This window comes from Myxine glutinosa, chromosome 1 (genome assembly GCF_964187855.1).
Source record: "Myxine glutinosa chromosome 1, kmMyxGlut1.1, whole genome shotgun sequence".
NCBI lineage: Eukaryota > Metazoa > Chordata > Myxini > Myxiniformes > Myxinidae > Myxine > Myxine glutinosa.
The window spans coordinates 179,926,868-179,998,956 of NC_136261.1; the positions used below are offsets into that span (position 1 = coordinate 179,926,868).

General features: G+C 46.6%; 2 protein-coding genes across 2 annotated transcripts; both read right to left on the reverse strand.

The window, feature by feature from the left end:
* Window positions 1-20,396: 20,396 nt before the first annotated feature.
* GID4 (GID complex subunit 4 homolog) lies at window positions 20,397-50,191 on the reverse strand. Its single transcript, XM_068123116.2, has 6 exons — window positions 49,752-50,191; window positions 49,557-49,616; window positions 37,441-37,548; window positions 25,020-25,121; window positions 22,847-22,977; window positions 20,397-22,102 (listed from the first exon to the last, which is right to left on the reverse strand). The coding sequence occupies exons 1-6, from the start codon at window positions 49,917-49,919 to the stop codon at window positions 22,039-22,041; spliced, it is 633 nt and encodes a 210-aa protein (XP_067979217.1). The 5' UTR covers window positions 49,920-50,191; the 3' UTR covers window positions 20,397-22,038.
* An 8,400-nt stretch (window positions 50,192-58,591) lies between these two features.
* On the reverse strand, window positions 58,592-59,059 carry LOC137419310 (actin, cytoplasmic-like). The gene has a single exon (XM_068105424.2). The coding sequence runs from the start codon at window positions 59,057-59,059 to the stop codon at window positions 58,592-58,594; it is 468 nt and encodes a 155-aa protein (XP_067961525.2).
* Window positions 59,060-72,089: the final 13,030 nt, after the last annotated feature.

Genomic DNA, 72,089 nt, shown 5'->3' on the forward strand with positions numbered 1-72,089 from the left:
ATCACTACTCTGTTCACTCCTCACAAGTGAGACACCATCACTACTCCGTTCACTCCTCACAAGTGACTCATCACTGCTCCGTTCATTCCTCACAAGTGAGACTCATCACTACTCCGTTCACTCCTCACAAGTGAAACTCATCACCACTCCGTTCACTCCTCACAAGTGAAACTCATCACTACTCCGACAAGTGAAGACTTGAATCGCTTTCCGATCGCTTTCCAGCTCTTTCGTCTGACTTTCGCTTCCCAAATTTGTCTTCTGACTTTATCACTTGGAAATCTATACATCTTATATTTCCCAGATTGGTTTGAACAACCAAAAGCAGAACAACCAGTCATTTTGTTTGGCAATAAACAACATTCCCGTACCAAGCTGACGTTCACGCACGGTGAAGTTAGACACAAAATGGCGCCACGAAATCACGTGACCAGAAATCTCGGGTCAGCGCATGGCGCAACTCTCTTTATACAGGGACTCTAGTTCATCTATCTGGAAAAATTGTACTGTGGCATGTTTGGTAGAAAACAAAATTACTGTCTTTAAAAGCATTTGATAGATCAGTCAAACTTGTCAAACAATGTCACGGTAGCATTGAATATCGAGTGCAGTCTGTTATGTTTGGAATTCACATGTTGTAATTCACATGTAATTACCCTGCGCTCGCAAAGTGAAAAACGGGGTTAAGTATTCAGGTGCATACGTGTGCCGTGTCTGCATTTTAAAAATGCATTTTCTCGGCAACCGTTGGTCCGAAGAAATTAAATTTTCACCATAGGAGGGCCTCCTCCTGTAGAATATTGTAACGATTATGATGACGTCATAGGTCACGTGGTACAGGCGCCATCTTGAAAAAACGTCACACCTCTATATCTCTGAAACCACTCCATGGCTCATTGTCAAGTACTCCCCATGGGGAGTAAGATATGTTAATGATGATGTCATCGGTGCCTTCGTTATGACATCATAATTCGACAAATACAACACTTATCCATCCGAACATTATTTTTAAAATTTCAGCAACTGTTGGTCTGTTGGACACGACATTTTAATCATAGGAGCGCCTCCTCCTTTAGAATGGAGGCCAGAATGTCAATTCTGCAAACACTCACTCTCTCACACACGCACAGGGCTGCATATTCAAATGCGGCCTTTCTGCACTTGCAGCATTTCTGTTCTCTACAATGTTTGTAGGTATCATATTTAGAGGTTAGCTTAAGTAGCCTTTATTTCCACCATCTTATCCTCAGCATTCAGAAGGTCTGTGAAGTCATTGCAACAACTGGCGGCCATTTTGTAAGATGGTTGTACTGTCAGAGGCCAAAACGGCGATGCACCAATATCTATATATTTGTTCATACTACATCATCTCTGTGCCACTTTTGATGCTTTTATCACAAAATGCACAATTGATGTGAATATTTCAGCTATGGGGCCCCACTTACTATGTCCACTTAATGTGAGGTAAAGGGACAATGATGGTCGTAATGTCCCGACCCTGCATATGATACATGTATAAACTTCTCCATAAGCATTAGATCATAAAAAAATGTGGAACATACCTGAAATACAAGTCTGGATCGCTCCAGCATGTAACACGTGGTGTGAGCATGGTGAATGTTTCCGCTGTTGGGATAGATTGCAGTGTAAAATAATTATTACCCTTTGTATGTGAAGAGAAAAGTGGGTTCAGCAATTATTGCTTCATGTCTGACCGTCTGTCCATCCATCTATCCATCTGATTTGTTTATGATCGAGGGGCAGTTTATTAAAATTTAATTTTATATTTTGAACACTAAACACTACAAGAATAGGACGGCAGGTTTGTCATTTTACCATACTTTGGGTCCGATTTCGTTCCGATCGTACATGTGCAGAGAGTAGTGAAATAATATTTTTTACTCTGTTTGCCTTTCTGGTAGTCAAACTAAATTGAAAATCATCCCAAACAGGAAAGACTGTTTTTAAGGATGTCATAAATGACACAAACAACAGGCAGGAATAACTAATGTACGTGTTTGATTAGGGTGATGTAATAGACACTGGGTAAACGGTGGTAAAACCTGGAATTTATTTATACACCTTTATACCTTTATTTAAATACACACATTGCCTTCATAATACTTCCAGGAACCATGCTACATATCGATATATAGCATGAGAGGGTGTGACATGTGAGAGGGTGCAGTATCGGGGTGAAGAATACGCCGTCAAAATGGCTATGTTGGGTGCCGATTGATGCTGCATTGTATGATGATCAATAAAGCCTCCATCTCCTAAACTGCGAATCACCGACATCTTATTACAGTGTATAACGGTGGTGTATAAGACTGCTTCAGTAGCGATAAACTTCGGGATTTTTGTAACGATATTTAAATTTTTTATTTTATTTAAATTGAACTACCGGTATATACTCGAACACTGCTTGGGGTAACATGTTCTATGAACTCTTTAGTTCAAACTGGACTGGTTACAGAAATTTGGTGTTAAGCCAAAATACTGTTGCGGATATGAGATTGGCCTCCATCCATATCCGCTTGTAAATATTCCCCTATTTCCCCAATACTTCCCAACTATCCCCAATCCCCCATTCCCTAGTCCCATTTTCTGTAAACAGCACTCTGTAGACCCGACCTTCCCCTATTTCCCCCATTAAATGTCACATCCAAGTCCACCGCATCTCACGTAGACAACTATAGGACATCTTGCTAGTTATTCTTAGTCTATGTCAGTTAAGGACTCGTTTCCATTAATTCTGACTCTTCGTTGCACCAGAATGTGATTGTATGGCACCGTTAGAAAGTTTAGGACCTCCCAATACCTCCCCGCAGCTCTTCCTCATGGTACAACAACAACAACAACAGCGGCGGCGGCGCGGGGAGTGTGCGTCCTCACTCCGGCTTGGTTAGCCGCCATTGAACATGTGCTCCGACGGGGTTACCACGCAGGGGCTCGCTGTCAGCTCCTCGTCAAGGGCGGAGCCCGGTAACCCCCCCGCACCCAATAGAAGCGGCGGACCGATTCCATCTGGGGCGGAGCCAACGAGCCGAGGGCGTGTCACTCCCCGCTGAGCATGCGCAGGAAGAGGGAGGTGACGTCAGATGCGCCCTCAGCTTGGAGAGAGAAGACGCCACCTCCGAGCGCGGCAATACCTCCCCGCATCTCTGGACTGGACCGAGCTGTATCCTGTCCCTGAGCCAAGGTGCACCTTGTGCTATCGACTGCCTGTCCTTCCCTGCCATCAATCCCCGTGTAAGTCAGTCTTGTCCCGTTTGTCTGTGGTCTGTCGGGGATAAGATAAGACTGTGTCTAAGTGCCCATCTTTTCTGTGCTTTACCTCTTACCTTGTAATCTACCCCTTTTCTGCATCACCAATTATATCCTCCTCCGGAGGTCTTGAGAACTGTACCCCTTGTGTCGTTTCATTTATCCCAGCCGTTGTGTCCTTTCCTTCATTGATTTAGCATAGCGCGATTTGGCCAACGTTCGAGTGTAATCGGGTAAACTGTGCGAACATGGCGGCCATTCCGCTCGGCCCATCACAACATCTTAAGTCGTGTCCGTAACAATACTATATGACAAACAATGAAAAACAGATTATTACATCATTTATGATTTCAAATTACTCACCAACATGATTATACATTTGCAGGTAAATATCAAATCAAATCAGCGCAAAACTATTTTTACGTCAATAAAAAACTAACTTTTCAATGAGGAGTTTCAGACACTTTCCAAATCGACTTGAATTATCATTGCAAATCGTCTTGGCGTTTCCAAACGACTCCAGCAATGGTGTTGTTTGGACTACCTGCAAAGCAACAAAATAGAGCAAAGTCCCTCAGAGTGTGACATCACCACCAAATCATATGTAAACAACATTTCCCAAGGTAACTCTCTTCTGGCCAGTTCACTCAACACATCCATCACAATCATCCATCACCAGAAAAGGCCAAAGAGGTGACCCACTTTAGGAGGAAGCAACACGGACTGTTTGATACAGTGCATTCAGAAAGTATTCAGACCCCTTCACATTTTGTTATGTTGCAGCCTCATGCTGAAATCGTTTCAATTCATTTTTTCCCTCATCAATCTACACTCAATACCCCATAATGACAAAGAGAAAACAGGATTTTAGAAAGTTTTGCGAATTTATTAAAAAGAAAAAACTAAAATATCACATTGACATAAGTATTCAGACCCTTAACTCAGTACTTAGTTGAAGCACCTTTGGCAGCGATTACAGCCTCGAGTCTTCTTGAGTATGACGCGACAAGCTTTGCACACCTGGATTTGGGGATTTTCTGTCATTCTTCTCTGCAGATCCTCTCAAGCTCTGTCAGGTTGGATGGGGACCGTCGGTGGACAGCCATTTTCAGGTCTCCCCAAAGATGTTCGATTGGGTTCAAGACAGGGCTCTGCCTGGGCCAGTGGGCCACTCAAGGACCTTCACAGAGTTGTCCCGAAGCCACTCCTGCGTTGTCTTGGCTGTGTGCTTAGGGTCATTGTCCTGTTTGAAGGTGAACCTTTGGCCCAATCTGAGGTCCTGAGCGCTCTGTTTCAGCTTTTCATTAAGGATATCTTTGTACTTTGCTCCGTTCATTGTTCCCTCAACCCTGACCAGTCCCCCAGTCCCTGCTGCTGAAAAACACCCCCACAGCATGATGCTGCCACCACAATGTTTCGCCGTTGGGATGGTATTGGGCAGGTGATGAGCGGTGCCTGGTTTCCTCCAGACATGACGCTTAGAATTGAGGCCAAAGAGTTCAATCTTGGTTTCATCAGACCACAGAATCTTGTTTCTCACAGTCTGAGAGTCCTTTAGGTGCTTTTTTGCAAACGCCAAGCGGGCTTTCATGTGTCTTTCACTGAGGAGAGGCTTCCGTCTGGCGACTCTGCCATAAAGCCCAGATCGGTGGAGTGTTGCAGTGATGGTTGTCCTTCTGGAAGTTTCTCCCATCTCCACACAGGATCTCTGGAGCTCAGCCAGAGTGACCTTCGGGTTCTTGGTCACCTCTCTTACCAAGGCCCTTCTCTCCCCAATTGCTCAGTTTGGCCGGGCAGCCAGCACTAGGAAGAGTCCTGGTTGTTCCAAACTTCTTCCATTTAAGAATTATGGAGGCCACTGTGCTCTTGGGAACCTTAAATGCAGCAGAATTTTTTTTGTAGGCTTCCCCAGATCTGTTCCTCGACACAATCCTGTCTCTGAGCTCTGCAGGCAGTTCCTGCGACCTCATGGCTTGGTTTTTGCTCTGATATGCATTGTCAGCTGTGAGACCTTATATAGACAGGTGTGTGCCTTTCCAAATCATGTCCAATCGATTGAATTTACCACAGGTGGACTTCAATCAAGGTGTAGAAACCTCCAAAACATGATCAAGAGAAATGGGCGGCGTCTGAGCTAAATATCAAGTGTCATAGCAAAGGGTCTAAATACTTATGTAAATGTGGTATTTCAGGTTTTTCTTTTCAATAAATTTGCAAAACTTTCTAAAATCCTGTTTTCTTTGTCATTATGGGGTATTGAGTGTAGATTGATGAGGGAAAAAATGAATTTAAACGATTTCAGCATAAGGCTCCAACATAACAAAATGTGAAAAAAGTGAAGGGGTCTGAATACTTTCTGAATGCACTGCAAGTCCATCGCAAGCCATGTTGGCGACGTCGGCTTTGCAGCCATGGAGAGGGTCGTAAGCCTTTTTATTGAGGCCGCCCCTTGGGGCGGGGTGGCCCGAAAGATGGCATGCCCACAGCCATGGGCGGCCAATGATAGGGACTCGCCATGCATGAAGATGGGCCCAAACTTTACAATGGCCATAGACATAGCTGCAATGCACCAGCCCTGTGCCGCACCAGCCTGCATGGGCCATACCAGACCCAAAACCAGATCATGCCTTGCTTGTCACATATCTTGTAATCACATGTATGCTGATTACATAATAGATTAAAGCAATGGCAAGTGCCACACTGGGCATGCATGGTGCATGTGCGCGCCTGGCATCATGTTGTGCATGGAATAAAGAGAGATGGACGAACTGGAATCTCTGTTTATTTATTATTGCGAACATTACATGGTGGCAGTAAACTATCCAGTATGGAGCAATTTAAACCTCCCTGTGTCTTGAGGGAAATGTAAGTGAAACTGGAAATGCTGGGAACAACGATTTTGGTTGTACTTGAAGGCCATGGGAGCTGACGGCAAGTCGGAAGATGGGCAAGTCACGATTCTCCTCCATTGTATTGGGGAGGATGGACTAGAGGTGTTTAACACCTTTGATTTCATGGACAGAGAGGACAACAATAAACTGGAAGATGTCCTGAATAAATTTGCACGCCACTGCAATCCTTGGAAAACACCTTGTTCGAGAGATAGAAGTTCTGGAAGTGCTCCCAGCATGAAGGAAAAACAATTGAAGAAGAAGATGATGATAAACTGTGAGTACAAGGAACCTACACATGGTATGATTTGTCATCGCTTGCTGTTTGGAATCACGATGCAAAACTGCAAGCACACCATCTTTGTGAAAACGTTGATGATCTTACACTAGACGAAGCACTGTCATATTGCCATGCCAGTCAAGCGACTGCCAGCCAGCTGAAGAAAATGAGAATTACAGCCGATGACGAGCCTTTCCATGCTGTTTCTGAGAGGAGAAGGATACCTTCGCCAGGTGCTGAGGTGTCACAGCTGTATAACTTAGAAAGTGCGGCAGTAAACATTGTCCGAGGCAGTGTCCAGCCTTCATTAAAACTTATTACACATGTGAAGGCGAAAAGTATTTCTCCAAAATGTGCATAAACCGCAAGAAGAAAATGCACACCATTTGGAGAGTCACATGTCGAGGAATGGAAGGAGGTGACGACAGTGATGGCTCGGTTGCAAGGGAATTGCTTATCGGCCAGCTGACTGTGAATGTGACATTGCTCAAGCTCTTGGCCCTCCCCTATTGTTGTGCGAGTCCCGGTATTTACTTTTGGCACCATAGATTGTTATTTCTCTCTTTGTACACAAGTTTGCATACCCCCTCCTCCTTACTTATGTCTCCCTTTTGCCTCCGGCGCATTGCACAGCCAAGGTCGGCCTCCGATTGGAGTGATCCTTGGGGATTTGTAAATGGTAAACAACAGTTCATTTAACGCAGTGTGAATTTGCAAAGTCTGGTGGTCTTCAGGAGTATCAAAAGCCCCTGGCACAATGGGTGAGGTTAGTCAGACCCGCCGATGCGACAATATATACTTTGTATTGGAATACAAAATAGAAAGATAAATGTATATATTCAAATATTGTTCCCTCACCTTCTCAGGTGTATGCAACCGCTTGGTCTCACACAAGAAGCTCAGTAATAACTTTGTAACTTCAGTCTTACCAGATGCACTTTGTCCACTATCAGGGAACCACCAGAAAAGGAACAGTGAATGTAGTACAAAGTTGAAAAGCCAAAATCACTATGTATGCAATTTCACTGCAAAGCACTAGCCCACTGGCTACTTTCTCTTCACCCACCTCGTCAGAATACACTGCCTTTTACCTGCCTTGGCCGCCCTGTTCATAACTGCATTTGCAACAGCAAAAACGTGTCTGCAAAGGCACAGACAGCAGACACAATAGGCTGGAGAAAACAAATAGGTACAATATTAGGCACTAACAAATTCTGAGAAAAACTTATACTTCAACAATAAAATAAGTGACATGAAGTGTTTGATTTACTATATTATGTTTTACTGAAATAATGTGTCAAGTTCAACATCAGAGTATAAAATTTTTGATTTTAAAATGAAAGATACAGTATATTCTTCCTCAGATTAATGAGAAACAGCCAAAACGGGCTGACTTGAATTATTTATTTATTTATTGGTGCTGCTAAACCAAATTAGTGGCAAAGATTATATTGGGATGTTTGCCATTGCCTTCCCAGCTTTGTCCATGCTATATCGTTTAATTGCCGAGCATCAAGCAAGGAAGCAGCACGCACCATTTTGAAGTCTTTGGTACGACTCGGCCAGGATTCGAACTGCAGACCTCCAGACTCAGAGCAGATGCTAGACGCAAGTTAGAGTGCAAGAATTTGGAATTTGGGCAGGATGCCGGCGATAATTCGCCGACTCTTCACGATGGGCACCATCGGATCTTCAATGTGCATTGACGATCGCAGACGGTTAAACGTCCATCCGAAGGAGGGCACACATATTGATGTATCGCCCTATGTGCAAAACTTCAAGGTGACTGTTTAACAGTGTGTTTGTGCTATAATTTAAAAACTTTAAAATAAAGTTACAAAAATGCCAAAAAAAAAAAAAAAAAGGCAATACAAAGGCATATTGTGAGTAGAATAAACTCAAGAGTAGGAAATGCTATGAAAATTTGTTAAGCCTCCTGGGAAGAATGCCTCAGACCCCTCCACCCAACCTTTCGAGCCCCTGCCTACCATTCAGGAATGAAGATTCAAGAAAATATTTCACCACCGACTACTGCGCAAATGACTAACCTCAAACAATGAAAATGTGTTGGTTTTTTGGGACATTTTTATACAACCAAATTCAGGTGGGTTTTTCAAAATGGGTGTTTTACAATCATTAACTGAGCATCCTTATATTAACTATTACACTCCTTCATTGTTGCGGAATCTGCACCATATGCCGCACAGGATATTCCTGCATGGATCCTGACCAAAAGTGTATCTGCCACACACCATCCAGTCTGTGGTCCACGAAAGATCAGGATAGCGGACTGCAACAACTGTAAGCAAGCATAAAGCCTGAAGGGCTTCTGCTTTGTAATCATCCATACTGTTTCTTTTCATTTCTTAGGCCACACTAGTCACTCATTAGCTTCTGTAATAATAAACAACAGAAATATTCAACTCAATAAGCCATTGCCTATTATTGCTCCTGTTAGGGTTCCCATCTGACCTGTTTGTGTTCCCTTCTTCATTATGTGGGGAACCTAACAAAGATGAGACCTATCTGGAAGGTGGGTTAAAATCACATTACCAGGTAGGCCTCATCATTCCCTACCTTGTACTTGTAATTCATCTAAAACAAATTGCTGACTTTTTTTTTCTTTTTTTTGTCAAAGTCTCCAGTCATGGACTGTATATAGTCCTCATCAAGGCGAAGCCTTAAATAAAACAAAAAAATAATTGAAGAAATAGAAAAGTAAAGAGAAAGAAAAAAAAAGTAAGAGTTTTTGAGGAACTGGAAAACTTGCCTTTTGAAAATGGGAGGGTTATAACAACAGTTAGCATAGACATGAGAAAATTTCCAAGTCAGGAAAGACAACAATGTGAGATTCCCAAGATATATTTGATGTTACAGCAATACCAAGTATGTTTATTGCATTGAATGGTAAAATGGTGGAGAATTCAAAGGAGATGGAAAAGTTCAGAGGAGTAATAATAATAATAATAATAATAATAATAATAATAAGTTATAATAATACAAAGGGAAATACAGTAGGACGAAATTGAGTTTTAGAAGCATTAAACACAAGTTCATTATATTTGCTCAATCCTTGCCCCTCCTGTCCCTCCCGTCCCTCTCGCTTTCCCTTGCCCCCACTCCCCTCCTCGGACCACCCCTCCCTCCCGAAGCGTTCAGTACAACAACATGTGGTGTGGCTTCTCTCTCCCCCCCCACTCCTTTCCCCTTCCCTCTGTCTCACCCCTTCCTACCTCTCTCCTCTCACCGCCCCCCCCCCCCCTCTTCCTCCCTCCCTTCTCTCTCCCATCTCCCCTCTCCCTCACCAATACCCCTCTCTTCTTCTCTCAGCACTTTGGGAGATAGCAATGTAAACATACACTACTCACAATAAGTTAGGGATATTGTGGGAGTGAGATTTTTTTTTTGCCGCGTCGTAAGACGCTGGTCATAGAGTGCCCTCTGCTGTTGTTGTTGTTCTTCTTGTTCTTGTTCTTGCAGAGAAGACAAAACCTCAAAGCTCCACCCATTGTGGGAGAGGCTTCATATAAACAAATATCCACCATTTTATTAACTCGCATAGCTTTGAGGCCTGTTTTGTAGGCCCGTGGGGTCTTCCTCTCTCACACAGTTTTATTTCAAATCAAATTCGATATATCATTTCATTTTTCACAGTCGCTAATATAGTTTTAGACTCGGTTGAAAAAAAACGGGAAGAAAATCCGATGAAAGTTGCCCTTTATAGAACGAAATGAATTCTCAAAGGCCTGTAACTTCAAGTCCATTGAGATATATTTTTTTTAAATCGCGGCATGGTCAGTCATACACCGCCCGAAATAACAGACGGGAAAATGCCGAGATATATTAAAAATTCGTCCATTTGATGACAATCGTCACGATGAAATATTTAATTTATACGTCGTCACAATAATGTGGAGAGAGGAGCATAGCTTCGTTCACGTGTCACCACACACAGGAAATTGCCGAGATATATTTTTTTTAAATCGCGGCATGGTCAGTCATACACCGCCTGAAATAACAGACGGGAAAATGCCGAGATATATTAAAAATTCGTCGCCACACACGGGAAATTGCCGAGATATATTTTCACTTTGCACAAAAATAACATCAAGTAATCGAATCAATAGGAATGTCCTGTGCCTATAACATCGACGTTATAGGCACAGCTGCATCTAGGCATTGTGTAACATCGACGCGGCTTTTGTTTTAATTAAAACTTTTTGTACTTGTTTTAATAGGGGTTAGGGTTAGGGTATTGAAATCAGGAATGCTGTGTTTTTTCACACTCATTAATAACCACAGAATTAGGACCAACAACTTTTTTCAACATAATTAATACACAAAATCAATCACACCGAAGAACCTGAAATATCCCTAGCCTATTGTGAGTAGTGTATTAACCTCCTCCTCGGCTCCTCCTTTCAGATTTTTTCATTGAGGCGCATATTCCTAATCGTACTTGTCTCCAGACTAATATGGTTGTGCTGTGTTGGAAATACATACGGAGGCAATTCTTCAAAACGATGTCCACAATTGTATCTCTGTACGACATCGGAGTCGTACAATGTGAGTGGAGTGTACGGATTGATAGACACCAACACATCTCCTGCATTCGTCTGATGGAAACATAAAATAAATGCACTTTTCTTGGACACAGAAGCACAATGAAATAAAATAATCCCTAATAAAATTGTAGTAGATTCAAAGGGTAATGCTCTGGAGGAAATGCTTCATCAAAAGTATGTCATCAAACTTTACGTAGATAATTCCTTGCTCGTATCTTCTCCGCAAATTCATGAGAACAGTTTCTTCACGAACATCTCTGCAAAAGGACCAACTCTTTCATCTTATGGCAATGACATATGTATATAACAAAGTACAGCAGTACACTCAATCATTTACTGCTTAGATGTTAATACTTGCCAAAGAAGATGTGATTCAACAAAATTAGTAGTTGTATTTATACAAGATGTATAACCCTATTTGTGAACGTCCGTTTGTTCGGTTGTGCCTCATGGACAGCCTAAGGAAGCGACTTAGAGAGGGAACAGGGGGTCTCATGGGGGGGGGGGGGGGGGGGAGAGAAGCTTTTCACGCCAAAAAATGGCCGCATCAGATTTAGATTAGGGGCGTGTCAAGGGGCGTGGCTTCATCTGACTATAAAAAGCCCACCACACACACGTGACTGGCTATTTTGCAGGGAACGCCGGGGTAACTCTGCTAATTAAAAATAAATTAAAAGTTACTTTGAGTACCATCACGTATATAATAAACAAAAGGAAGCTAATTGAATGTGACTTACGATAACTGGCTCATGTCGTGTATAAATCCACTTTCTCCGAGTTCCTGTAGCCAAGGCTCTTCAACCTGGTGATCAATGTAGGGCTGGAGGAACACAAGTTTTTCAGACAATTACAGCTAAAACACTGCATAATGAGCTATACTGGACTATGCATGCAGTGCCTTCAGGTATTCACACCCCTTTACCTTTTTCACATTTTGTTGTTACAGCCTGAATTTAAAATGGATTAAATTACGATATTTCTTGTCAATGATGTCAAAGTGGAATATTTTTTGTTTTAGATTTATTTACAAATTAATTAAAAAGGAAAAACAGAAACATCTAATTTACAGAAGTATTCAACCACCTGAGTCAATACTTCGTAGAAGTGCCTTTGGCAGCGATTACATCTTCGAGTCTTCTTGGGTATGCTGGTATCAGCTTTGCACATCTGGATTTGGGGAGTTTCTCCCATTCCTCCTTGTAGATTTGCTCAAACTCTGTCAAGTTGGATGGGGAGTGTAAGTCAACGGAAATCTTCAAATCCTTCCACAGACCTCAATGGGATTCAAGTCTGGGGTTTGGCAGGGCCACTCAGGGACTTCCACATTCATATTCTGAAGCCATTCCAGTGTTGCTTTGGCTGTATGCTCCGGGTCATTATCCTGTTGGAATGTAAATCTTCACTGCAGTCTAAGGTCTTTTGCACTCTGAAGCAGGTTCTCCTCAAGGATTTGCCTGTATTTTAAAGTGGATATATATGTGGCCCTTCTCAGAGAGCTTCCACAGCGTCGAAGAGTTTGGCATTTCACTCAGGCCGACTGGCACGGTCTTCAAGCAGCCATCAATCATCTGGTCTGGTCTCTCATCTCGACTGTCTCTGATATCAACTCATCCTGGGAATTCTTCCAAAGTAAATTGCTCTCTCTCATGCACAGATTTATCCCATCTCGTCTTCAGTTGTCATATTCTTCCTCCCGTCGATGGTACACTGAATCTTGTGGTGAGGCAGTTGCCCTGAAACAACTTGCCTTTGCCTCTTGGAAGGCTAATCCAACTGAAGGCAATCTCAGTTCCTTCCACAATGCTCGGAACAAGTGTGTCGACGCTCAGGAGAGCCAGGAAACAATATCTCTCTTCTCTCAACACTTAACTCTCAAGCGCGTCTCCCTCCTCCAAATCCTGGTGGTGTCTGGTCAAATCCGTTTCTGGTGTTTGTTCCCCTTCCATCCTCTCCCTTACCTCAAATGGCTACACAGCTGACTCTGCACGTGAAAAAGCTTAATGCCTCAACTCTGTGTTTGCCTCAAAATATTGTGTCCCAAACCCATCGCTCTCTGTATATACCTCTGTGTACTTCTCGCCCGACAAGGTGGAGATGTTTCTGTCAAACCTAGACTCTGATTCTGCAACTGGACCAGATGGCATCAGCTAATGGGTCCTAAAATCCTGCTCTGCCACTCTGTCACACCCTCTCTCTGTTCTATTCACCATCTCTTTTGCTCAAAGTCATCTGCCATCAGTTTGGAAATCAGCCAACATTACCGCTTCACACAAAAAGGTGCAAAAACAGATCCTTGCAACCACAGACCAATCAGACTGCTCCCAATTATCAGCAAAGTCATGGAATCCATCATTGCTTCGGATGACAAATCTTTCCTCTTCTCCAATGGCTTGATCTCTGATCATCAATTTGGATTCAGACCAGGTCACTCTACTCTGGACATGCTGCTTCTGCTGTTGAAACAATGGATGGAGGCCCTCAATGCCAAACAGGAAATCAGAGCTGTCGCCCTTGACATATATCGTGCCTTCGATACGGTCTGGCACCCACTCTACTCACCAACCTCTCCTCCTATGGTATCCATGGAAACCTCCACACATGGCTTGCCGACTTCCTTTCTAGTCGCAGTCAACGTGTGGCCCTGAATGGAATTCTCTCTTCTCCCCTTCCTGTTCAGGCTGGAGTTCCTCAAGGCAGTGTTCTGGGCCCTGTGCTTTTCTGGTCTTCATTACTGATCTCTCCGATTCTCTGGCAAATCCTATCTCTTTCCTGATGACTCCACTCTCTGCCGCTCCATATCTCAACCCTCAGATCGCCAGGCAGCAGCCTCTTCGCTCTCTGCAGACCTGGACAAAATCACAAACTGGTCAAATGAGTGGAACATGTCTTTCAATCCTGACAAATCTCACACTCTGTTTGTCTCTCCAAAAAGACCGTCTGGTAAACTCTCCAATCTACTTTCTGAACAATCCTCTCGAAGAAGTTCTGTTACTCAAGCTTTTGGGTCTCACCATCTGCCATGATCTTTCCTGGGAAAACCACATTTCCAAGCTGGCCACCAAAGCAAGTCGCCGACTGGGCATCCTCCGTCGTGCGAAGTCCTTTCTGGGCACTTCTGAGCTCCTCACCACATACAAAGCTTTCATCCGCAGCTCAATAGAATACTGCTCTCCCCTCTGGACTGGTGCTCCTGCCTCACACCTCGCTCGGCTTCATGCTGTTGAATCCAAAGCGTTCAGAATCATTGGTATCTCACGTGATGAAGCCGATTCTGAGGCCCTTTCAGTCTCTCACATGAGGCAGGTTGGTAGTCTTTCTGTCTTCTACCGACACCCCTCTGGCCTGCTCTGTCTGTGCTGTCCCCCAAATATTCCTGCAGGACGCACAAGATCTTCCATCAACCCTCTTCTGGTAAAACTGCCAAAATCAAGACTCTCTGATCACCTTCACTCTTTTCTCCCACCTCAGGAACAAAATCCCTCACTCTCTTCAATCCCACTCCTTCCTCCAGGTCTTAAAAACAGCTGTTCACCACCATCTCTTATCCTCCCCCATCCAAAACCTTGATATTTTCTACCCCCGATTGAACACCCCAAATCCACCTCTTTCAATCTCCGACTTCATTCCTGAAATTCCTCGTAATGTTAATTTGCTTTATACCGTGTACCCCTCCTCCCCTCCTGCCCAGCCCTCTCCCTTCCACAGATCTACCAACGTCCCTGTTCTCTCCTGTCGTGCTTGTGTGCTTTCCTCTCTCTCTCTCTCTCTCCTCCTCCTCTTGTCTCCCACTCCCTTTAGTGTATTGTTGCGGTTTTGAGTCTGTCAAGTGAGTCTAATAAAGGTTAAAAATGCCCCCCATAGTTAGTCACACAAGCAACATGTAGCCTCGTGATAGTTTAGTTATGTCTTAGTATTTGTAAGCGTAGTCATTTTCCTTTGTTAGCCTGCGTTGAGTAGAGCCAGGAGAATAAGCCCTACTTCCACCGACAACACTACGGCTGAAGCCTCAATCCCTTTTGCGTCAACGTTGGGTTCATTTTGGGCGAGTAACATGAGGCAGGCTCGGAAGGTCAGGAGGACTTATGCGGAGTGGCAGAAGCGATGACGGTAAGCACGAGCCGCCAATCAGAGCTCAGAGGAGGTAACGGCGGCGTTGCGTCACAGGACGTGGCGAGAAGGATCGAGAGTGTTCCAGAAGGTTCGGGGGGCGTAGCTATAAGACCTGCTGCGCAAAGCCCTCGACAGAACTTGCTGCGAGAGAGAAAGATAAAGGACTAGCGTGGGAAAGCCGAGAGCAAAGGAGAACTCGCCGCAGTTGATGAACTTGATGAACTTCATGCACTTGCACGAGAGCGGTACAGATACGCAGGCACAGCCAGACGCGCTTGAACCAAATACCACACATTTGAGACGCGCGAGTGAGAACAGCTGAGTAACCGCCAGCCACGCTAAAGTCCGCCCTTTGCCGTTCCGCCCCATCATCTGCTTTGTTCGGGGGACGCGCCACGAGTCCCTGCCTTCGCCTGCCACCATATTCGCGGGACGTGCCGGGGCCGTGGAGAGCCGGATGGAGGCGGTCTCTGGACGACGACGTGGACACGTTGGGGAGCATCTACCCATCTGCAATTCCCTGTGTGAGTGTGAGACGGGCCCGTTGTCCAAGGGATAAGTTAAGACTGCCTAAGGTTGCTCTGTGTCTCTTCGTCCTTGAACTTGTATATACGTGTGGGAAATAATTAAACCCTTTTGTTCTTCCTTTATTCCTGATTCGATCGTTCCTGTGGTTTATTCATTGACCAAGTGTGGCACGAGCACAACCGCTCTAATTGGGTTCCAACCTCTAGGTAACTGCGCGGACCACGTGTACGCAATCCACTCGGCATCCTCAAACCACACGTGGTTCGTGCGAGGCTCGTTTCCTCGCTCCCAGGGCAGCGCGGGGAATTAGGTACGAGCAAGGAGTGGTCACGAAACCCTACTCCGCGTGTGTCCGAGAGGGACGTCTCAAGTCTCGGTTCCGCCAAGCCCAGAAAGACAAGGGGATTAATCCCCCCTTGATAAGGGGATTAAGGGCAGCGTAGAGAACCACAACAGTATGTTTTATGTGCCCATGCATGTTTTCATGTTTAATGTGTTAGCTCTTACACGAGCCTCGATTCTGCATACAAAAAAAAAGTTACCGAGATGCTTGCCATGTAAACAAAATTCAGACAATCACAGAGTTGATCTAATCTGCTTGAGATAATGTCATGAGAAATAGATATCTACAATATGCAAGGTAGATATGAAACGATTTTTGGATCAGTTGGTTTCAGCTCATTTTAATGTCCCATCTCTGACCTTCTCAGAGGAGTGGGGGACAAAAAGAAGGATGTAGGACAGGTTAACACTGGCTTATGAGACAAGCTGTGGCTCTAAATGTGACAAATGCCTCATGCACACGACTACAAAGCACCACTCCTCTAAAGAGGACCCAACAGCACGAAGACTAACAGTAGCGATTTCCATTCCGTTGATACACCACTGGGAGGGACGATGGTGTGTCCATATTAATTTCCCCATTGAGAAAACACGATCTTAGAATTGAACACCCCAATTACCAAAACTCTGAACTTTTATAAAAAATAAATCATTCATTTTCAATTAATGCCATTTCCATGCGGAATTAGTAATGAAAGAAAACTTGATAATGTTATAACAACCAAACCTTTGTTTAAGGCTCACATTTGTTTCTTATAAACCTAATCATTGAGTAAATTTTGAAACCACATCAAAAAAATGATTTGGTACCTGGAAAGTAAACTCCTCTTCCTCTATGTCCCAGCAGTCTGAGTCAGCATTGGCCTGCAGGTCAAAGGTCCAGCGCATCAAATTGGGAATCACAGGGGCAGACAGTGGATGATGGCTACTGCTCTGGGTAGCAGAAACAGACCAATGAACTGGTGATGGTGTTGGAACTCGAATGGCCTGAATTGGTCGCACCTTCAAGGCGTTTTGAACCCGGGGAAAGACAACAGCAAACCTGCTGTTGCTGGATGGCAATGCATTTTGAGCGGCCGGTGTTTCCTCTAAGGTACCCTTCAAGTTTCTGCTGCATTCAGCACGCAATTCTTTCGAGTCAGCTTTTTTTGCTGCATTGCTACCAAATGATGATTGTCCAGAAATGAGGCTAACTGTATTTTCTGTTTGTGGAGGTGAATTTACTTGTGGCAGTTGACGTCGTCTTCGTCTTCTTCTCACAGCTTTCATCAGCCACCCAGATGTGCCTACAGCTGCTGTTGCTTTGACAAGCTCTCTTTGTCCCTTTCTCTCTGCACCCAACTTCCTCCTAATCCAGCCCTCAAGTTGACCAAAGACTCCTTTTCTCATGACCTGACTTTTATTTTCTGGAACAGTTTTCATGTGTCTCACCATCTTTGCAGTATTTACCAACATTCCTCTACCAGCCTTTTCCATGTCTCCTTTAACCTCATGATTACTTGGCCTGGCGTCTCTACTCTTATTTGTCGGTTCATTTTTGGGTTTGCACTTGAGGCCCATCATTAGATGTCTTACCTTGCTTATAGGAGTGTGTCGTTTCATCACTTTGCCCCTCTCCATTTGTGGAGGTGTTTCAGCAAGTATACCCTCTGGTTCTCCAAAGTCCTCAAGCCTGGTTTTAGTGACTTTCTCAATTTTCTGTGGTTTGGAGGATTTTATCAATAGCTTGGACTCGATGGCATCAAATGAACTACCAATGACTTTTTGTGCATTTACTTCCTCAAATGATTGGCCTTGAGATTTCTCTTTCTCGCTGTGTTTATTCTTCATATGAATGAGGAGTCTTGAGGTGTTGCGCAGATTCTTCGGTTTCCGTGATGGTTTCGGTTTTACTGCTTCGCCCTTCTGCAATTTGAGTACATCCATGACTTCACTAACGTTTATTAATTTGTCTCTTTGCAAATATAACTCTGCACTAGATGTACAAGAAGCATCAACCTTGGATGTTCTAACATTCTTCTTGACCTCACACCCATCAGTTGCAGTCTTTTCTGTTTCTGAACTTGGTAATATTGAAGCTTCTTTGATTTTATGCTCGTGGACCATTGCTTTTGTGACACCACACAAGTGTTTGTTTCTTCTCATTATTGGCTGCCATGCTGTTCCTTTTTCAATTTTCATTCCGAATGTATCTGGTGGAGGTGACTTGATTTTATTCCTATGTTGTACTTCTTTATTTATAAAGTGCACCTCATTTTCCAGTAATCTGGTTGTAGAACGGTTTTTAAACTCTATTTTGTTCTGAGTTTCTTTATCCGTCATCTCCTGCTTTACCGTTCCTCCCATCACCAAACCTTTTTTCACTGAAAGTATTTTTTTCTGACTCGTCTTTGTTTCATTTGGTGCCAAAGTCTCACTTTTGGTGAGCTCCTTACTTGTACATGGAACAGAGGAAATTTTCAAAGGCATGGCACTCTTCCCAGTGTGCTTTCCTCTCTTAACTGTGTTGCTTCTCTTGCACTGATTTGACACATCACACTCAATGTCAATTGTTGTTCCCCTACTTTCTATAGAACTTGTAGTTCCAGAGATGTCACTTTCTGACTCTCCATTATCCAACTGCCTCTTGGATAAAACCACTGATGTCTTTGTTTTTGTCCCATCTTTACATGAGCTTTTCCTGCTCATTTTTTGGAGTGAAGAACCTTTCATATCGACACTCGTCAATGTGCCATCAAATCCAGGTTTACAAGCCCTTCTCTTTTCTTTTACTGCCACAAGTGTTCCACATTCATTTCCTTCTATAGGCTGTTGCAGTTTTGACTTCGGCTGCCATGGGCTATCTGTACGACTGCATTCAATTTGGATATTTGGCTCACTTAATGTGTCACTTGAAGACGTTGAAAAACTGGACATGCTCTTCCCGCTCTCATCTGATCCTTCGATACTCTTGGTATCTTCAGAATCGTTTTCACTACTTGTCGTGGTAGAAGACATCGATGGCCTTTCCAAAATAACTGGATGACAGAAAAAAAGCGAAAGGATTCATATTTTATTCGAAATCTGGCTCAGCACTCTTCATATGTTAGATTGTGCATCTTTTAACAAGTTGTTCATCTTGCAAATATTTAAAAGTTCATGCAAACATTGTAGTTCCAGTCTGTCATCACAAACTTGAGCAGTTGAGGATTTAATGAAGACCAAATCTCATGACAACAGACAGTCAAAGCAGAAATTCATACTACAGCTTTGAATGGTTTATACAGTTCAGCTCACAAATTGTACTTGTACAAACATGTATGGGGCTTCAGGCTGACAGTATTATAGTTGAAAGAGACAGACAAGCTCGCAAACATTCACATCATCCACAAAGACTGGCATAAACATCTTCATGATCCAAAGTAGGCATTCACCTTCAACGCTTCTTTAACGATACAGCAAATGTACAAAGTATTTTCTTCGAAAATATGTTCACTGGCCCTTGCTAGTGACTACACATGAATAAGCCACAAAAATAACACCTACCAGAGCGAAGGAAAACCCATCTGCAACCTATAGGTAAGTTGAAAAAAGTAACATCATCTGCCTAATGCATCTGTCTCGCCAACTTCCTAATGAAATATATATGGGGATATGTCATCAGTGATCTCACAGTTACACACGTGTCAGGGGTAAGGTGGCACACACTGCTAATTAAATGGGATGGGCTGTTGGGGACAGCGAGATGTTTACACAAGGGGGCTCGCTCTCGATAGTCATACAACTTGAGCTTATTGCATGGCAAATCGAAAAGCAGGGTTGGAGTAAGCACAGACATCAATTCTTAGGTTGTGAATACGACAAGTTATCCGTTTCAGGTTCACGACAAGAACTTGATGTGTATATATATATATATTATTTATATATATATATATATATAATTTATATATATATATATATATATATATATATATATATATATATATATATATATATATATATATATACATATATATATATATATATATATATATATATATATATATATACATAGCTCCACAAACAAACATATTTCACCTGCTCACCAAATGACTTGCGGCTGCAGTTCCTCTTGGATTACATCCAACAGTGTTCAAAATGTAACCCCAAAAAAGACATGACTGTCCAATTAAATCCTTTGACCTATGACTTTTTGATCAAATAACGACTCAACGTTGACATCAGCAAAAACACACGTTAACTCAATATGGCAAAATATAGTAATAAAAGGAGCAATAAATTGCTTCTATCCATGTTCAAACAGCTTTTGAATTGACTTACCCGCCCTCCCTACCCCTCCCCCCACCCAACCGCTTCCAGAAATTACGAGAATGTAATTCCATGAAATGCATTTTCAGCAAAACGACCCATTGGGTTGTATATATAAAAGACACAGACAGTTCTTTTTTTATTTTTTTTTAGGAAAATATCTCCATTGCAAGAATGTGCATAGTTACAAAATATACAAAGCTTTATAAACTGCAATTTACATTTTAACAAATATCAAGATCAATACACTGCATAAAGCTGTCGTATAAACCGTTTGCTTGTGCAGGGTATTAGCACACACAGAAAACATGTTTGTGAAATCAAGGCAGCCAGATCTGGCTGATAAAACAGCCCTAAATGAAACTCAATTTCTCCAAACCACATGACTCGTATGCCAAGATCAGAGTTTATGACTCAAATATTCTCAGAGCAAAACTATCATGAAGGGGGGAAAAAAAGTTCATACCTTATTGCAATCAGGATAATCAAAAAATCACATTACATTTTCAGCAACAACAAAAAAATATATTTTGATTGCCCCATTTATGGTAATATTTAACATGGGACAAAGTACCAAAACCAAAATGAGGATAGAAGGTGGCTGCACAAGGAGGAAAAATGTTGTGAAGAACAAAATAAATTAAATCCAAAATAAAAGCATACCTGAATGAATAAAGATTGTGATGTTGCCAGGACATCATGTGAGGATTTTGCAACACTGTGCACAATTACAATTTGCTAACCTATTACAGAAGGTCTTTGTAGCATATCAAACTGGGTGGTACAACCACTGGCACATCACCTTTATACAACATAACAGACATCAATTGCCATCTTTAAACACCACACATCCAAAGAAGTGGCAGATATCTACTTCAAAAGAAGAACCGAAAAGCACTACAACCCAAATCAATGCTGTATGGTATGAATCCACATTATGCAATCTTCAAAATGAGCCTCAAATCTGATGGTAGCACGAGTCCAAAAACAAATCTCAACATCTTACACACAAGACGATATATAACCGGCTCAATCAGACATCTAATGTGAAAAATCAGGAAGATGAATGCTGCAATCACAGGCAACACCGATATAGATAACACCCTACGGAGAGTATGGATCGAGTACAAGGGAAACAAGATCATACAAACTTCTTTTCTATTCAAATTGAAATGCAGGGATATTTTAAAAACAAAAAAAAGTTCCAAAGGATACTTTTTCCCTGGATTAAAATGTAATTGACTAAAGCTTACACATCATTTATCGTCATCCCACCACTTTGAGATTACGGTACTTCAAAATACAAAATCCCTGGATAAAATGACTTAAAAGTGATCGTCTTAACAATGATTAAAAAGTTATATCCTAAACTACTATGGAAAGCCGTTGTTGGTTTTGTTTTCATATCCAAAGCTGCTTTCTTTTTTTCCACTGTAATAAATGCACAGCTTATTTTTCTAAAGCTGAATTGTTTCTATCCCACACAATGATAAATCTACCCATTTCACCAGGTAGTAATCAAATATCCCACAATAAATTTGACATTTACAGACAAAATCAATGTCAAAAATTAAGTGCCATTTGCTTTTGCATACTTAAAAAGCTAAAATAAAAATAAAGAAAATCAACTCAACTACCAAAAATCAAAACGTAAAACAAAACAAACAGAAATGAAGGTGCTGGATGGGTGGACATGGTTTTCAAGCCACCAGAGAGAGAGAGAGAGAGAGAGAGAGCGAAAAACAGAACAGCCTTTTGATGTCGTCATTCATCGAAATTCGTAGATGGGAACACTGTGTTCAGGAACATGGTTTAGCGTCAGGGATTGAAACCTGTGAAAAGAAAGCAACAGCAGAAATGCGAAACATCATTACAAACTATGAAATTGCATATTGTCCATTGTAAATTGAATTTGAGGAGTAAAAATTAAGGCACAACAAGTTTTTAAACTCTTATGATTGATCAGTTAAGGGGGAAAGGGGAGGTAATTAGATATCAAAGTTAAAATTATTGAAGTGAAAAATATAACATGGGGAAATATTTTTTTTAAATGTCCAAAATAAAACATGTCAATTATAGTCAGAAATCTCTGCTAGAGTGAACAGTTTATGTTTTGTATCCCACTGATAGGTTGGATCTGGATTCGGATCTGAAGCAAAATCTAATTGCCTTTTTCTCATCACTAAACCAACTCATCCACCTAGTTTTGTCATAACTCATCCACAACTTTTTGAGATATCATGTTGTATATCGTTTTTGGTTCCATCTCTCATTTGTGAAGAATCACTTAAAAAAAAAAAAAAAAAAATTCATATCTGGATACAGATCCAAATCTTCACCAAAAAACGAATCAATTCGTCCTTGTCACACACCCAACCTGTCCACCAAATTTCATCCCAATCCATCCACAACTTTTTGAGATATCCTGTTCACAGACAAACAGGCAGTGGTGAAAACATAACCTCTGCCCACCCTCGATGACCGAGGTGATAATCCAATCAGTTTGACTATCACGTTAAACTCTCACACCCTGTGCCACTGCCAATATCATACAACAGATCATGAACAAGACTGACCACTCAGAGCTGCGATGGTAATAAAAACCCTCGATTGAAGCAGCAGACTTCTGGAAGCAGATGTAATAGAAACCAGCAAAAGATGCTCCATTTATATCTTTGATCTTGTGGTCTGGTACGAGAAAGTGTTCCTGGGTTTTGGGGGGAGAAAGGAGAAGAAATGTTAAAATTAACAGCATTCTTTTATTGCTAGGAATGCAATTGCATGCAATTTTGTTAACACAATGGTGACCTCCAATGCAATGGCTGTCAAAGTACGAGGCTCTAAAAACTTGGACTAGATATTTTATGTTACTAATACCTTTTCCAATTATTCAGTCTCATTCAGGCATCTACATATATTATCCAGATTGCATTGTCATTATTGTGGCATGGCACTGCAACAAATACAGTGCCCCATAGAAATGTGAACAATGGGTGGTTTGCCATTGCTTTCCTAGTGTGCTTGCAATTTGAATCTGAAATCACCACATTTCAAATGCTCAGCAAGTCAATAAAATGCAGAATCCAATCCAATGCCAATGCAAAACAAATAAAGTGGTACAAGAGCAAATCACCTGAAAGTTAACAAAAGTATGATGACTGGGATGAGAAGCTAAGTGAAGCTGATGTTTCGCACATGAGACCTTCATTGGAGTAAATGAGTAATGAAATGGTAAAAAAAAGTTAATGATTTTTTTAAATGTTAACTAGAAACAGCATAGTTTCCAGTTCAATTAAATCTGTTTCCACAAAATGGGCCTTGGCATTACAAAAGGGCAATGGATAAACAAAACATTTACACAGGAAAGCTGTTTTTCAGGAGAGCTTTGCCAAGCTTAAAATACTATTATGAATTTTGGGGTCGGGCATATATAGATCCAGGTAGATCTGTGTAGGTATCATGCTCTGGTTGTCGTGATAGGGAATCTCGATGTAATAAGTTCTGTTTAGGCGGTTTGTTCGGATTACATGCATCTTTGTGGTCATACAAGGATGGCTTTGTGATAAGTAGAATAGGGTTTATGCTTATTCCCCAGTGTGTCAAACCTGTGATCATTCCATTGTCCGGTATGGAAACGCACATAGACACAAGTTAGAAATCCCACCATTAAAAGCACCACACATAGCAAATAATAATAAAACTTGACCGGAAGAACAGACAGGAAGCGCCCACGCATTACCCCGACTTGAAGACAAACATTGCTCAGTCAGGCTGAGGCCACGCCCACCTCGCGATAGATTGGCACTAAGGGTTTGATGGGCAGATCACATCACTAGAAGGGAGGGCCAATCGGCATGCAGCTGAAGCCCAGGGACAACAAGGAGCCAGCTGATTAGCCAAGGAGGATCAATAAAAGTGGAGCGAAGCCGACATTTTATCTCTTGTGTTGGATGCCAAAACAGATGGTCGTGGACCGACATTTTCGCTCCCCCTTAGCCCTCTCATTTTGCACTGCCTTCCTGTGCTGGACCCCCTTCTGCTCTCTCGGTTTCTGGACTCTCTTCTTTTCTTGCCCTCCGCCATTGCTCTCTGACCCTAGACCTTTGCTTGTTGGGCGATGACGGACGTTGGAGAGACAGAGCGCTGACGAATCCTCCTACCCTGCATTCACACACGGGACCTCGCGAGCGATCGCGCGGGGACGCGAGGCCTGCCGCTCTGCAGCATATGCGGGCCTAACAGCACGTGAACAAGGACGCATGGAGGCCTACTTCCCGCCAACACTGGAGCCGTGTCGGACGACTGCGCTCAGAGCTTGACGATCCCTGACACTGCAGACAGAGATAAGCCGCACCACACAGAACACAACGGTTCCTTTTATTAATTCTCCCTTTGTCTGTTGTTGAAGTGAGGTGTGTGGGATCCCAAATTAGATTGTAGTATTTATCCTCGCGTTCTTTGTATCGGGTTCCGGCAATAAAGCCGTGTTTATTTTTGTACATAAATTCCGCCTCGGTATATCAATATGAAAAATTATACCGATATAACATATCGATACATCGTCGGACCATGTTTCATAGTGATTAATAGTTTATTTATTTTTTTCAACAGAAAGTATGATACAACACTTATTCAGAATGTCCGCACACGAGAAGAGAACCTGAAAATGAATAAAATGCTTTCAAAAGAACAATCATACATCAGATATAAAACCTCAACAAGCTCAGAGAAGAGGAAACAAAGAATTACCTTCCATCTCATGAACACAAAGTCACTTTCTTTTAGCTCTTCAAAATCAAAGTCATCTGAATTGAAGGTATTGGAGTAATGATAGAAGGCTGGAAACTTGCCCTGTAAAAATATCAAACAAATAAAAATTTTGCTGATATCAAAATGTTTAACTGCTACTATATACATGCACGCACACACACCCACACAAAGGAAAAATGTATTTCTGGTGTACATTTTACCAAATCACTAAATAGCTTTCCCAAACAAAGGATTTTGATTTGTGCAAGCATCAACAATAAAACGTTTATAATCCACCCCAATTTTGGTGCTGAGCCCAAGACATCTTTGGAAGTGTCATATTCACAATCGCCATGCCCGCCATACAAGTTTTCCGATCAGTTTAAAACAACCTAAGCGACTGTTAAAAGGATCAAATATCGAAAGGTTGGAGCTGATAAGCATCATGGGCCTTGTGAAGGCGATAGTACGTATAGGCCTCAGGACTTAGGCTTCATGCCTCTGATGTCAGCCTATGGCCAAATGCAATTGGAACAAGAAAGAGAAATCAGAGATTGCAGACCCTTGCCAGGATGTGTGTAATTTTGTCCTTAGGGTTCTCTAGGTCTTTTGGGTCCTTAGGATCTTTGGTAGTTAGGCTCTTTGGGAGCTCTGGGTCCTCTTATGTCTTCAGAGGGTATTTAAGGCAGGTATTTGGTATTTGGGGTCCTTCTTTAAGGGTATTTGGGGTCTTCTGGGTCTTCAGGGTCATAAGTCCTTGGGGGATTTGGGTCCTCATGGTCTTTTTGGTCTTCAGGCAGGGTCTTTATGAGTCTTTGGGGTGTTTTGTGTCCTCTGGAAATTTTCAGTCTTCAGGGCATTATGGGTATTTGGGTGTTCTGGGTCCTCAGGGGTTTTAGTGTTCTAAAGGGTCTTAAAGGGTGTTAGGATTATAAAAAAAATAAAAAAATAACCACCTTTAGAGGCCATTTTTCCCCGCAAAGCGGGGGTTGGCCTTTTTCGGGCACCGTGGTTGTTGTTTTTTGGTCCCCTTTTTGAAGCAATGTTTTACGGCCGGATGCCCTTCCTGACGCCAACCGTTTTTGCCGCCTTTAACGACAAACAGGGAATTACCAGTGAACTGGTACTCAATTAGCCGACCTCGGAAGGATGACAGGCTGAGTCAACCCCCCTGGCGTTAATTCAGCGATCAACCGGGATTCGAACCCAGGATCCTAGGATCCTAAGCCGGCACCCTAGCCGCTAGCCCAACACCAGGGTTAGGATTATAAAGGCTCTGAAATGTTGTAGGTGTCCTAGGGGTCATAAGAGTTTTTAGGGTCTTCGGGTATGTGTGGGTTATCATGGTCTTAATGCGTCTCAGGGTTGCAAAGGTATGAATTGTAGTGTCTTAGGTTTGCAAAGGTTTGATGGGATATTAGGGGTCGTAAAGGGTCTTATAACCGAATCAGTCAAAGCGGAGAAAAACACACACACACACACACACACACACACACACACACACACACACACACACACACACACACACACACACACACACACACACACACACACACACACACACAGTTTCCCCCTTCCTAGGATTAGCATTATCACAAGCATGGAAGGCTACCCGGGAAGCTGCGTTTTGCACTGTCAGCCCTGTACTTTGCACAAGAGGCTGCATTCTCTTTCTTTCTTTTTAATACAACGCTGTTTATTATGGGGCCCTTTTCATCCATACATTACGCATTGCCATTCCTTGCAATTGATCTTGTCATCCACGAGGCCTTCCGATCCACGGCAGAGATATTTTCAGCAGAGAGGTTTACGGCAGAGTTACTCAGTCTGGACATGCGTAAATGGCATTAAACAACTTTGGTGCATTGTGGTTGAAATGTTATTTCATCCAATTTTTTTTTTTTTTTTTTACGCCTCCACTGACGAAGTTGCTGGACGCATTATGTTTTTGGTTTGTCCATCTGACTGTCCATCCGCCCATCCATGATATGTTTTCGTTACCTGCAATAACCTGAGAATGGATGAAGGGATCCAAGTCAAACTTGGTGCAAGTATGCATAATGACGAAAAGATTAACTGATTAGGATTATGGGGTCAAGAGATCAATGTTCCCATTAGGTTTAAAAAAAAAAGCTGTTACCGAGCAAACTTGTGAACCAGTGCTGGGATTTTGACCAAACTTGGTACAAGTATATATTATGATGCAAAGATGAACTGATTAGATTTGGGGATCAAAAGGTCAAAACTCATGTCAGGTAAAAATACAATACTTGAGAACAGCTGAAGAGATTTAAATCAAAATTGATACAGGTATGTATAATGATATAATAATGTGGTTGGTGGCATATCGGTCGGCATCATAATGTCGAAGAGTGCCATTCTATTTTGTTATGATGAGAGTGCAATACCCAAAAGATAATTGAAGCTTCATCTCATTGGAATCATTGCAATCGCCTCGGCCATAATTGTGTTCTCCTATCTGCTGAAATTGATCTTTGAAATTGACCTAAAAGGTGGGTATCTGCTGAAATTGAGAGACAGAAGTATAATTCGGCGATTTTTGCGATCTCCTCATTTGGTACTTTCGTGATGTATTCCAGCATTTTTTTCATTCTTGTTAGTTTTGAAAACACTTACGAATAAAGGTATGGTTTTTAAAGGCTTATTACTTCACTCCTGTAGCTTTTCAGGGTATTATTTTGTACATACAGACTTGGCATTTAAGATGGAATATTTTTTTTGTGGGGGTGAACTTACTTTTCAAGATGACTGAGAACCAAAAGTTCATTGGAATTATGTTGAAATTATTCGAGATTTTGTTAATGTGACCTTTAAAAGAAACAAAAACCACATTTGACATTTCGAAGCAAATAAATTGATCCTTGAAAGTGATGTAAACTGATATCGAACTCAATTCACGGACAGTACTGTGTTAAACTTCTGTGCGTTTTCCAAAAGTATCTCTTTATTTTGCACATTAGCCAAAAATTTATTTTTACCAAAACAAAAGTTAAATTACGACTGGGATTACAGACAGTAAAATTACAGTTCAGTACTTTGTGTAACCCCCACGAGCATTCAGGAAAACACGTACACGTTGAGGCATGCTGTTCACGAGATTTGCCAAGGTTTGGACAGGAATCGCTTGCCATGCAGTGTCAATAGCCTGCTGCAATTCACGCACAGAGGTCGGCTGCTGGTCCAAGTGGTCGATTTGACGCGTTAATTCTGCCCACAAGTTCTCTATCGGATTCATATCCGGGGACATGGAAGGCCACTCCATATGCTCTACACCACGGTCAGTAAGAAAGTGTTGGATCATGCGAGCACGATGAGGCCGTGCATTGTCATCTTGGAAGACAAAGTTTCCTCGAAAGGCTGCACGAACAAATGGAAGCAATGTTTCTTCCAGAATGGCCCTGTGCTTGAACTGGTTCAGGTTTCCATTCAGAACAACCAGGTCAGTTTTGCCCCCTGCAAGAAAAGCAGCCCAAACGGTCACCCCACCACCTCCAGCTTGGACTCTTGGCACTATACAATCTTCGTTGTAGGCTTCATGCACTTGTCTGCGCACTCGGACGCGGCCATATTGACGATAGACCGGAAATCTAAACTTGTCACTGAAGATCACGCGATTCCAGTGTCCTGGCTGCCATTGACGGTGCTCTCTGGCCCACTGCAATTGGCGCTGGCGGTGTTGTCTGGTCAGACGTGGCTTTCTCAGGGGACGCCTGGCACGATAGCCTGCTTGAACCAGTCGTTGGTTGACTAGCCTTCTGGATACAGGCACATTTGTCAGTTGCTGCCACTCAGCCCTAAGCCGATTAGCTGACTTGGTACGGCCATTGCGGACTAACCGGTGCAGCTGGAGATCATCCCTCCTTGTGGTACTGTGGGGACGTCCTGACATCGGTATTGGAGTAGGGACACCCCTCTGAGCATTTCGTTTCAGGATCTTTGACACCTGACCTTGAGTGATGCCATACTGCCGAGCAATAGCACGCTGTTTCAGGCCGAAATTTCGTAAAGCCACCACTAAATGACAAACAGCATTGTCGAGTTGACGGACCATCTCCAGGGGAAGCGGCAATAACTTTTGCAGACGTGCAGCAGTTGTTTTCCACTAATACAGAACGCAACAACCCTTATATACCCGATTGTGAAGCCAGTCGTCAAATGTACCTGTCCGTACATTTCTTCACGCCACCTGTGATATAATCCTGTTATTGACTTCTTGCTGCGACAGACAATCAGTGACATGGTTCTTTGAACAAAGAAATCACCGAAGCGTAAAAGAAACTCACCAGATTGATATACCGAAGTTCAGAAAGTAAACCCAAGTCAAGAAAAAAAAAAATTCCATATTAAATGCCAAGTCTGTATTTGATGGGTCGGCCATTTTTCCCATGGCATCCCAACATATTGTCATGGATATGAGAATTGTGTTTAATTGTTGTAAAATATCACCCTCCTTCCTCCATTTGGTGTGTAAAGGTTAAAGGTCGTCCCCGTAGTTATTCCACATACAATCACGTAGCCAATCATAGATCTCCTTTTTTTGGTAGTTATCTCCTTATTATGTGTATTAGTTTAAGGCTTTGTCTTCCATTAATTGACACTCCATTGCACCGAATTCAAATAAGGTAGATTCCCTTCGAATTCCCCTTTTGTCATCAATTGACAACTGCATTGGGCGGTTTTCTGCATGCGGTTTTCTGCATTCGCCGCTGCTGCTTTGTGGTTTTCGCCGCAAAACCTCCATTGAACACGCGGTCAGATCGGAGAAGAAGGGGGAGGAGCCGCCGAATCCAGGGCGTTGGCCGCCGATCGTCATCACAAGGTGGAGCCAGCAAGCCCCGACCCGCCAATCAGGACCGGTGAGACCAGCTCGGGCGTGGCGCGGGTTGATCTGGAGGCATGCTATAAAAAGCGCGCGCGGAAGCCTTTGAGGAAGTCGGAGAGAGAGATGCAGCAGATGAGTCCAGAGCGAAGGAAGTGACAGAGCCCCACGAGCAGTACCACGCAGCTTTAACTCCACCAGGCAACGTTGACTCCACCAGGCAGCGTTGGCTCCACCAGGCAGCTTCGACCCGTTACCATGCGGGAACCAGGATCGGTGGCATCGGTGGCCGTCGAGGTCCAGCCCGACGTCCCGTGCGGGATCAAGCCCGAACCATCTGCTCCAGCTGAACCTTCCTCTCTCCTTCCAGTCCTTCGTTCCTGCCTCCATTCCATCCTTCTGTGTACGTGAGTTTGTTCTGTGTGTCTTGTCCTTGGGATTAAGCAAGACTGTAGTAGGTAAGCTAATTTGCACTGTGTCCTCTTCTTCTTCTGTATTTTATTTTATTATCTTTCCTCCTCCTTGGTTTCTTTTGGTTGTAAATAATAGCAAATAAATCATATTCGTATTTCCTACTGCTGTCTTCCTCTTCTTCACATCCGTTCGTCTTTGTCTTTTCCCCATTGAAAACCTGTGGCACGATTTGGCCAACGCTCAAGGATCGGGTCTAGTCCTTGTTAATAGTTCGTGCCGCGGTTGCTAAAACCGCTCGGCAATTAACATCTGTCCGCGGTACGAACGGGGCTGCGCACCTGCCTTTCCGGAGGTAGCTGGGTAGCGTCAGGAGCGGAGACGGCCAGTGAAAATAGAAGGGGGGGATTAACCCCCCCCCCCCCCATAAGGGGAGTGCCGTACTCCGGTTCCGTAACAATTGGTGTCAGGAATGTCGGATTCGGACCTGAAGCGTGAATAGCGCGCTCAAAATTTCGAGTGGCCCAAAATTTTATTTTATAAGATCCTAAATTTAAAATCGTGCCATGGATGGTCAAGGCGATCGGATGCCGGTGGGAGAGTTAGAGGGTTTAGAGTCGACCCAGGACCCCAGGGAAATGTATGTGGGAGAAATGGAGGAGGAGAGAAATGGTGAGGTGGTTGAGGGGGTATCAGGTGCACAAAATGGCGGCGCTTCGCACGTGGTTGCGGCAGCCGAGCCCGAGATACCAGGGTACATGCGATTTTTTATGGACCAATTAATGGCAAAAGTAGACGAACGGGGGGAGACATTGAAAAAATTGGGAAACCAAATTAAAGAAATAACTGAGGAAATGGCGAGGGACAGAGTCGCATATGAAGTAAGGGAAGCGGAGAGGGACAGAGACCGCAGGTTGGGCGAGCAGGTCCCACGGGTGCACGACGAGGTAAAGCGGGTCGAGAAGCGCTGGTTGAGCAAAGTGGAGAAAGTCACAGGTAACTGGACCGGGGTAGACATCGCGACCCGGGGTATGGAAAAGCCGGCGACCGCTGAGGTAGAGGGAATTTTATTAAAGTCAACGGTCGTCGAGGTGAATAAAGAAATAATGGGTATAGTTGAAATTAAAAAGACGACGGAGGTAGCCCGGGAATTCGAGGAAGAAATGGATTGTGCACAAAGTCTAAGTTCACATCCTGATGCCGTACTTGCTAATCCTTATAAAGATTTGCAGGTGCGCGTGGAGAAAAGGATCCCCCAGGTGAGTCGTGCTGTATGTTGTGCGGGGAGATTTTGCAGGAGGATGTTGGGCGCGAAGAGAATCGTCACGCGATTGGGGTCAATATGGCACTCGGGCGTTGGTGAAGGGTCCCCTGTGAGTGGAAATGGCGCGCTTGTGGAAAAAAAGTGTGCGTCGGCGAGTGGGTGTGTTATAAAGTGTGGGAGTGATACCGAGTGCGAGAGCGAATGCACGTCGGCGGGTCTGTGTGAAACAGAGTGTACGGAGTGTGACACGGAGAGTGAGGTGGTGGTGGAACGTGTGCAGGGAAGCACATCTGAGTTGGTTGTGGCGTGGGTGTGGGAGAGCCCATCGGAGCGCGTGAGTGGGTGGATGCAAGAGTGCACGCCCATGGTGAGTGGTACGGAGTACGTACCGAGGGAGAGTGCGCGAGGTGTGTTAAGGGAGTGTGCGAATGGCGAGTGTGCGCGAGAGGTGTGGTGTGTAACAGGGAGTGTGGAGGTGGAATGGACGGAGTGTGGGGGATGCACTGGAGGCGCCGAGACGCCGGGTTTTGTGAGTGTGAAAAGGGTCGCGTGTGCGTGTGAGCATGCGAGTAAGGCGTCGACGTTGACCGGGGCAGCGTTTAGGGCGACGGATAGCCGATGCGAGCACTCGGGGCGCGGTGCGCTTTGCTGGATGCGAGGCCCGGCGCGGATCGGCGTTGCGTCGCTTCTCTTCGAAGCGTCGTTGCCGATTCGGGCTTGGCCCCGCCCTGCACGGTCGAGTCCGGGCCTTGTCGGGCGAGGCGATCGGTCCGGTTCAGGGGCGGGTAAGAGGAAGCGGAACGGTGCCCCCTCGTGGGGACGGGGTTCCGACCGGGCGAGCCTCGGTCATCGGGCCCGGGACCGCAAGGTGCCGCGCCGAGATGTTGCGTGGAATCTCGGCCCGACCAAACCGCCTCCCTTGCACCGAATGCCGGACGGATTTGAACCTGCAGGCGACCAAACCACCCGAATTCATTGCTCAGCTTTGCTAAGCCGAGTTTTCATGATGTCATGACGCACCGAGGCTCGGATATAGTGGACTGTGATGATGATAGTGTTTTGGACCCGAAATTGAGGATAGGGAATTTGATGATTGGTAAAGGATTGGTAGAAGGATTGGCAGTGATTGGAAATTTTTTGATTGGTTGAAATTTGATGAGCAAAATTTATAGTGGAAGATACCCGATGTGATGGGATGGCAACTCTGCCATCTCTCACAAAAGGGGGGCACATGAGCAGTAGTTTTATGGGGTTGGCAGTGAAAACTAGCCCGGGAGGGTTAGGATAAAATGATAGGGATCTAGAGAAGATGACCATAGGTAACGGTAAGGTTAAGTAGCGACTTTGGACAGGTAGTCGGGGACATAGAGGTTAGAATGGATGATAACGATGTGGGATGTGCTTAGTTTAAAGGGGCGACTGGGAAGCGCGAGTTTTAGCAGGGCACCAGGTAGATTAGATGATGCCGTGTGTGTAAGAGTATTGATATCGAGCAAATGAGGAATTGCGGGGCAATGCTCGGGAGAGATGTGTGTGTGAGCGTGGGAAAATCTGGGTGCCTGAGGCAATGGTTTTTTGAGAATTGAAAGTGTATTCAGAAGTGTATTGTGAAAAGTGTATGAGTGAGTAATGGTGGTTGTGTTGAGCAAATGGTCCTGGAGGAAGGAGGGTGCAGGAAGCACCAGGTGTACGAGTGATGGCACAGGTGTGCCAATACAGGTGAGCATGGTTGTATGGAATAAATGGTCTGGAATATATGGAGTATGGAATGGATGGTCGTGGAGTGAGTATGGTGGAAACTGTGGAGTGGAGCGGATGGTGCGAAGGTGTGGATGGGGGAAAGGAGGATGGACCCCATCACGAATACCCGGGGAGGGTAGTGTAAGTGTTAGGTAGAGGATACAGGTAAATTGTGGCTGGATATTGGCATCTGTGGTGCGTGTGGAAGAATGGTGTTTGGATGGGTGCACTAGTGACGTGGAAATGGCTGGGCGTGTGGCCTGTTAGTATGTGTAGTTGAATGGGCACTCCACCACTGTGAGGATGTCGGCCAGGTGAGGCCGCATGTGGGCTCTGGGAGCCGGTAGAGTTGTGGATGGGGCCCGAGGATCCGGAGGACGGACCCGGGTAGCCCAGTGCCAGAGGGGGCACCGAGTGGGGAGAGCGCCAGAGGGCCTTCCCCAGTTAGATAGGTAGGGTGAGGAGTAGGTAAGCTCGGAGGCAACTACAGTGGTGGAGGTGTGCAGGTGGGTAGACCTGCTGGGAGAGCTACACGACTCAGCCCGGAAATTGTGCAAAGGCACAGGGAGTTGAATCGGGGGAGTGAGACCCCAAATTGATGAAGCACCACAGTTTGGTCAATGGGAATTTGGTTCTTAAAACCGCATAGAGTAAGACGGCCAATGGTTTGGCAGGGAAAGACCCCGGGTAGTGTAAAGTGTGTTAATGTCATGTAGAATATAGTTAGGATTAAGAATCTCCTCGCACCATCTACATCCACTCACCTAAGATGACGTACCTCCACACCATGCCAGGTTGTTTTTATTATTTTTTGTGCAAATGGTTGAAATGTGAGATGCATCATGACGTGGGTGTGACTTTGTGCTTTGTTGTTCCATCTCTCCCTCCTTATGAGGATTGATGATGAATTGGGTGATGGCAAATTTGGTTAGAGGGATTGTGGGGACTAATTTGGTATAGGGGAAATATGGAGAAGACGTGACGGTAGCGACAAATTTGTAAATGTGTAGATTTTTTGTACATATGGGGTAAGGGCAAGGGTAGAGTAGGTAACAGGGAGGGTGACGTACGGTAGGGACGAGCTTTCTCACTTCACTCTCCGTACGCACCTCGTCTTGCATTGCCTTGTTGATGTGTACCCTTGTGACCTTACCCCTCGCTCACCTCCCTTCTCCCCCCCCCCCCCCCTTGTCTCCCACCCGAGGACTGTGCGCCACGGGGAGCGTGCGGGAGTCCGCCATTGTGTGCCCGAAACTCCCGCAACCAGCTGTCTGCATCGATGCACCACTTATGGACCACATGTCTGTGGCTGAGCACCACTTATGGACTCCACGGGTGGGGGCATGGCCCCTCTGCTGGAACCGGCCATGATGGCCCGAGATCTTGCTGGAGGACCTTGGTAGCATGGCACCTATGCCACACAGGTGAACCACTCATAGTCAGCCCTGTGGGCCATAAATATAAAGAACAGTGGACACGTTTTGTGCATGTCATTTTATTATGCCCAAATAGGCCGCCAGCAAAGAAGAAAGACAACGTCTGGAAGAACGACAATGGCCAGCAGAGGGAGCCGAAGAGGAAGACCGGCACCAGGGGTTTGTTGTGTTTTTTTTATTGAACCGTGGTGACTGTGCACCGATTGGTGCTTGATGGTGCTTTGGTGCGTCGATGCAGCACAGGCTGTCTTCCCCTCTCTCTCCCCCCCCCCCCCCCCCCCAAAGAACAATCGCAGGTCCTGGGTTGCATTTTGTAAATACACTGGAACCCCGCTATAACGAACACCAGTATTACGAACTTCCGGATATAACGAACGAACTTCCTGTCCCCCGGATATTTCATGAGATTCTATTGTTTAACGTAAGGCAAATCAATATGGCTACACCGTCCTGTAAACGCAAGATCTTGTCAGTTGAAGACAAGCTCCGTATCATTGATCGTCTCAGTCTTGGTGAGAAAGCAGTATTATGAACACTTCAAATTGCTGAGGTTAATGACGAAGATTTGGATAATCTTCCAAGATTATGGGTGGACGTCGATGAAGACGTTCCCGTGACCAGTTCGATGACCGAAGAAATTATCGCCTCCGTTCGTGAAACGACACTGCAGTGTGACATCGAAAGTGACTCTGATGACACCAATGAACCACAAGAAGTTCCAGCAACATCTGATGTAATTGCCGGACTTGAAACAGCACTTTCCTGGTTTGAAGGGCAACCAGTCGACAGCATTAAAGTTTTACAGCTCCGTCAGCTATTATCTGATGCACGCAAAGAAAACGCCACCTCCAAGAGTAAACAATCCAAGATTACCAGTTTCTTCACGCAGTAAATTGAACATTCGGTGAATATTACATGTACTTGAACATTTTATTTATACATGAACTTTTAAACAATGACACAACAGCAATGCTTTTTAAAGTTTATTATTCGTACAATCGAACAATAAAATGTACATGAATGAACAATACAAAGAGTTTGTTGTTTTGCATATGAATAGGTGTGATAGTATGGTGATTCGTACGTTATTCAGTATTACGAACACTTCAAAATAACGAACTTTTTTTATGTCTCCCGAGCAGTTCGTTATATCGGGGTTACAGTGTACAAGTAGCGTAACTGTAAATAATGCTCCCCCATCGTTCATGTTGTAGTTTGAAGACAATTCTGCAATTCGGTTAGCTGTGGGCGTAAGTCTGTTAGGCAGGGTGCAATGCAGCAGCGGGACATACATTTTTTGTGTTTTAAAACTGTCACACTCAGGGTCAGGTTAAATGTAGAGGGAACTACACCTACGTGCCACACTAAAGGTAAAAGTTTAATAGGCCCGGGCCGTGCCTAAGAGGAGGAGGGTGCAGTGTTATGGATATGAGAATTGTGTTTAATTGTTGTAAAATATCACCCTCCTTCCTCCATTTGGTGTGTAAAGGTTAAAGGTCGTCCCCGTAGTTATTCCATATACAATCACGTAGCCAATCATAGATCTCCTTTTTTTGGTAGTTATCTCCTTATTATGTGTATTAGTTTAAGGCTTTGTCTTCCATTAATTGACACTCCATTGCACCGAATTCAAATAAGGTAGATTCCCTTCGCATTCCCCTTTTGTCATCAATTGCCAACTGCATTGGGCGGTTTTCTGCGTGCGGTTTTCTGCATTCGCTGCTCTTGCTTTGTGGTTTTCGCCACAAAACCTCCATTGAACACGCGGTCAGATCGGAGAAGAAGGGGGAAGAGCCGCCGAATCCAGGGCGTTGGCCGCCGATCGTCATCACAAGGTGGAGCCAGCGAGCCCCGACCCGCCAATCAGGACCGGTGAGAGACCAGCTCGGGCGTGGCGCGGGTTGATCTGGAGGCGCGCTATAAAAAGCGCGCGCGGAAGCCTTTGAGGAAGTCGGAGAGAGAGATGCGGCAGATGAGTCCAGAGCGAAGGAAGTGACAGAGCCCCACGAGCAGTACCACGCAGCTTTGACTCCACCAGGCAGCGTTGGCTCCACCAGGCAGCTTCGACCCGTTACCACGCGGGAACCAGGATCGGTGGCCGTCGAGGTCCAGCCTGACGTCCCATGCGGGATCAAGCCCGAACCATCTGCTCCAGCTGAACCTTCGTCTCTCCTTCCAGTCCTTCGTTCCTGCCTCCATTCCATCCTTCTGTGTATGTGAGTTTGTTCTGTGTGTCTTGTCCTTGGGGTTAAGACTGTAGTAGGTAAGCTAATTTGCACTGTGTCCTCTTCTTCTTCTGTATTTTATTTTATTATCTTTCCTCCTCCTTGGTTTCTTTTGGTTGTAAATAATAGCAAATAAATCATATTCGTATTTCCTACTGCGGTCTTCCTCTTCTTCACATCCGTTCGTCTTTGTCTTTTCCCCATTGAAAACCTGTGGCACGATTTGGCCAACGTTCAAGGATCGGGTCTAGTCCTTGTTAATAGTTCGTGCCGCGGTTGCTAAAACCGCTCGGCAATTAACATCTGTCCGCGGTACGAACGGGGCTGCGCACCTGCCTTTCCGGAGGTAGCTGGGTAGCGTCAGGAGCGGAGACGGCCAGTGAAAATAGAAGGGGGGGATTAACCCCCCCCCCCCCCCCATAAGGGGAGTGTACTCCGGTTCCGTAACAATATTAAATACTACTGCATTCCGTGATATCGAATAAGCATCAAAAGTTATACAAACCCAATGTTTTCGATCCACGTCTTCATCTGCATCCCATTTCCTTGTCAGAAACGGGCGACTCTTGCTTATTATTTCTCCATCAAAGAACGTTGTGAGTACAGGGAATTCCTGTAAAGCAAAAGGTGGTGAGGTGGGAGGAGAAAACCTCTTTCATCCCTTGCTCAAGTGCTTTCTACAATACAGGATCAATTATTTGCAAAATATCAGCCACTTAGGTAATTATGCAGTAGAAAGGTTGGTGAAAAGATCTGAATAATATAATCATAGTGCTGCATAGCTTCAATTTAACCATCCACAGAAAGGATTGTTAAACCCAATGTCAATAATGTCACCTGCCATCAGTAACTTTCACTTATTGATCACAGATGTTTGCAAATCTCCCCCCCCCCCCCCCCCCCCCCCCCCCCCCCCCCCCCCACAAAAGAAGGAAATCACCTTTAAAGGGAAGTTAAACTGACAAATTGTTAACCACCGACAGTCGGCTCACAACCATTTCCATCACGTTGATCCATGAACCAGTATATTAGATTTACCAGAAATTTACCTACATCACTGTTATTTTCCAAGCACTCATAATTGCTCTATCACGCTGGTACATTGCATGGACAACAATGATGGCCATTGAGCACTAATTACACATTGCTTTGTGCCAGGTATTCAAGATCGATTCATGGTTTACGTTCAATCACGAGCGCAGGTTTAATGTGCAACAGTGATCGGATCCACGGATGGAACCAACAGAACGTTGATCAAGGTATGCCAACCGCTGTGGGGAAGCAAGGAGAGGCTGACGTTTCACTCGGAAGCCCTTCATATCGGAGAAGATGAAAAAAGAAGGGCTTTAACCCCTCTGCTCCGATAAAAGGTTAACACGTGAAATGCCAGCTTCTCAATTCTTCCCACAGCGGTTAACATACCTCAATCACTATTCTATTGATTTCATGCATCGCTGTAGCTGTCCGCCGACACAGATCGACGTTGGCCTTCACCAATTGAAAACAAGTTCTTCATTCTACTGATTGGATCGCCCAAATTGCTGTTGGGTGACATCCTTGGCTTTCCTCAGAGTGTAATTTCGAACTCCAAATTACAAAAAACATTTCTAATTTTTGGACTTTGTTCTGTTTGTCCATGTACAAATTCCCGTTTGTCCATGGAAAACAGTGTACTAATCAATTTGTTCCCATCAGTGTCGTCAGCAAGGATAAATATATATATGAAATAACCACCTTTAGAGGCCATTTTTCCCCGCAATGCGGGGGTTGGCCTTTTTCGGGAACCGTGGTTGTTGTTGTTTTTTGTTGGTCCCCTTTTTGAAGCAATGTTTTACGGCCGGATGCCCTTCCTGACGCCAACCCTTTTTGCCGCCTTTAACGACAAACAGGGAATTACCAGTGAACTGGTACTCAATTAGCCGACCTCGGAAGGATGACAGGCTGAGTCAACCCCCCTGGCGTTAATTCAGCGATCGACCGGGATTCGAACCCAGGATCCTAGGATCCTAAGCCGGCACCCTAGCCGCTAGCCCAACACCAGGGTATGGTGTTGACGTCAGCAAGGATGACGTATACTATGACGTATACGCACGGCATCTCTGTGCTCCAGCTCTTAGGCAAGAGCCCAGCAATTCAGATGTGATAGAAATCACTATGTTGCCACAAAATAACATGGCTATAAGTAAATCCAGCGCTGTGCATATAAATAGGGGCAATGTCAACAAGACAACAAATCAGCCTACCATCATGTGATAACAGTCGTCAGTTTACCGCCAGCCTTTAGTGTTTCAGAATAAAACTAGAACGGGCACTCGGTAGAGCGCATACCTTCGCCGCAGCTACTGTTCTGTACTTGGCATGGGAGTGTAGGGAACAGAACAGTGAACAGTTTGGTGCTGATTTCATGCAAATCGGATAAGAATTGACCGAGTTATGACAAAAAACGCACATTTTGCAAGGTCGTGACCCCCCTGACCTTTGACCCCCAACCGCTAACAAGGGTAATGTCTTCACTGGGTCATGTCGTATATCACAAGATCGGGCATTGAATTCTGAACATTTTGGCATTAGTTGCATGCCAATTGGATAAAAATTGACCGCGCTATGGTAAAAATACGATTTTGACCTTTTCGTGACCTTGACCTTGACCTTTGACCCGATTGCTCCCAAAATCTAATCAAATGTGTCCCGTATAATAACCAATCATCCCACCAAATTTCATGCAATTCGGTTGAATACTTTTTGAGTTATGCGAATAACATACACACACACACACACACAGACATACAAATAAATACACAGCGATCAAAACATAACCTTCCGCTTTTGCGAAGGTAATCAAGCTTTACAGAAGAGCAACGATGTAGCTTCAAAGCTGTGTGACCCATCAGGATGCATGAGCAATCTCCTTTTCACCGTTGTATTAAAGCAGTCTCTGATATTACAGCTTTCAGACAATTGTGTTGCCCTAATGCAAAATTCTGTTGGCAGTTTTGCTCTGAACAGGTTCCTTTTGTTACCCGTAAGTCCTTGAGCTCTGATTAACGTTGACCGTTTAAGCTCTGATTAACGTTGACCGTTTAATTGCCGTCGCCACCAAAGGTGGACAGAGGTTATGTATTCACCCTGTTTGTAGTCTTCATTGAAGTTTTATAGGCGATTTGTAATTTGCAACAATAACAAAGATCACTAAAATAAAGGGGGAAATGAATACAAGAACAACGAGGACAGCACTCGGTAGAGCTTGCCTCGCACGCTCATTCTGAACAAAAATACCATCGTTAACTGAACACACTAATATTGTGGCCCACTGCTATTATAGCTCATATACCCGTATCATTCATGCACCCCATTATGCCACATACATTGCCATTATCCGTAGCTTTATTGATTACTAGAAAACGTACTCGGCGTTGCTGGGCAACGTAGAGTCGCTTTGTGCCTGGAATAGGAAGAGGGGGGTTGGGGCTGGGAGAGGAGAGAGGAGGGTGGAGGGGAGCGAGGGGGGGTGGAGGGGAGGAGGGTGGAGGGGAGCAAGGGGGGATGGAAGGGGGAGTGATGGAAGGGGGAGTGATGGAAGGGGGAGTGAGGAATGGGTGGAGAGGTAAGAGGAGGAAGGGGAGGTAAGAGGAGGGGTATAGGAGGGAAGGAGAAAGGGGTGTGGGAAGGGAGGGGAGACAGAAGGTGCGGGGAGGGGGTTGGGTGGAAAAGGGAATAGGGAGGATGAGAAACCTTCATGCCGTTCACACGCTGGGAACCACTCAGGCCCTCCTTACACCATTCACTCACACATGTCATGGCCCTCCTTACACAACTCACTTACATGGAAATCACGGCCCTCCTTGAGCCGTTCACGTACACAGAACATCAAGCGCTCTTTTTCTTTTAAACACTGTTCAATCAAAAATTGAATGTTTCAAAGTTAAATCACTGTTCAAAAAAGAACTGTTAATGCACACGGGACATCACACCACTCACTCACACGACTAACTACACAGTTTTCCTTGATCGCTCCCTCACATGACACTATTTTAGTAGGAATAGATCAGATTACCAAGTTTGGCCCACATCCAGGCAGCTATTTTCATTGACATTGCTATTTTCATCAAACTGCATAAAAACATTTTATTCACTCTATTTAAAAACATTATGGACCCTGGTCAGGATCTGGGGCCGGGCACAAATGGGACAGGCTGGAAGCAAATCCCACTACAAGCACAAGCACACACACACACACACACACACACACACACACACACACACACACACACACACACACACACACACACACACACACACACACACACACACACACACACACACACACACACACACACACACACACACCTTGTGAGTGAATCGAGGCACCATGGCCTGGTCGAAGTACCATTGCAGTAAAGCATAAACACACATCTAAAGTTCATGAACACGCCAACCACAAAGCACGAACGGTTTACCTTTAAAGAGGCCTTTGTTCATCCATCGGTGTACTTTCTACTTTTTAAAAGAAGGAAATAAATTAAATACACGAAAGGCATTTAATGTGATTTGCCTTGCCTTCCTTACTCGGAGATTTGCCCACGGAGTACACGGGCGCGATTGCGGAAGCTTTGCCGTCAATCCTGCTGGTAATTATTTTCCCAGTACTCGATTCCCACTGGTTAATCATTTCCGTTTTACTCAATGAAGTTACACTTTGGCCACATTCCTAATGTGTTAAATTTTCTCAGATTCCACTCTTGCCATTTTCCAAAAGACATTCACTCTTCTTGGCTGTTTTTCAGCACTTGGGAACCACTCCATTGTTCCCCCCCAAAAGATAATGGAGTTGATCGCAAGGGACAAAATTTCCTTTGTCCAACGACGATCCATTCTTCCTCTGTGATCAGCACAAGGTCACTTGATCTTCTTCTCCAATGACATCACGTACACTTGTTTGCACTCTCACGCAGGTTTCTTTTCCAAGTCTCGTTGTTTTTCCCAAGCAAACATCTTTCCATGTTCCTTTATCATTTTTGCATTTCAGATCCAGGTTACGCAACCGTGTTTTGATTGGCAGTACACATTGGATGAATATTTCACTTTTAAGACACAAAGGAAATTTTGCTTTGACAATAAAACCTGCACTATATTTTTTTTTTTGGAAGAATAGGCCGTGACACTATTTATTGACCTGCTCAGATGTTCCAGGCCAGGCCAGGTCATAATGACAGTCGTTTCAGTAAAAAAAAAAAAAAAAAAAAAAAATGGACGATTTCAGTAACATTCATTTTCCATAAAACATTTAAATTACACAAAAAGCTGCAAAGCATGATGGGTAATATTCCTTTCGTTTCACTTTTTCTGCCTGTCAAATGCAAGTGAAGCACAAATTCAACATTTTGCATGTTGAAAGAGAATAAAGTTCGCTGCCACGTTACAGGTGCATGGATAATGCATCGATCATCTCCAGCATCTCCATCTCCATCTCCAGCATCGTAACGTGAGGAAAGTTGCCCTTGTTTGGTGGCCTGCCCGAGGGCAGGATCGGTGCTGCTGGAGCATTATAATGGGAAGGATCACAGTGGGTGGTACGTCATTGCTTTACATGTAGTAAAGAAAGCAGAATGAATGAATGAATTATCGATCGTTTTAAGCCCATTTTCCCCCGCTAGAGCGGGGCTTAGCCTTGCAGTTACCACATGACAATCATGGTTCCCTGTTTGAGGAAATGTTTTTATGGCCGGATGCCCTTCCTGACGCCAACCCTTAGTCGCCTCTTACGATGCGCAGGGATACGGTGTACCTATTCTAAATCGGGGTGCACACCGGGATCATTCATCCCAGCAAGCTGGTACTCAATTTGCCGACCTCAGAAGGATGACAGGCTGAGTCAACCCCCCCTGGCATCAATTCAGCGATCGATCGGGATTCGAACTCAGGATCCCAAGCCAGCACCCTAACCGCCAAGCCAACACCAGGCTTTGGTAAAGAAAGCAGCAATTTGAGAATATGGCCAAGGCCAAAATCAAGGCCAAATCTGGCCAAAATGCGTACCTTGCTTATTTTTCGTTGAGACCACGAGCTCTTTAATATCCACTATCTAATGCTGGCAAATAGATCCACAGCTTAACATCAGATCCTCATACATAAATGTTACAAATAGAGTAAATCATTCATTTAAAAAGAAATTAAAAAATAAAAATAAAAAATAAAAATGTTTTTTGTATCAGACACAGTGTCGATTTCACGAGCTTCTACAAATATTCTGCAACAGTCGGTATTGCAGTACAGTACTGGCAAACTGAATTTGTCCCATACAGAAAACAATAGCTTGATAAGGGCCAGCCTTAGTCACAAGATCTTTTTTTTGCAAAAGATAACATGGAGGTTTAAAATTCAGAAGTAACTTATTTAAGGCAGATAAGAAAGTGAGGGAAAGAACCCCTCTGATGTATGAGAATACAGAGAAACCTGAATAACTATCTCAGATGAGCAAGCCCAGAAACCATCTTATGATTTGGTAGCACAGGGAAAGGCAACGAGATTCTGAAGAGTGCTTTTCACTGCATTAAAAACAAAACAAAAAAAAAACAGGCATTTTAAGGCCATTTTCCCTGCCAGAGCAGGGGTTAGCCTTGCGGTCCCCATGACAATCTTCTCCATTTTGCCCTATTTTCTGCATCTCCCCTTGTTAACCCCCTTGCCCGCATTTCTTCTTCCATCACCTTCAGCCAAGTCTTTCTCGGTCTTCCCCGTCCTCTACTTCCTTCTACATTCATTTCCATCACAATTCTCAACCAGTCACTTTCATCCTTCCTCAATACATGACCAAACCATCTCAACCTGTTTCTCTTCACAGCAATCACAGACTCTATTCCCATCATCTTTCGCAATTCATCATTTGTCTTCCTCTCTCTCAACGATACTCCGCACATCCACCGAACCATTCGCATTTCCACCCTTTCCAGCCTTCGTTGCTGCTCTACGTTCATTACCCATGTCTCGCTCCCATAAATCATAACACTTCTCACACATGCAGCATACACCTTTCCCTTCAGCTTCAACGACACTCTCCTCCTCGTCTGCATTTGCATACACAATAAATAGATGGCCCGTATGTAAGGGGCAGGTGACAGTTTGTTATTGTACATACGAGGGTCATTCAGAAAGTTAAAAGCCTGATATGGAAGGAATATGGTAAGGGGTATTACACGCTTTTCCAAGATTCATTGTTTTATCAGGTGCGAACATCCGAAATATGAGCACAATGAGGTCTTACTTTTCAGATTTGTTTCAAGTGTTATAAAAAGGAGAAATCATAACTTTATATTCAGCCTGTGGATGCTGGTTGCATTATTTCTGGGAGTGCAGCCGTGCTGATGCGTCCAGTAAGCTGGTACTCATTTTGCCGACCTCGGAAGGATGACAGACTGTGTCAATCCACCTGGTGCGATTTAACGGCAGGACAAGGGCACAAACTCAAAATCCTAAGCTCTTAAGCTAGCCACCTTAACCGCTAAGCCAACACCAGGCTTTATAAAAAGGAGAAACACCAAATTCACACAGTAAAAGTGTTTGTATTTAAATATTAGCCTAAAAAAATGAAAAAGATAAAATAATGCCAAAAGTTGAGTGGCCAAATTTAAATGTAGCCAAAGGCACAAAAAATGAGCCATCGTCTGGAAGGCCAGCGGAATTGGTGAATCAACAAAACACCACGGTGGAATCCATGTTCATAACATGATCATTGAGGGTAGGATTCCTACAGTTAGGGAATACCATATTCCAGAAGTTTTCTAGGACAAAATGTTATTTTCCAGGACTTAAGCCTCCCACTATAAGATAGGGGGGCGGCTTATACCTGTTGTAGGGTTTCTACAATTAGTGTCCCCAGTTTCGACCCCCTAGGAGTACTAAATCACCATATAGATTTTTATACCTCCACCAGTTAAGGGTGGACGCAGGTTATGTTTTAACCCCTGTCTACCTATTTGTTTGTCAGTAGTTATGTTTTGGACAAAAACTTGTGGAATTATTCGGAGGAAATTTGGTGGAGAGGTTGGGTGTGTGACAAGGATGAAATGATTAGATTTTGGGTGAAGACGCTCATCCGGATCCGGATCCGATAAAAAAAATTTAAGCGATTCTTCACCACTGTGTGATAGCGCTAAGACCAATATAGCTCAAAAAGTTATGGACGGATTCAGTCGAAACTCGGTGGAAAGGTTGTGTACGTGACAAGGATGAACAATTCTATTTTGGTGAAGATCTGGATCCAGATTCGGTCTATCAGTGGGATACAATATGTAAACTGTTCGGCTTGGCGGAGGTACACTGGTACGCGCTCTACTGAATGCCGTTCTAGTTTTACCTGTTTATATACAACTGAAAATGAAATAAACCACCATAGTATGTTTTCTGTCACTGAACATTGTATTTGGTTTTCTATTTTTTAATACATTGACAGTGAAAAATATCAACACAAAACCATTGTAGATGTACCTGTCAATAGCGATTTATACCACCTGCTGTCGCAACTGTTGGGACTCATTCAGAAGATTTTACAAACAATTTACAAATAAATACATGTTCCAGTGCAGTCACATCATCATTTTGTGAACAGTTTAGTTATAGATGATCGAGTCTATCCTTATTTGGGTCAAACTGTGATCGTCTCGGCGCTGCATCATCGAAATACCCGTTTCAGCAGTGATCCCATCCACTTTGCATCAGCCAGGGTTGCCATGGCTCTCATATGACAGCCACCTCTCTCCTCAAAATGTCTGCGATCAATACAAGCCAGGGTTCTAGCAGAGTGGAGTTAATGGGACATGGGACATTTTTAGACCAGCTTGCAGAGTATTTTGACAAGAAGAGATCTGCATTCGTTAGGAAACTCCATTTCCTTTATGTTCAGACACTATTGGTCGGAATGTCTCAATTAAGAGCCTTGTCAGCAGCTTGACAATCTATGCAAAGCTCTTATGGTCAGTGACATTAAAGGAAGCTAACTTTTAAAAATGGGTTTGTCCCACTGGTCTTCATACACCCCTCAGGACACGTTCTGTAAATTACGAGTGATGTAGGCCGCATGGGTTGGCGAGTTTGGTATCCGATTAGGAATATGTTCAGAGATGGACTCAAAAACTCAGCCTAGCAAGTGTGAGGGGCAATCCAACAAATTCTTGAATGCAGTAGTAGCAAAGAACTGATTCTCTGCATTAGTAGTCTTTTTCTTGTTCACCTCATCAATGCAAGTGTGGACACGGTCCCACATTTTGATGGCTCTTGCAGCACGTGGGGCATTATCGAACCACCTGGTCTCACAAAACTTCAGTTGGATTTTTGCACCTTTTGTATTTGCGAAAGTAGCAACTTCCTGTTTCATCAAACGTTTCTAGGAATTCTTGCATATTCTGGCATCATGGGGAAGAAAGAAAGAAAAAAAGAAAAAGAAAAAAAAACAGCCATACATTGGCAGATTGACCCATCTAAATTTTGATTGGCTCCGATTTTACTACAGATTACTATGAACGATTGCTGAATGAATTGGAGAGCGACGTAAACAAATCGATTCACTTTTGGAATTCGCCCAACAGCTTTTGGAATTTTGGAACTCGGCAGTCTAACCAAATTTAATCTGTAGACACAACAGATACTGTATAACCACAGCAAAGTCCATGGCACGCTATCACAAATCCTCACGCTTTCCACCTTAAGGAAAGTTGAAACGTGACAAGAGGTTCCACCAGGAATGACCAAATATCAAATTTTGACTTTAAAAAAAAATTCCATTTTGATCCCTGGAGCAGCAAGTCACCACCCCCTGGGCATGAACCAGGCAGGGGTCATATCCAAAAAATTGTTACACACTTCATGCATCCCCCAATGTTGACTGAATATACCGTTTTTCTTTTAAAATGTGCCCATAATTGCATTTTTTGGTATTGACCCTGCTTGACCCTGCTAAAGGGGCAGGATCAAAAATGACACTGCTCTTGGACCTTCGTGTCATGGGTGATAATAACTACCAAATTTGGTGAATTTCCACACAACCGTTTAGGAGTAGATAGCACGACGGACAGTCAGACAGACAGAGCAGACAACAATACTCCCCCATATTTTTTCAAGAAGCATGTTGATAACTAATAGCTCTAATTTTATTGATTTTCCTAGCGTTTCCAGAAGCATGGGAACCCAGAATTACCATCCACCAAATTCCAAAGGGAAATGTTGAAACAAACAACAAACTCCAAAAGACAGGAAAAAAAAAAGAGTGGCCTCTGTTATTAACCACATGTGCTCTGGTTTCGTACTCACTGTTCACTCAGCCCTCTGCACCTCAACAACTCCAGCAACGTATGTGTCCTTCCAAAATCCATGCTGACTGCACATCTCACCACTTGTTCCTCTATTCTTCAGTCTCCAACTCTTCCAGGAAAGGCTTCAGGCAGGCAGTGTACTACCAATCCACCATGCCTACCCCCAATAACTTTATACCCTCATCGACTCTGCCTGGCCTAACCATCAAAGTTACAGTTTGCCGTTTCCTTTCACAAGTTCTTTTCATGTTTGTTCATTCCTTTGCTTCGTGCCCCTGCTGTCAGTTACCATCTTCCGTCTCCTGGCTAAAGAAAAGAAAAAAAAAACCACCCTTACATAAACAAGGTTGCAGCTCAATTTGTCCCAAAAATTGCTCAACCCCGAACAGAAACACATAGCTGCTCTATCTTCTCGTTTATTTAAGAGAAAATCCCCAGCATTTTCTGTCTCAAACTGTTACCCAGTACAAGACTTGCTCATCACTCGTCCAGAATCCAAGCAGGCCGGATCTCCATCTCCCCAAAAAATTAAGTTGAATGCATCCATCAGCAGTATAGGTGATGGCTTATCATTTGGAACATGGTTGAAGAATCACAGAAGAATAGCATTTAGATCTTCCAAATAAGTTTTGAGAAGAGATGAAGTAGAAATCACGGATAATTGAGAGGTGGAGCTCCCACGGCTCCAGGAGAATGCTCGCACTCACACTACCCAAGTGGTAGTACAACTCTGGCATCGTGGGTGTGAGCTCTTACCACGACCCTCCCAGCCTCCCATGCACCCAACTTAGACTGCCAGACTGCTTTCTGTTTCGAAAAAGGAACAAATATCTTACAGGTAAACACTTTTAACACTGTACAAAATGGTGAAGGTCATTTTTTGTTGTTGACATGTGGTTGCAGTGGAGGAGGAGGGGATGGGGTGGTGGGGGTGGACAGACCCAAAGCCCTTTATACACAAGAGTTTGGCCAACTCGGTAATAGGCGCCATGTTGGAGCCCTACGTCAAGTGCACGCGCGCGTGCGTTCAAGCGTGCATGCATGAATGATCGTTTTAAGGCCATTTTCCCCGCTGGAGCGGGGGTTAGCCTTGCGGGCCCCATGACAATCATGGTTCCCTGTTTGAGGCAATGTTGTTATGGCCGGATGCCCTTCCTGACGCCAACCCTTGGTCGCCTCTTACGATGCGCAGGGATACGGTGTACCTATTCTAAACCGGGGTACTCACCGTGATCATTCATCCCAGCAAGCTGGTTCTCAATTTGCCGACCTCGGAAGGATGACAGGCTGAGTCAACCCCCCTCGCGTTAATTCAGCGATCGACCGGGATTCGAACCCAGGATCCTAGGATCCCTAGCCGGCACCCTAACCGCTAAGCCAACACCAAGCATGCACAGCGTGCATGCACAGAGTTACATATTTGGTATATGTGTGCATGCAACTTTCTGCTATTAGAGACGGGTTTATTTTTATGTTCCTGAGTTTCATTCATTGTTTAGTCACTTTAGGGCTTTAACATGCGCCTGTTATCACGTGATCGGTAAAAAACTGAAACCGAGTTGGCCAAACTCTGTGTATAAAGGGCTGTGCAGAGACCTACAGAACCTTGAACGCCGATGAGAAGGGAATAAATGTTGCTGCGGTATTGTGTCGAGATAGAACTGTGTGCAGGACATTTAAAATCTTTAACTTCCCCTTCTAGGCTCAAACTATCTGATGCGATGGTACTACGGGTCTCTGTGAATGCTGGGACGTCGGTCTACGTCAGCAGACAAGATAAACCATGGATTTCATTATCCGAAAGAAAATGGACTCGTTAAGCATTATGGGACGCGACGCGCCGCTGACGTTTCCACCGAGCGCCCTTCATCGGAACTCGGGAGCTCGACCTTTTTGAACCACCTGCGTACAAATCAATCGTCAATGCAATAATTGTCCCGTCTGGTACAAAAATCAACACTGCCAATCGTACATGACGGACTCGTCCATTCATAAATCAGAACGAAGACCTCGTCTTGTGGGTGGAGGCTCAGAAATGACAACCTGACGTTTGGTGCAGCAAAGCCAAATCAACATCCGGTTCGTTTCTTCCGTCATTCACAAATCATTGCACGTCACATGGCACGTCACATGGCACAGCACATGGCACAGCACATGGCACAGCACATGGCACAGCACATGGCACAGCATACGAGCGTCCAGGAATAGCAAGGAGCACACAACGCGGTGTTCACGAAGTTAGGAGCCGGAGAACTCCGGCCAAGTGCACATGACATGACACCGTCATCATGATCACGTTTATCGAGGATCCTCTTACCTCCGTTAGTCCTTTGATTTTCAAATATCCGCACAGAAACGACTTCTCCATATCCACGTGCTGTGACAGGGGGTCAAACATATCGGGGTTAAAACGAGAGGGAAACGGAACGTACGACACAGAGCACTTTCCCCGCACGAGCTGCCATCCGAGACGCGGCGTCGCGGCCTACACGTGGCACGGTGCGGACCTCACCTTGAGGACCACCTCGACATCGTACGAGTTTCCTTTGCTCTTCTGGTGGCCGCGAAACTTGGAGCCGCTGTATAAGAGCGTCGTTGCGACGCCGGGCTGCTGCGCGTTGATGGGAGGCGGCGGTACCAGGGCGGCCAACAGAGCAGACGACTCGGTACGGACGGGCATGGCTTTTGGAACTGCAGAGGGCGCTCGGGGGGATGTTGTAAATAGGGAAGAAGAATCACGAAAACAGAGAGGAAGAAGAATCACGAAAACAGAGGAGAAGAAGAATCACTATTTCTGCTGAGAAGGAGAAAGAATCCGGGTTACAGAGAAGAAGAAGAATCTCCATTCAAGCGGAGAAGAAGAATCCCGATTCTAGAGGAGAAGAAGAAACCCGTTTCCAGAGGGAGAGAAGAAGAAGCCAGATGTTTGACAAAATAAAAATTACGGAAGTCATGTGACCTTTTCCAAGCGATTCATTTGTCCATTTAATATTTAGATCCGTTTTCGTGTCAAATTTGACAATAAAAGCTTCAGGGGATAGGAACACCAGTGGATGATTGATTAATCATGGATCAAGTGACAAATTATAGGTTGTGTAACTGTGTAAGTTTGAAACTTGACACCATGGATCATGGGCACCTCTATTTCGGTTATTAAAAATGGATCTGTGAGCGTAGGTGTACGGTCATATTCCCCCCCTGTCATATCCCCCCCTGTCATATCCCCCCCCCCCCCCCCTAAATATAAAATGGGTTAACAAAACCTAGGGGTATGGGTTAGGGTTAGGGTTAGGTAGTAAAGTTTCAGGGTTAGGGTTGTTAGGGTTAGGGTGAGGTTAGGTGGTAAAGTTTCAGGGTTAGGGTTGTTAGGGTTAGGGTTGTTAGGTTAGGTTAGGTGGTAAAGTTTCAGGGTTAGGGTTGTTAGGGTTTGGGTTAGGGTTGTTAGGGTTAGGGTTAGGGTTAGTAAACTACAAAGTTGTAATCCACACATCTTCTCTAGTATACCAGTACCCGTGAAAATTATCCGTTTTAAATCAGACATGTCCACCAATTTATCCCCGCTAGTTAATTATAGTCTATTCAACTTCTAAATGCCCCTCAAAGAAACTATTATAATGCGATAGATTTACTGGTGGTAAAGTTTCATATATGCGAGGGGGAATATGACAGGAGGGGGGGGGGGGGATATGACAGGAGGGGGGGGGGGGGATATGTCAGGGGGGGAATGTGTCCGGGGAGGGAATTGACAGGGGGGGGAAATGTCCTACAACCGTGAGCGTAAGGGTTGCTTGGGTTACCTGATAATGGCTTGGGTTACCTGTCCCACCCGTTAGGAATTATACGGTAAAAAATATCCTCGTTTAAAATACTGTATTAAAGCGCGGCGTTACGCGAGCTGCTTGCGAGCAAGGAGGAAGCGGACACGCGGTAACTTATAAGCGTCTTTATTTCAGGAGCTCACTGTAACACTGGCGCGCTCCGGGCTACGCGCCCGGTGTATCTCATGAGGCCACGCCTACCCCTCGGGCGTGGCCACCGCCCACTTGGTGCGCGGAATGATGTCACCACGCCAGTGGGCTTTTGTGTCCGCCACACGCGCCCCCCCAGAATTCCCGCGCACCTGGAGGGCCAGTTTGCGGGGCAGACGAATGACCCGGCCGAAGCGCCCCCTGGCGATCGGTGGCGTCCGGGGTGCAGGGATGCCAGGTGGGATGCCCCTGGCTGCCCCTGGGATGGGTGCAGGACCGGGAGGCGGCGTGGCGGCGGGGCTGGGCGGTGCCGGGGGTTCACCCGCAGGGGGGCGGCCCCGACGTGGGGGTCGGGCCACTGGCGGTGGATGGTCCACGTAGAGGTGGGCCGGCTTGTGGCGGTCCACCGAAACGCGGTCAGGAGTACCGCCGATGTCCAGGGTGAAGTGCTTCGCCCCGGTCTCCAGCACGCGGAAAGGCCCGTCGTACGGGGGCCGCAGTGGTGTCCGGTGGGCATCGTGGCGGACGAAGACGTACTCCGCCATGCGAAGCTCCGGGGCGACGTGCGTCGGTGGGTGCCCGTGGCATGCCGTTGGCACCGGGGCGAACCTCTGGGCGGTCTCTTGCAGAGCGGAGCGCTGCTGTGCTGCGGACCATGGTGCCGTGGAGTCGGGGAGGAACTCGCCCGGCACCCGCAGCGGTTGCCCGAAGACCAACTCCGCCACGGATGCGCGCAGGTCCTCCTTGGGCGCCGTCCGGAGGCCCAGCAGGACCCAGGGGAGCCTGTCGACCCAGCCGCCGTCGCGGAGGGTGGCCCAGAGCGCGGCCTTCAATGAGCGGTGAAATCGCTCACACAGGCCGTTAGCCTGGGGGTGGTAGGCAGTGGTTCGGTGCAGCCGGACCCCGAGCCCCTGCGCGACCGCCCCCCAGAGCTCCGAGGTGAACTGGGGGCCGCGGTCGGACGAGATGTCTGAGGGGGCGCCGAACCGGGCGACCCAGGTGGCGATGAAAGCCTGCGCGACATCGGCCGCCGTTGTCGACACCAAGGGCACGGCCTCCGGCCACCGGGTGGTGAGGTCCACCATGGTGAGGACGTAGATGAAACCCCGCGAGGGGGGCAGAGGTCCCACCAGGTCCACGTGGACGTGGTCAAACCGGCGTTCCGGCACCGTGAACGGGGCCAACGGGGCCTGGGTGTGCCGGTGCACCTTGGTGCGCTGGCACGCGAGGCACGTCGTGGCCCAGTCGCGGACGTCCTTCCTGAGGCCATGCCAGACGAACTTCGCCCCGACGAGTTTCTGGGATGCCTTCGCGCCAGGGTGGGACAGGCCGTGGATGGCGTCGAACACTGGGCGCTGCCAGCCAGGGGGCACGATGGGGCGAGGCCGGCCGAGGGAGACGTCGCATAGGAGGGCCGTGCCCGCGGCATCGAACGGCACCTCGGTGACGCGGAGGCCCATGACGGCGGTCCGCAAGGCCCGGACGCCGGGGTAGGCGGTCTGGGCCTCCGCCATCCGGGCATAGTCGACCCCGAGGTGGACCGCGTGCACGACGGACCGGGAAAGGCAATCCGCCACCGGTTTTGTCCTTACCCGCCACGTGACGGATGTCCGTTGTGTACTCGGACACGGCAGAGAGGTGGCGCTGCTGCCGTGCCGACCATGGCTCAGCGACCTTGGCCATCGCGAACACAAGGGGCTTGTGGTCAACGAAGGCCATGAACGGGCGGCCCTCCAGCAGGTGGCGGAAATGTCGGACCGCCAGGTGGAGCCCGAGCAGCTCGCGGTCGAAGGTGCTGTACCGGCGTTCGTGCGGGCGAAGCTGCCGGCTAAAAAACGCCAGCGGTTGCCAAGCACCACGCACCCATTGCTCGTGCACCGCGCCCACCGCGTAGTCCGACGCGTCGGTGGTGAGGGCGATCGATGCATTGGGCGCCGGGTGCGCCAGCATGGTGGCGTCGGCCAGAGCCAGCTTTGCGCCCGCGAACGCCGCGGCCATCGGCTCCGATCATGCGATGTCACCTTTGCCCGGCTTGCCCCGAAGGGCCTCATGCAAGGGGCGGAGGAGCCGGGCGACGTGGGGCACGAAGCGGTGGTAAAGGTTTACCATGCCCAGGAACTCCTGGAGCCCCTTGATCGTGCGGGGCCGCGAGAAATCCCTGACCGCCTCCACCTTGGCAAGTAAAGGGACGGCCCCGTGCTCGGTGATGCAGTGCCCCAAGAAGTCGATGGTGGCGACGCCGAAACGGCACTCGGCAGGGTTGATGATTAGGCTATGCTGGCCCAGGCGTTCGAAAAGCGTGCGGAGGTGGAGCAGGTGCCCCTCCCGGGACGCGCTCGCGACTAGGATGTCGTCCAGGTAGACAAACAGGAAAGGTAAGTCACGCAAGACGCTATCCATAAGCCGCTGGAATGCCTGGGCCGCATTCTTCAACCCGAAGGGCATCCTTAGGAATTCGAAGAGGCTGAAAGGGGTGATGACGGCCGTCTTCGGGACGTCGTCCGGTTGGACGGGGACCTGATGGTAGCCCCGGATGAGGTCCACCTTCGAAAACACGGTCGTGTTGGCCAACCGGGCGGAAAAGTCCTGAATGTGTGGGACCGGGTAGCGGTCGGGGGTGGTGGCATCATTGAGCCGGCGGTAGTCCCCGCACGGCCGCCAACCCCCGCCGGGCTTCGGCACAATGTGCAGCGGAGATGCCCAAGCGCTGTTGGAGCACTGTATGATCCCCAGCCGCTCCAGCGTGGCGAACTCCGCTTTCGCCACGGCGAGCTTCGTGGGCTCGAGTCGGCGTGCCTGGGCATAGACCAGCGGCCCGACCGTGGGGATGTGGTGCTCCACCCCGTGTTTAACGGCCACCGCTGAGAAGGTGGGCCGTGGGAGGGCCGGGAAACTGGCGAGGAGGCGGGTAAAGTCGTCCGCTGCCGGAAGCATGCAAACTAAGCTCACCGGGACGGAACCTTCCAGCAAGCCGCTTGGCAAGCCGCTCGGTGAGCCGCTCAGTGAGCCGCTCAATGAGCCGCTCAGCAAACAAGCGAGCGAGCTAAAGGTTTCGGCCTGGACGAGCCGTCTGGGCTTCATGTCGACCAACAACCCATTCGCACATAGGAAGTCCGCACCAAGCAGTGCCATTGGCACGCTGGTGGTCACGAACGACCATTGCAAGCGCTGCCCTCCAAACCGCAGGGAGAGGCAGCGCTTCCCGAACGTGCGGATGGGTGTACCGTTGGCGGCAAGCAATGCGGGGCCCCAGCCCACGGTTCGCTTGTCGGACGTGGAGGCGGGGATGACGCTTACCTGCGCTCCTGTATCGCAGAGGAAACGGCGCCTGGACAAGGTGTCCATGATGAATAGGAGGCTGCCGGAATGGCCGACGCTCAGGGCCGCTAACGAGCGCCGGCCCGGTCATTTCCCGACTTGTCAAATGAGCATGGCGGTCGACACGTCCTAGCCTTGTGGCCGAACCCGGCGTGGAAATAGCACCAGGCTTGCGGGGGCGGCGGCGGCCGCAGTGTTCTCGGCGGCGGTGGTGGTGGGCGGGGCGCGGCAGCGGCCACGAGGGACGCTGTAGCCTCTGCCCCGGGATCCACGACGGCAGCACCGTAACTCGACCGCGTGTCGCAAGCCACGAAAAACTTGTCGGGCCCGAGGGCGGCGACCACGTGGTAGTACCGGGTCTCGTCCGCCGTTATGCCTCTGAGTTGGAATTGAGCTTCGGCTTGCAAAACCAAACGTCGGTGTGCGCTTCCCAAAACTCCGGGAGTTTGACTGCGATGGCGTTGGTAGCCATGGCGCGTTCGGTGGTCAGCAATGGCTGAACCAATCAGGGTCACCAGTGTGGTGCTGTGCACACACGACTCGATTGCCAGAGAGGTAGTCCACAACGCGTTTGTTAAAACAAAAGAGTCTTTATTTCGAAAGCTCAAACTGCAGCACTAAGCGGGCTCGAGCTTAGAGCCCGCATATATGTGCCGAGGCCACGCCTAGTCCCCGGGCGTGGACGATCGGTCGAAGTTACATTCACAAACTGCTGACAAAGTACGAGGCTATGCTTCAGGAATTTAGTAAACCATTCGTGTAAGACAATGACATTCTTTTGCTCCTTCACCTGACAGTTTCGTTTAGTTTCGTTCAGTTTCAATAACACACACCGTAACACACACACACACACACACACACACACACACACACACACACACGTCCGAGATGCGTTTTACCGGACAAAGATTTAAAATAAAAAAACTAACACCAGAACGAGAATCCCAGCCTCGCTTGAATAAATGCATATGTACACTTAATTATATAATCGAAAGATATGGTAAATTTTGTCAGATTTCACACCAGATTAGGACATTATTTAGTCTACAGCATCCAATCCTTATATCCGAATCCAGATTTTTATCATATGCTTCAATTATGTAATGATAATCGATCGTGTTTCCAAGGCAAGGCATGTCTGATTCGGCTGAAAGAAAATGGCGGCTTAAGAACCCAGCGAGGTGCAGTGGGCTGACCAAGATGGCGGGCCGCCATATTGGTAAACCACCACATCGGGTTTTTTTCTTATGAGCACCTCGTTAATAATCTTCAAAAAGGATGTTATAACACACCCAAACACCCAGTTTTCATCCTTGCAATCTGTTGGAGATCCAGGTGTATACATGCAGAGTTTGGGGCTGCTAGGTTTCATGGTTTTGGAGTTATGGAGGAGACAGACGGATGGACGGACGGATGGAGACTGCCTTTTATTACTACATATATATAGTCGATTGTAGATGTTATTATGCTGGCAGGAAGGCCGAGAGGTACGCACACTCACCTCTAAACTCTCCAGCCTGATTATGAATTCCGACCCAGCTAATAGCTGGCGAAGCCGGTGTTGTGAATGAATGTGTATTATGTTGAAAAGCCAGATTTTGCTGGATCCTTTGAGAATTTCGAAGCTTTGACGCACCAAATCGCTCCATGGAGGCCGCCATCTTGCGGATGCGGAAGTATGGATAGAAATTGCGAAAAAGTTAAATAGGAGTTTGTTTCACCCGTCTTTGTTTGATTCACAATCTTATGCACCTCTAATTTGTAATTACAATACTTTAAGACCAACCTCGTTCCCCGGGCCCGCACGGGCCCTGGTTATCTTCAACGAAAATCATCACCAAACACCGGAACCAATGAGATTCGAGCATTTGACAAAAATATTTCAAAAACCAAATCGCCCCATGGAGGCCGCCATCTTGCGGATGCGGAAGTATGCATAAAAAATTGTGAAAAAGTTCAATAGGAGTTTGTTTCACCCGTCTTTTTTTTTTTTCCGTATACTGAATCGAGCCTCGTGAAAGAGCTAACATTTATTTCACAAACAAATCAACCAGACAAACAAAATATATAAAAAGAGGGAGTGGAAGACAAGATGGGGAGAGAAGGGGGAGAACACAAACACAACATTTGAGAGCAGGGAGAAGTGTGGGAGGGAGAGGGCTTGGGGGGAGGAGGCGTGGGAAGGGGGGGGGGGGGAGGTATAAAACACAAGGGGACCGAAATTAGCGAGGGTAGAAAAGATCAAGGTTTTGAATGGGGGAAGATAAGAGATGGTGGTGAACAGCTGTTTTAAAGACCTGGAGGGTGGAGTGGGATTGAAGAGAGTGAGGGAGTTTGTTCCAGAGGCAGGAGAAAAGAGGAATGAAGGAGTGAAGGTGAGCAGAAAGTCTTGATTTTGGCAGTTTAACCATAAGAGGGTTGCAGGCAGATCTTGTGCGACCTGTAGGAATATTTGGGGGACAGAGCCCAGAGAGAGCTGGGGGGGCAAGGCCAGAGAGGAGTCGGTAGAAGACGGAAAGACCACCAACCTGCCTGCGGTGAGTGAGTGAAAGGCCCTTGGAGTTAGCTTCATCGCGGGAGATTCCAATGATTCCAATGTCCCCTCCCCCCCCCCCCCCCCCCCGTCTTTGTTTGATTCACAATCGAATGCACCTCTAATTTGTAATTAAAATACTTTAAGACCAACCTCGTTCCCCGGACCGCACGGGTCCTTGTTATCTTCAACGAAAATCGTCACCAAACACCGGAACCAATGAGATTCGAGCATTTGAAAAAATATTTCAAAAACCAAATCGCCCCATGGAGGCCGCCATCTTGCGGATGCGGAAGTATGCATAAAAAATTGCGAAAAAGTTCAATAGGAGTTTGTTTCACCCGTCTTTGTTTGATTCACAATCTTATGCACCTCTAATTTGTAATTAAAATACTTTAAGACCAACCTCGTTCCCCGGGCCCGCATGGGCCCTGGTTATCTTCAACGAAAATCGTCACCAAACACCGGAACCAATGAGATTCGAGCATTTGAAAAAATATTTCAAAAAAGCTTATTACCGTTTCGGAGGCTGAAAACAGCGTCAAATATTTTAAAATTGACGAAGAATTATTTTTTAGAAATCTCGCGGCCGTCGGGGAATAGTTTTTCACGGCCGGAAATATCCGAAATTGAGACGGAATTCACCGAATGAATCAAGAAGGAAATTTTATACATTTGAATCTCATCCAGAATGCAAATGGTGTCATTTTGAACGAGGTACGGTACCTACTACACCTACCTACTACCAACTACCTAACCTACTGATGCCATAGTGATGGGTAAAATAGTGGCAAGAGGCTTCGGGCTTTGGCTGCGCCGGCTCATTGCGGCTTTGCAGTCGGGTCATATTAAACTGTCATCCCTGTGTTTCACTGGCAGGGTGATTCATCAATGTTTGTTCACCATCCCTCGGACATTGTTAGCAAAGAGTTGGTGAGCTATCGCGGGCATCCTGAACAAATTCCAAATTCCTGCCCAAACCTACAGGGGGTACTGCATCAGTTGCACAGCCAAGCCCTCAGCCAATGATGCTACCCGCAGCCTTGTGCCACATATGAAAGAAGAGGAAGAAGAAAAAAATCGATACGTTATACATTTTAAGGCTTTATTGGTTTCTTCATGTTGTAAATTTAAATTCTGAATCCAAATATCGTGGAAAGGCGGCCATCAATAACATTTCCGATGAACAACGAAAGGTCCACTTTCATTATAGTCCTGCTGGTGCACCCACATGGGTTGGAATGCTTTCAGTGAGGCTAAAATGGAGCCACCCTGCCACACGGCATTCTCAGCTTCTGGGTGCAGGAAGGTCTTCAATCGCGAAGGGTTGCTGGACAGTCTGCAAATATCGTCCGCCATGCGCTCTGGGTAGCCCTTCAGCAAGGTGGAACCTCCAGCGAGAATGACGTTCTCCATGAGCAGTGGCACCACCGTGCTGTCACATTGCCGCATGGGGGTGTGAAAGAGCTGGGGGAGACCCTCGATGCTGCAGTCGACATATTCCGGCTGGAAAAGGGCTTCTGGGCAAAGGAATCATTCGTTTTTAAGATGGACGATCTGTCCATCAGGTAGCTTGAACTGCACGCGGTTCTGTCGACCTCGTTGCGCCATCTTGACATCTTGTACCACGAAGCAACATTTCTCCTTGATGTCCTTGACCAGCCACAAATCCTGCTCGCCGAATACATACCCAGCTGTGCGCAGCAGCTTCAGCAGGAACCTGTCGAGGTCCTGCCCGGCCACATGTAGTCTGTACGTGGCGTGTGGAAGGGTGTATCCATGGTAACACGGGGTGCAGTAACACATGCCATCACCGGCGTCTATAACCGTCCCTGTGATCCTCCCCGAAGAGTATAACGACAGGATGGGCTGGTACGCGACATGCATCGAAGGCACGTCGAACACCTCGAACGCCAATTCCGCCATTTTCTCCCGGTTCGTCGTGGGGTTCAGAGGCGGGTCGGCGATGAAGAGGGGGTGCTCCGTGGGGCTCACGGCCATCTCCACGGAGAACAGGTGGTTCCACAGCATCTCCAGGGCGTTCCAATCAGAGATAACACCACGTGTCATTGGGTTCACCAGGTGCACGTTGTTTCGACCGATCAACTGACCCTGCTCGGTGAAAAGGTCTTTCCCGATGACAACCTCAGCTCCGGTCTTCTTCGGCACTCCGACTAATGAAGGAAGCCTCACAGAAGGCCTCGCTTTTCCGGAAAAGCCAGCCTTGAACACTCCAGTTCCGTTGTCAATAACAATCGCCGGAGATTCAACCACGGCAATTTGCTTCCCGTCAGCCATACCATCACAATGTATCGGCTACGACTTTCTTTGAGGCGCCTGCGAGGTCTTTACGTCACAAAGGCGATTCGTGACGTCATAATTGCTGGCATATTCCTTCGTCACGTGGGATTATGTGACATTCTATGATTTGTTACTCCTTGTGTTTATCTACTGTATCGATGTACTGTACGTGTACAGTATATTACTGTTTTTGATTCGCAATGAAAAGCAACATCACAAACGCAACAACTCGGAGCGTTCCGATAACGAGCGACTTTACATCACTTTCCAAGCCAGTCGTTCCGCATGAACTGCTTTGCAAGCCGCTCGGTAAGCGGCTCAAGCGATTACGAGATGTGCTTCGTTACGTTAGCAAACATGGCCGCCATCATCGGGTTCAAAACGATATAACTAATGAAATGTTCAGAGGCATACGCCTGTTATTTACACTCATAATATTGTTACTGTACGCGGTTAAGGATGGTATGTTTGCCGAGCGGAGGCTCTGCGACCGAACAGTTGTTCCCCGACTAAACCCGATTCACCCAAACGTTGGCCGTATCGCGCCACAGATACTCACTCAATGTGGAAAAGACTAAGACGACGAATGCAAAGAGGAAGAAGAAGAAGAAGAAGACGTACAGAAGAGTAACGGGGTTTATTATTATTTACACACACATAAGCAAAAAGAGCAGTCACGATTATTTACAGGTGACATGAAAACGCAGGTGACACAGTGAAAATTACTAGCTTATACAGACTTAGTTACTACCCAGGACAGCACGAACAAAACAAACTCACGTATGCAAATGGTGAACTTGCAGGCAGGAATGGCTGGAAAGGATGAGCAGGTGGGATCACAGGGCACAGCGAGCAGGTCCACTCCGGGCGGGAAGCGGGGAGCCGGCAGCTCCTTATATGCCGCTTTACAGCGCACGCCGGCAGCTCCTGGTATTCGGCTTTACAGCGCACGCCGGCAGGGTCACTCGCTGCCCCGTCAGGGCTTCACGCGGCTGGTTGAAACGGGGCTGGACTCATCTGCTGTATCTCTTTGCAACTCGTTCGTAAAAGTTCCTCTGCTTTCTCTTGGACCCTTTCTTTGTCGTGTACCTCTCCACGCAGCTCAGCTCGTATTCACTTCCTCTCACTTCTCTCAAGCGCGGGACTGACACGCCCTCTCCCCCGTGCTCTGTTTCGTGACCTTGTATGGTAATGCCACGGGCTTGTCTCCTTATTTGGGCATCGCGCCGACGGCACGCCCCTCGTGGCGAGCCACGGGCTTGTTTCCTTATTTGGGCATGGGGCTGCACAGCCCCGCCCTTCGTGGCGCGCCCTGGGCTTGCCTCTCCCTGGCGACCCTGCCCCTCCTGTTCAAACAGAGCACGGAGCACATATTCACTATAGCAGCGAATTGAGAGGGCGTGCACCCCACGCTTGTGAACTGCTTTACCCACAGATGGAGAGTTTGGCTGGGAAATGGAATTATTGAAGGGGAGCTATTCTTAATTGATTCGGTGCAATGGAGTGTCATTCTAATGGAAGACAAGGCCTTACTCTAAAACACATAATAAGATATAAGCTACTGAACAAGGGTTTTATCGTGTCCTGCAATGTGGTGTTTATGGAATTAACTACCGAGACGCCCTTTTTATCTTTACACAACTCCGGAGGCAGGAGGGGCCATATCCAAACAATGTTCATCACCATTTCCAATACAATACAACACAATCAAAAAAATGCAATCCTCATATCCGCAACACTGCACCCTCCTCCTCTTAGGCACGGCCCGGGCCTATAACTTTAATTTAGTGTGACACGTAGGTGTAGTTCCCTCTACTTTTAACCTGACCCTGAGTGTGACAGTTTTAAAACATAAATAAATATGTCCCGCTGCTCCATTGCACCCTGCCTAACAGACTCACGCCCACAGTTAACCGAATTGCGGAATGGTCTTCAAACTACACACTGACGGTGGGGAGCATTATTTACAATTGACGCTACTTTTATTTACAAAACTAACCCAGGACCTGTAATTGTTCTTTCTGGGGGGGGGGGGGGGGGGGACAGTCTGCTCTGCATCAATGCACCATGAAAGCACCCATAACGCACCAACACACCCTCAAGCACCAATCGGTGCAGTCACCATTGTTCATGAATGTTCAATAATAAAATAAATCGACAACCCCTAACCCTGCAGGTGGTCTCTTGCTCTTCGGCTCCCTCTGCTGGCTATTATTATTTCTTCCAGTTGTTGTCATTTTCTCTCATTTTCTTACTGGCGGCCTATTTGCAATAAAGCGTGCCCAACGTGTCCATGTTTATTTATTTTATTTATGGCCCACAGGGCCGACTAGTGTGGTTCACCTGTGGGGCATTGGTGCCCTGTGGCCAAGGTCCGCCAGCAAGATTTCGGGCCCTCATGGCCGGTTCCAGCAGAGGGGCCATGCCCCAACCCATGGGGTCCATAAGTGGTGCTCGGCCACAGACATGTGGTCCATAATGTGGTGCATCGATGCAGACAGCTGGTTCTGGGAGTTCCGGGCGCACAATGGTGGACTCACGCACGCTCCCCTCGGCGCCCAATGGCGCACAGGTCATGTGAGAGACAAAAGGGGGAAGACAGATGAGCGAGGGGTAAGGTCACAAGGGTACACATCAATAAGGCAATGCAGGGCGAAATGCGTACAGAGAGCGAAGTGAGAAAGCTCGTCCCTGTACGTCACCCCCCCTGTCACCTACACTACCCTTGCCCTTACCCCATATTTACAAAATCTACACATTTACAAATTCGTCGCTACTGTCACGTCTTCCCCATATTTCCCTTATACCAAATTCGTCACCACAATCCCTCTACTTCAGAATTTGCTATCACCAATTCATCATGAATCCTCATAAGGAGGGAGAGATGGAACATCAAGCACAATGTCACACCTACGTCATGATGCGTCTCACAATCCAAAACATTTGCACATAAAAATAATTAAACTTGGCATGGTGTGGAGTACCTGTCACCTCAGGTGAGTGGATGTAGATGGTGCGAGGAGACTTCAATCCTAACTATCCTCTAAATGACATTAACACACTTTACACTACCCGGGGTCTCTCCCTGCCAATCCATTGGCCAACTTACACTATGGGTTCTAAAAACCAATTCCCATTGACCAAACTGTGGTGCTTCTCAATTTGGGGTCTCACTCCCCCGATTCATCTCCCGGTGCCCTTGCACAATTTCTGGGCTGTGACGTGTAGCTCTCCCAGCAGGTCTACCCACCTGCACACCTCCACCACTGCAGTTGCCACCCGAGCTTACCTAGCTCCTCACCCTAACCTAACTAACTGGGGAAGGCCCCTCCTGGCTCTGTCACCCCTTGGTGCCCTCTGGCACTGGGCTACCCGGGTCCGTCCTCCGGATCCTCGGGCCCCATCCACAACAACTACCGGCTCCCAGAGCCCACCTGCGGCCTCACCTGGCCGACATCCTCACAGTGATGGAGTGCCCAAACCAACTACACGCACTAACAGGCTACACGCCCAGCCATTTCCACAACACTAATGCACCCATCCAAACATCATTCTTCCACCCGCACCACAGATGCCAATATCCAACCACAATTTACCTATACCCTCTACCTAACACTTACACTACCCGCCCCGGGTATTCGTGATGGGGGTCCACTCTTCCCCCATTCACACCTTCGCACCATCCACTCCACTCCATTGTTTCCACCATACTCACTCCACGACCATCCATTCCAATACTCCATATATTCCAGACCACCATTTATTCCATACACCTGTTCCTCATACCTGTGGTTGCACACCTGTGCACTCACACCTGGTGCCACCTGCACCCTCCTCCTCTTCCTGGACCAGTTGGTCAACACAACACACATCACCATCACTCACTCATACACTGCTCCATACACCTGTTCAGTTGCACACCTGTGCAATCACACCTGTTCAATCACACCTGTTCACCATACACTTCCAATCCTCAAACACACGGCATCATCTCATCTAACTACTCCCCTCTGAAACTTGCGCTTCCCAGTCGTCCCTTTAAACTATTGCGCTCCTACGTCATTATCATCCAAACTACCCTCTCTATGTCCCCAGCTACCTGTCCAATGTAGCTACCTAACCTTACCGTTACCTATTGTCAATCTTCTAAGTCCCTACACATTATATATCCTAACCCTCCCGGGCTAGTTTTCACTGCCATAAACCCCATAATCTAGTGCTCCTTTGCCCCCCTTTGTGAGGGATGGTGGATTGGCCATCCCACCACATCGGGGACGTTCCACTACCAATTTTGCTCACCAAATTTCAGCCAATCAAAAATTTGACGATCACTCTACCAATCCTCTGCCAATCATCACTCTGCCAATCCTTTGCCAATCATCAAATTTTGTTTTTCTAATTTCGGGTCCAGACCACTATCCTCATCATTACAGTCTACTTACTAATGCCTCTCGGTGCGCCAATTCGCGTCTACAGCCCGGCTTCGTAAAGCCGAGCAATGAATGCGGGTTGTTTGGTGCCGGCGGCTGGATGCGTCCGGCACTCGGTGCAGGGAAGGACGCTTACCCGGGCCGAAATCCCACGCACCACCTCGGCACGGAGCCATCCCATGGCCCGACCTCGACCTGCCGGAACGCCTCAACAAAAAGGGGTCGCCATGACGACCCTTCCTATCGGGCTGCCTGCTCCGCCTAGTGGAGCACGGACGTGGCCGTTCAAAGCGATGCCCAGCGTGGATCGCGTACGGCGGTCCTTTCGAACCCGCCGTGGTTCGGATCCCCGCTGGTCCTCGCGGCACGCGAAACCCGGCACGCACCGAGGGCCCGATTCGGCTATAAGTCGCTCTAACCGCTAACCCGGTTACCGTCGATGCCTCACCTGCATGCTCACACGCATACGCTACCCCTTTTACCCTCACTGAGCTCGGTGCTCCAACGCCGCCCGTACACCCCGCATACTTCGTTATTGCACTCGTTCTTTCGCTCACAGACTTGGTCACACACCTGACCACCTCACACCTTTGCACACACTCGTTGTTCGCACACCTCACCAACACACCTCTTCGCGCCCCCTCCTCGGTCACCTCCTCTGTGACAATCATAGGTGTGTTCTCATTGGCACACCCAACCACGTGCCTCACGACCAATTCCAGTGTGCATTCCCACACACGCTCTACCATTCCAGGTGTGCATCCTTCCAATCCAGGTGTACATCCTCTCTCACCTGTCACAACCAACTCACGCTCTGTGTCACTCTCACTACTTTCACCACCACTCTTGACAGCGCACTCACCCTTACTCTCGACAGCGCACTCTTTCCTCATGCACCTGTCCGTTACACACCTTTCTCGCGCACACTCTTGCGCACACTCTCCTGTTACATCCTCTGTAACACTCACCACAGGTGTGCATTCTTTCTTACTTTTGACAGCGCACTCTTTCCCCATGCACCCGTCCATTACACACCTTTCTCGCGCATCCTCTTGCGCACACTCTCCCGTTACATCCTCTGTAACACTCACCACAGGTGTGCATTCTTTCTTACTTTTGACAGTGCACTCTTTCCCCATGCACCCGTCCGTTACACACCTTTCTCGCGCATCCTCTTGCGCACACTCTCCCGTTACTTCCTCCGTAACACTCACCACAGGTGTACACTCTTCCGTTACATCCTCTGTAACACTCCTCACTACGCACTTCCATGTGCTCCCTCGCACACGCGCTACGACCGACTCACTCTCGACAGCACACTCACTCCTCGGCGCGCACTTTTTCCTCACACACCCCAGAGTCGGACATTCTCGCACACCTCCTCTTTCGCACACCAGACCTGTCGCACACTTCACCAACGGCCTCTCACGAACACCCGGGTCCAAAGCAACCCCCAAGCCGACTGAAGCTCCCCTCACATCATCTACATTTCCACGTATATCGCCACTCACCTTGGCACCTCACCTCCTTCGCCACCTGCAAACTCTTTATTTGGTTAGTGAGCACAACATTATGAGTTGAGCACCGACCTTGTACATATTCCATCACCTCCTCCTGTATTTCTCTCTTAGTTTCTGTCCGTCTCTTCTTAATTTCACTCACCTCTTCTTCCACTTCCTCTAATTTTTGCTTCACCTCTTTTATTTCCCGGTGCGTCTCCTCAAGTTCGTCCTCTAAGGCTATTTTGACCGTCTCTATGTGCGTCCTCACCTCTCGGTCCTTCGTCTCCATTACTTCTGTCACCTCTTTCAACCTCGTTGTCAGTCCCTCACGTACCATCTGACATTGCCTCTGTGTCGCTATCAAGGCATTTTTGATTTCTTTTTGTGTCGCTTTCAACCCTCCTAGTACCGCTGTATTCTTTTCTACTTGATCCACTAGTTCTTTTTGTCCCACCGTCAGCTGTTCCACCTCCTCCGTCAGGTCCTCTATGCCCCCTTGTAACCTTGCCGGCCCATTTCTCACCTCTTTCTCTATACGCTTTTCACCTCGCTTTACCTCCTCGCGTACCCCCGAGACCTCCTCACTTACTCCTCGTCGTATCTCCTCTTTCATCTCCTCCCTCTCTTTTGTAGATGCTACCCTCATCTGTCCCAATTCATCCCTCTGAGCATCCAATTTGGTTTCTACCCCGATTTTCACCTCCTCTATCTGCTCTCCCATTTGTTTAATTTCTCGGGCGGATTGCTCCCCTATCTCCCGCAATTTGTCTTCCATTCTATATTCTAGCCCCCTTAACCCGTTTTTCACCCCCTCTAACTGATTCTCCTGGGCAGCCATTCTATTTTCCACCCCCGTTAACCCATTCTTTACCTCTTTTATCCCATTGTCTAACCCCTCAAATTTTTTTTCTAATCCCTCACCGGTAGCCCTCGCTTCGTCCCTCATTACCCCCAATTGCTCACTCTGAGCCCTCATTTGCTCACTCTGCGCATCCATCCGGTTCCCCATTTGCTCACTCTGAGCATCCATCCGGTTCCCCATTTGCTCACTATCAGCCCTCATTCTGTTTTCCATTCGTTCCATACTGTCGTTTTTTTCCTGCATTTCCACCATGAATTGGGCCATGAAGGCTTGCATTTGGGCCGCGATCATTGGTTCCGCGGCCGTGGCCCCTCAACCACGTGCGCGAGAGCGCCATTTTGTGCGCCTGATACCCCCTCAACCACATCCTCCATATACATTTCCCCGAGGTCCTGGGTCGATTCTACCCCGTCTATCTGTATCTCTCCCACCGGCATCCCGTCGCCTTGACCAGCCATGGCGCGATTTCAAAATTCGGGTTTTTGTAAAACAAAAGCAAATTTCGGCTACTCCAAATTTTGACCAAATTTTTTTTTCTAGCTGTTTTAAAAATTTGGTTCGGGCCTCGTATCTCACTCCCCGACACCAATTGTTACGGTCCGCGGATAAGGATGTTGTTTGCCGAGCGGAGGCTCCGCGACCGAACAGTTGTTCCCCGACTAAACCCGATTCACCCAAACGTTGGCCGTATCGCGCCACAGATACTCAATGTGGAAAAGACTAAGACGACGAATGCAAAGAGGAAGAAGAAGAAAAAGAAGATGTACAGAAGAGTAATGGGGTTTATTATTATTTACACACACATAAGCAAAAAGAGCAGTCACGATTATTTACAGGTGACATGAAAACGCAGGTGACACAGTGAAAATTACTAGCTTATACAGACTTAGTTACTACCCAGGACAGCACGAACAAAACAAACTCATGTACGCAAATGGGGAACTTGCAGGCAGGAATGGCTGGAAAGGATGAGCAGGTGGGATCACAGGGCACAGCGAGCAGGTCCACTCCGGGCGGGAAGCGGGGAGCCGGCAGCTCCTGGTATTCGGCTTTACAGCGCACGCCGGCAGGGTCACTCGCTGCCCAGTCAGGGCTTCACGCGGCTGGTTGAAACGGGGCTGGACTCATCTGCCGTATCTCTTTGCAACTCGTTCGTAAAAGTTCCTCTGCTTTCTCTTGGACCCTTTCTTTGTCGTGTACCTCTCCACGCAGCTCAGCTCGTATTCCCTTCCTCTCACTTCTCTCTAGCGTGGGACTGACACGCCCTCTCCCCCGTGCTCTGTTTCGTGACCTTGTATGGTAATCCCACGGGCTTGTCTCCTTATTTGGGCATCGCGCCGATGGCACGCCCCTCGTGGCGAGCCACGGGCTTGTTTCCTTATTTGGGCATGGGGCTGCACAGCCCCGCCCTTCGTGGCGCACCCTGGGCTTGCCTCTCCCTGGTGACCCCGCCCCTCCTGTTCAAACAGAGCACGGAGCACATATTCACTATAGCAGCGAATTGAGAGGGCGTGCACCCCACGCTTGTGAACTGCTTTACCCACAGATGGAGAGTTTGGCTGGGAAATGGAATTATTGAAGGGGAGCTATTCTTAATTGATTCGGTGCAATGGAGTGTCATTCTAATGGAAGACAAGGCCTTACTCTAAAACACATAATAAGATATAAGCTACTGAACAAGGGTTTTATCGTGTCCTGCAATGTGGTGTTTATGGAATTAACTACCGAGACGCCCTTTTTATCTTTACACAACTCCGGAGGCAGGAGGGGCCATATCCAAACAATGTTCATCACCATTTCCAATACAATATAACACAATCAAAAAAATGCAATCCTCATATCCGCAACAATATTATTGAAACATTTATTCCATAGTTTGAATGTTATTTCTCCTTTTCATCCTAATTCTTCTATATCTACAAACATCTAATCCCCCCCCCCCCCCCCCCCCCGTTCACCAATATATACAACTAGCCGAAACCCGTGGAACATCCACGGAGGGGAGGATGTGGTGTACGGATAGAGTGTACCATTATGGATGGCATAGGGGATTTGCTTGTCCGAGTAAGAGTTAGGAAGAAAGATGAGAATGAAGAGTGCGTATATGAACAACGTATTTATTGCAATCTACTTAAATGACAACGCTACGATATACTTTTGAAAATATCACGTACCGTCTCGAAGTCAATGCCATCCTTTTATCTCTTCGTATACAACTCACTGATTTCTACCTTATCGTGAACAGGGTAAAGCCTACTTTGATAATCATGAACGGTGGCAGATGCAGGAGTTGGTGAAACGAAAGGAGGGGGGGGGGGGGCTGATCATGACCTACCCGACGCCACATGGCCTACGCCATTTGTTGAGATCATGGCCACAACGGAAACACAACTGGATAGGTAGGGCCTAGGCCTACGCCTACGTTTCGTCACTCGGCGAAGTACACTTTGTTTTAAGCTTTCAGAAGCTGAAGCCTTGTTATTTATTGCTTTATATGATACTGATGGGCTGCTGATCGGTTTCACTTCGTTGTTATCACAGTATATGGAAGAAATTATGGTAAACCCACCTGATGAGGTTAGCGTACACCGCGATCGATGACACCGGCACAAATGGCGGAATGCATGCTCTGGATTGTCCACTCAGTGGACGGCTTGCTGTCACCTTCGACTGTCCAATCAGCGGACGGATTGCTGCGCCTTCGCCCAGCAGACGCCAATACGATGGCGTCGTAAGATGGCGTCGTATCGGCCGTTAATCGGATGCTTTTGGGCTCCAACGTCGGCTAATTCCGATTTTTCGAGTATGGCTGTACAGTGTACATGATTAACAAAGAGCGCGGTTCGTAGATCGTAAATCCATTTGTGCCGTGGGCATCGGGTCACTGGGTGCGGCGTAAAAGGGATAACAAAGTCGAGTCCTTACGCTATTATTATTATACTAGCCGAAACCCGTGGAACATCCACGGAAGGGAGGATGTGGTGTATGGATAGAGTGTACCATTATGGATGGCATAGGGGATTTGCTTGTCCGAGTAAGAGTTAGGAAGAAAGATGAGAATGAAGAGTGTGTATATGCACAACGATCGCCGACACCGGCACAAATGCATGCTCTGGATTGTCCACTCAGTGGTGGCACTCAGTAGAGCGCATACCTCCGCCAGGTGGACATTTTATGATTCGTATCCATTGATAGGCTGGATCTGGATCCGACATGAACCAAAATCGAATCAGCTTGCTCTTGTCATCTAAACAACTCATTTAACCAACTCGTACACAACTTTTTGAAATATGCTATATATCGTTTTAGGGCCCTATCTCTCAATGGTCATGAATCGCTTAATAAATTAAAAATTCCCGTATCCGGATCCGGATTCGAATCTTCACCAAAATTGAATCAATTCATCCTCGTCATATACCTAACCTGGTCACCAAGTTTCGTCCGAATCCATCCACAACTTTTTGAGATATCCTGTTCATAGACAAACAGACAGGCGGGGGTGAAAACACAACCTCCATCCACCTTTGGTGGTGGAGGGAAAGAAAGCGCGCCAAATGGTAAACCTTTTATAGAACTCCTTTTTGTGGCTCTCTAATGATCGATCCCCTCCGAACCCCCACCCTTACCCTACTCTGTTTCCTTCTCACCCCTTTGATCCTCCGTCACAGTTTACCCTAAAATACACGCCCTAAAATGAAAGATTCTTTTTATAATCTCCGACACTCCATCCCTTGGCACAGCCGTTACCTGGCACTCCGGCACGCACACTGCAGCACTGTTAGCCTGTTCATGGCCATGCCCGTGGAACATCCACGGAAGGGAGGATGTGGTGTATGGATAGAGTGTACCATTATGGATGGCATAGGGGCTTTCCTTGTCCGAGTAAGAGTTAGGAAGAAAGATGAGAGAGAATGAAGAGTGCGTATATGAACAACGTATTTATTGCAATATAAAACACTGAGCTGCTCAGGGCTGCGCGCCCCGTGTATATCGTGAGGCCACGCCTCTCTCCCTGGCGTGGCCCACCCCCACTTGGTGTGCGGGGTGATGTCACCACGTCAGTGCTTTCGTGTCCGCCACAGCAATCTACTTAAATGACAACGCTACGATATACTTTTGAAAAATGAATGGATTCGTGATAGAAATCGGCATAGCGCCATTCTGGGAGTGTTACGTCTCGCCACCTGCTACACCTCTCTGAGTTACGAGGATTTATGCAACGCACCCCGAGTATCGCAACGTCACTCCATTTAACTTTATTAAAATGACGATAAAGACGTTTCCTTATATATCCTAATTTAAAATGTTCAAGGGAATAAAAAGACCATTTGGTTCACACCAGCCATGTTCACACCACTCGACTGTCCAATCAGCGGACGGCTCGCATCGCCTTCGCCCAGCAGACGCCAATACGATGGCGTCGTAAGATGGCGTCGTATCGGCCGTTAATCGTATGCTTTTTGGCCCCAAAGTCGACTAATTCAGATTTTTCGAATGTGGCTGTACGTGATAAACAAAGAGCGCGGTTCGTAGATCGTAAATGCATTAGTGCCGTGGGCATCGGGTCACTGTGTGCGGCGTAAAAGGGATAACAAAGTCGAGTCCTTACGGTATTATTATATAGATGGTAGGGTCCATATATAAGCTTGGCAGGGCGCTCCTCCTCCTGATTCCCCATTTATTTATCTTTCCTTCACTCTTCCTTGTACTCTGTAGCCGCTACCAACACAATACATTAGTTTGGGGGAAGTTGTCACAAGTGGACCGAGGAAAACTGAAAACGTTCACAGCATTTGCTGGAGTACCACGATCGCATTGTTTCCATGGCGACCGCCATGTTGTTATGCGGTGCCGAGCCCTCCGCTCCGTTGGAGTGTTTGCTTGAGCTCTTTGAATCAAGCAAGCCGCTTGCTTATGGAACACACCCTGAAAAGAGACATCACAAATAGTAGGGGCCTTTAATCAAAAAATCGTGCCCTTTTATTATTTCAAATTTCACCAGGACACAAGCTCAATTATTGTCACCCTATCCAAGATGGCGGCCAAATCCAATATGGCCGTCACGTGGTAAAGGCCTCATCATAATTCATGTACTAATGTAATCTATCTATAATTCCAGTAATCTCTGTGTGTCTGTGTGTTTGTGTGTTTGTGTGTTTGTGTGTTTGTCTGTGACCGCTGTTTCTCGACAACCACGGGTCCGATATACTTGAAACTTGCCAGGTATATTGCTGGGGACCCGAGGATGTGCCTTTTCAAGGTTTCATATTAATCAGACAAGTAGTTACCGAGCTATGGCGATTTCTTTACCAAACTCCGCAAGCCGTTCGCTTTGGACCAAACCATTTCATGTAAATAGAGGGGGGGGAATTGTCACCGTACTCGCAAGCCGTTCGCTTTGGACCAAACCATTTCATGTAAATAGAGGGGTACGATTCAACCAATCAGAGAGCAGCGAGCTATCACGTGTGCCGAACGTGGCGAACAGACTCTGCCTCGGACGGCACATTTGAGAGCGTATTCATTTATTTCACGTTGGCAAACTATGTTGGCGTTAAACTATGTTTTAAAACTAATTAGCGATTCATCGTAACTGCGATATGCGACCTTCCGGACAGTCAAATGAGGACGTCACTTCCGGACTTACGGATAGTCATAGTGACGCTGAACGTGGCGAGCAGACGCTGCCTCGGACGGCACATTTGAGAGCGTATTCATTTATTTGACGTTGCAATCTGTGTTGATTGTTGTAAGGTACGATCGATTGTAGTACACGTTTATAATAACTCTGCCGATACAGGCCCGATTAACTGCAGCGCCATCCGAGCTGCGGCGTCGGGACGATACATTCATTGTACGGTCACATCACGCACTTACGGGCACGCCCATGGGCCCATGGGCACGCCCATGCATGCATGGGCGAAGACATTTTTTTT

Coding starts and splice junctions, on each gene's coding strand:
- LOC137419310 (XM_068105424.2), bottom strand. CDS start 59,059: ATGGCCGTGAGCCCCACGGAGCACCCCCTCTTCATCGCCGACCCGCCT.
- GID4 (XM_068123116.2), bottom strand. CDS start 49,919: ATGCCCGTCCGTACCGAGTCGTCTGCTCTGTTGGCCGCCCTGGTACCG. Junction 49,617..49,751: donor ATGTCGAGGTGGTCCTCAAG/GTGAGGTCCGCA, acceptor CCCCTGTCACAG/CACGTGGATATGGAGAAGTC. Junction 22,103..22,846: donor TACCATCGCAGCTCTGAGTG/GTCAGTCTTGTT, acceptor TTCTTTTCACAG/GTTTCAATCCCTGACGCTAA.